This window comes from Trifolium pratense, linkage group LG3 (genome assembly GCF_020283565.1).
Source record: "Trifolium pratense cultivar HEN17-A07 linkage group LG3, ARS_RC_1.1, whole genome shotgun sequence".
Taxonomy (NCBI): Eukaryota; Viridiplantae; Streptophyta; class Magnoliopsida; order Fabales; family Fabaceae; genus Trifolium; species Trifolium pratense.
This window is the reverse complement of record NC_060061.1, coordinates 51,117,763-51,186,491: the sequence shown is the minus strand read 5'-3', so window position 1 is coordinate 51,186,491 and position 68,729 is coordinate 51,117,763. Positions and strand designations below refer to the sequence as shown.

At 32.8% G+C, this 68,729-nt stretch overlaps 6 protein-coding genes across 7 annotated transcripts; 4 read left to right on the top strand and 2 right to left on the bottom strand.

Moving 5' to 3' along the window:
• Positions 1 to 5,651: 5,651 nt before the first annotated feature.
• LOC123913861 (zinc finger CCCH domain-containing protein 53-like) lies at positions 5,652 to 10,630 on the bottom strand. Of its 2 annotated transcripts, none has more exons than XM_045964754.1 (10): positions 10,279 to 10,630; positions 8,800 to 9,970; positions 8,422 to 8,601; positions 7,992 to 8,171; positions 7,812 to 7,900; positions 7,375 to 7,623; positions 7,094 to 7,271; positions 6,666 to 6,869; positions 6,445 to 6,530; positions 5,652 to 6,214 (listed from the first exon to the last, which is right to left on the bottom strand). In XM_045964754.1, the coding sequence occupies exons 2-9, from the start codon at positions 9,777 to 9,779 to the stop codon at positions 6,467 to 6,469; spliced, it is 2,124 nt and encodes a 707-aa protein (XP_045820710.1). In that variant the 5' UTR covers positions 9,780 to 9,970; positions 10,279 to 10,630; the 3' UTR covers positions 5,652 to 6,214; positions 6,445 to 6,466. The 2 variants fall into 2 exon arrangements, with proteins under 2 accessions (XP_045820710.1, XP_045820709.1); XM_045964753.1 differs by having other exon boundaries at positions 7,986 to 8,171; positions 10,279 to 10,625.
• A 13,551-nt stretch (positions 10,631 to 24,181) lies between these two features.
• LOC123915338 (basic leucine zipper 24-like) lies at positions 24,182 to 26,568 on the bottom strand. The gene is made up of 3 exons (XM_045966469.1): positions 26,359 to 26,568; positions 24,840 to 25,476; positions 24,182 to 24,606 (listed from the first exon to the last, which is right to left on the bottom strand). Exons 2-3 carry the CDS (start codon positions 25,416 to 25,418, stop codon positions 24,439 to 24,441), a joined length of 747 nt encoding a protein of 248 aa, XP_045822425.1. The 5' UTR covers positions 25,419 to 25,476; positions 26,359 to 26,568; the 3' UTR covers positions 24,182 to 24,438.
• Positions 26,569 to 40,189: 13,621 nt separating this feature from the next.
• Positions 40,190 to 43,701, top strand: LOC123915878 (pheophytinase, chloroplastic). Its single transcript, XM_045967150.1, has 6 exons — positions 40,190 to 40,419; positions 40,689 to 41,401; positions 41,936 to 42,162; positions 42,357 to 42,548; positions 42,662 to 42,818; positions 43,241 to 43,701. The coding sequence occupies exons 2-6, from the start codon at positions 40,706 to 40,708 to the stop codon at positions 43,487 to 43,489; spliced, it is 1,521 nt and encodes a 506-aa protein (XP_045823106.1). The 5' UTR covers positions 40,190 to 40,419; positions 40,689 to 40,705; the 3' UTR covers positions 43,490 to 43,701.
• An 851-nt stretch (positions 43,702 to 44,552) lies between these two features.
• On the top strand, positions 44,553 to 47,075 carry LOC123915856 (late embryogenesis abundant protein D-34-like). Its single transcript, XM_045967124.1, has 2 exons — positions 44,553 to 45,399; positions 46,650 to 47,075. The coding sequence occupies exons 1-2, from the start codon at positions 44,752 to 44,754 to the stop codon at positions 46,818 to 46,820; spliced, it is 819 nt and encodes a 272-aa protein (XP_045823080.1). The 5' UTR covers positions 44,553 to 44,751; the 3' UTR covers positions 46,821 to 47,075.
• Positions 47,076 to 48,907: 1,832 nt separating this feature from the next.
• On the top strand, positions 48,908 to 52,684 carry LOC123916276 (putative disease resistance RPP13-like protein 1). Its single transcript, XM_045967696.1, has one exon. It carries the CDS (start codon positions 48,908 to 48,910, stop codon positions 52,682 to 52,684), a length of 3,777 nt encoding a protein of 1,258 aa, XP_045823652.1.
• Positions 52,685 to 59,995: 7,311 nt separating this feature from the next.
• LOC123916346 (putative disease resistance RPP13-like protein 1) lies at positions 59,996 to 64,521 on the top strand. The gene is made up of 2 exons (XM_045967784.1): positions 59,996 to 64,137; positions 64,241 to 64,521. The coding sequence occupies exon 1, from the start codon at positions 60,241 to 60,243 to the stop codon at positions 64,084 to 64,086; it is 3,846 nt and encodes a 1,281-aa protein (XP_045823740.1). The 5' UTR covers positions 59,996 to 60,240; the 3' UTR covers positions 64,087 to 64,137; positions 64,241 to 64,521.
• The last annotated feature ends 4,208 nt before the right edge of the window (positions 64,522 to 68,729 follow it).

The window sequence follows — 68,729 nt, the reverse complement described above, 5'->3', positions numbered from 1 at the left end:
CAATCAAAATATCTTAAATCATATGATTAAATGTCAAGTTGTTAATAAGCTCTACTAAAATGTTCCTTGCAGCTGAACTCGTTTGATGGAGATATTGTATTATATATGTAAGAGTCGAAGTTCGTATTTTAAATATTTCACTTATTTAGCTTTAAAGTAAAATTTCTAACCACTAAACTATTTAACCAAATAATATAAATAAACTCCACTAAAATGTGAACTTCAGATTATTTGGGCTCTTTCCTCTTAAATCGTTGTTATTGCAATCAAACATTCAAATTTACATTTAAAATTTAATTTGATAAATTAAAAATATTAATGGATGTTGAAACTTGATCCAACGGTGGAGATATGATAATTATATTGAACTAGAGGATAATTTGGACCACAAGTAAATCAAGTACATAGTATTCTACCTCAAGAACACAGGCGGATTCTAGTGTGGGAGAGGATGACAAGTCTCTCACCGATGAGTCACGTGATCTGTGGACTGGATTGAATGTGTACATGATATTATGATGTACTGTCAGTATTAAATTTGTTTTTTTTGAAAAAAAAGTTTTTGATATTTTTTCGGGAAAAAATTAGTGATTTTTTTTTCCGGAAAAAAGTTCCCGATTTTTTAGGGAAAAAGTTTCGATTTCAGATAAAAACAATTCCGGAGTTTTTCTGGAAAAAAAAGTTTCGGATTTTTTCCGAAAATATGATTTCGATTTTTCTGGAAAAAGTTCCGATGTTTTCCGGAAAAAAGTTCCCGATTTTTTGGGGAAAATAGTTTCGAAATGTTCATCTGGAAAAATTTTGCTGATACAAAAAAGAGTGAAAAAACAGAAAATATTTAAAACTTTTTTTTCGAATAAAATATTAGAACTTTTCCAGAAAAATATCGAAAACTTTTTTTCCGGAAAATATCCTAAACTTTTTTTCCGAATAAAATATCGGAACTTTTTTCCCGAAAAAAGAACGGAAACTTTTTTGTTCAGACAAAACCTCTGGAATTGTTTTTATCTAAAATCGAAAATTTCCCCCCGAAAATCGGGAACTTTTTTCCGAAAAAAAATCGAAAATTTTTTCCCCAAAAAGATCGAAAACTTTTTTCCGAAAAAAAAATCGAAAATTTTTTCCCCAAAAAAGATCGAAAACTTTTTTCTGAAAAAATTGGAAACTTTTTTTTAAAAATAGAAAATAATATAATACTGACAGTACACCATAATATCACGTACACATTCAATCCGGTCCACAAAACACATGACTCATTGGTGAGAGACCTATCATGGTCTCCCACCCTAGACTCCCCAACGGTGGAGATATGATAATTATATTGAACTAGAGGATAATTTGGACCACAAGTAAATCAAGTACATAGTATTCTACCTCAAGAACACATGCCATGTAAAAAAGGGCAAAAACTTTACAAGTGACAAGAGAAAACAAAATTGTCTTCATCAAACATAATATCAAGGTTATTATCTCTTTGATCCACAAATCTAGCTCGATCATGAACTTCCAAAATTCCAAATAGGGTCTCCCACAAGGGGTCATATATACTCATTCACTAGTCACCACCACTTTAGAAACATTGTATACAAGAATATATATATTAGTAGTATGAATTTCAATTTACACCTCAAACCAACGTGTCAAAAACAAATGGCACAATTGTCTTCATTAAGAATCCAATTCCACACAATCACTCAAATTGTAACCATTGAATTAAAATCAAACAGTGTCTCTTAATTTATTTATTTTTATTAATCTTCTCGTTCTCAAGAGAATGAATTGCCGTAATTTAGAGTTCGATCGAAGTAAATAAAGTTTGGCTAAGAATCGTTCTTACCAAAAACAAACTCGAATTTTTCAGATCAATTCGTCATAAACTTATGAACTACTTGAGTTGGTTATGGTGTTTCTTAATTTGTAACATATTAAGATGCATAGAACGCTTTATATGTTTTTATTGAATACCGTTAAGCTTGATCAATCTCAATAACATATCAAACAATTTTAGATTTTATAAAATTTAACATGGATGATCTATATGATATAAATTTTCAATTCAACGGTGGATTTTGTAAAATTTGTATTTGTTGAAGCGTTATTGAGCGGTGTAACATTACTCAAATGTTACAACGATGTAATTTGATCCCTCCCCTTTAATAAATAATATAAAAAAAAATAATTCTCAAATAGTTAAATGCAACAAAATTATTTCTACCTTTTTATTTCCTAACATATGCTATACACATGTTAACATTTTCTTAATTTTAGAAACGTTGTTATCAAACGATCTTGGTCTAAATTGTTTGACTCACTAATTCCCAAGCATAGGAAATCAAATTTCCAAACCAATCAACACAATGTCTCGTGTTTATCCACGAGGAGCCAATTTCTTATCAACCTTTCTCTTGATAGATTCCAAACAATTTCAGCTTTCAAGGTTTTTCTTTGGAAACAAAGCTTTCAAGGTTAATACTACTAATTTTAGAGGAAAAACCATTAAATTCATTTTTAATTTTCTAAGAGACTCTTAAATAAGTCATCTAAAAAAGAATATCTTAAAAGAGGCTTTGGCTAAAATGAAATAATGAGACAAGTGGTGCATGGTGCACCACTCGTTAATATCTTGATAACGAAAACAAATTTTATAAAATTTACCGTTGAATTGAAAGTTTATATCATATAGATCATTCATATAAATTTTTAGAAAAAAATGAACATAATTTGATATGTTATTGAGACTCATCAAGATTAACGGTTTATGAATTTTTACTGAATACCGTTAATTTTGGTCGGTCTCAATAACACATCAAATTATGTTTAATTTTTCTAAAAATTTATATGAATGATCTATATGATATAAAGTTTCAACCCAACAATAAATTTTATAAAGTTTATTTTCGTTATCGAGACATTGACAAGTGGTGCACCTCACTCTTTTAGGATAGAAATGGCCCTTAAAAGATACCATGTTAAATGATCAAGAGACAATAATCAAATTAATAGCAAATAATTAAATATAATAACTAATTCGATAGATTAATCTAAACGACCAAATTTTTGGAAATAAATTTTGTGCAGTTGATTGCATGCAATCATTAAATTTAGACCGTTTGATCAAGACTATCAGATCTTGATCTTAAGATCTAGAGGTGACCAACTGCATTGTAATCGGTATATTTTTTACTACAATGAACCCCTGTCCAATATTTTACAACATTCATATTCTCATAATTCAAATGTTATAAAAAATCAATAACTAATTTGATGATATATTCAAATATTTTACTATAAACCTAGGTACTCCCTTCGTCTCTTAATATAAATCTCATTTGTAATTTTTCACGCTTATCAAGAAAAATTGGTAGTGTAATAAAGTGTATTTTTTTTAGTATTACAATTATTATATTGTCAATTGTGAAAAAATGTATTTGTAGCAAGGTTGTCAGAACCGGACCGGTCATCAAACCAGCAAACTCACCAGTTCAAGGTTCAATTGGTCGGATCGGGTTCAATCGGGGTCGAACCGTTTTTAATTAAATATAGATTTTAATTAATATATAAATAAAAATATATGAATAATTGCTCAATATTTCATAATTTCACACATTAAAAAGATAAAATATCACAAGTCAAAATAAAATTTATAATTAAACCAAATGAAAAACAGATGAAAAACAAAAATATGTCCTATTCCTACGACGTCGTTGTTTTGTTTCAGATTTTTTTTTTAAAAAAAGTTAAAACAACGTCGTCTTGCCCTGTTTTTTTTTAAAAAAAAAAACTGCAAAATCGCTTGAACCGCCCCGGCCGATTCGCCGGTTAGTCCCGGTTCGATCCCGATTCACGCGTTTTTTTGCCAGTCGGTTTCCTATCCGTTTTTTTCTCAAAATCAAACCGTTTTTATGACCGGTTCACGGTCTGACCGGTCGGTCCTGTCCGATTTTGATAACCTTGATTTGTAGTTAACTTTACGTATTTTAATGCAAAATAAAGTTATGTTTAAAAAAGTAATAATAAATATGTTTAGAAATCGAAAAAAAACTTATATTTAGAGTTTTTTTTTTTTGAAAAAGTGTTTATAATTAGAGACGTATGGAATAGTAGTTAAAAATAGCTTGGATAAGGGTTAAGTAATATAAAAGTAACACCATGGTAACTCACGAGGCTATGACATTTTAAAGTAATTTATGTGACACAATGTTAATGTACTACACATTGACAAGGGCAAAGTCACAAACCCCAAAATATTCGAGTAACTGTGAACATTTGTCATACGTGTGGGCATCTAATCTACTTTTATATAGATTTTTGCATGTCCTTTCCTGTAAGATAGAGAAAGTAAAGGCTAGGGAAAAAGAGTTTATATATAGAAAACAAATGCTAACTACTATTTTAAATATTAATTAAGAAAATAAATACAATAAAAATATTTTAAAATTTATGTATTTATATTTTCAAAAATTTCTAAAAATTAATTTTAATATAAAATTATTTTTAATTTATTAACTAGTACTCCGAGACACCGGTTAAGATTACCCTTAATATTTCATTCATATGTTGCAGAGAGGGAAAGTGAAAGTGGGCATCACTCACATGGGTGGGTTTTGGTGGGTGGGCCCTACATACAACCTGGCATGATTTAAATGAATATAATATATAAGGCCCACTTGCAGTGTCAGCATAGCCCATGTGAAGTGAAGGTGTGTGTGCATTGTAGTGGGCCCCACTCTCTCTCTCTCTATCTCTCTCCTAAATGTTTTCCCTCTCCAATAATGGCATGAAATAAAAGACATAACCCCACCTCCCACCAATTTTAAATATTCAAAAGTTTAAAATTATTGCAAGATGAATAATGACAAATTCCCCTTTCATATTGATGTCAAATATATAATAAATTAAAAAATAAATCATCTCCATGTTTTTTATTCTTTTCAATTTCATAATATAAATTTTAAGTTTTTTTTTTTGTTAACATTAATAGTGCATGTTTAGATTGTAGTGTCATTATTTTTCACATACAACATTAATGTTTAGATTGATAATGACCTTGCTAAATTTAGTTTAGCCACAATTTGGATAGAAAATTGTACAAGAGTATCAACATAATTCAAGTGTTATTATCAAATCCAAAAAAAAATCAAGTATTATCATGATTTTTTTTGGAAGAGTGTGACATCAAATGTAATAGTGTAAGTTCAATTATTCTCTATGTATTCTCAAAATTTAGCAAGTGTATGATTGAACTTATAGTAAGTTTACCAAAATCACAAATGGCCTTGTAATTTTGTTAAAACTTTAAAATATAACTTTTGCAAATCCAAACATGCCACTAATAAAGGAAAATTAATTTCTAAAAGAATAGAAAAGGCACAAGAGAAGAGAGAGAGAAAGAAATGGGAAAAAAACAAAAGTGGGGGTGGGGGATCCAGGCAATGAGACCAAATAGTCATAATCACTTTTGCTTTCTACTTTTACTTTTCTAAAAATCTTTCACTTTTGTGTCTTGGTGGTGGCCTAGGGGTTGATAACTGTGTATGTGTTACAACTAATTATAGAGTACAAGACATCACTACATACATTAACTAAAAAAAGTACTAAAAATCTCCTTTTTCAAATTCAACATAGCCAAGACTAATAAAAAAGATTAATTATAATTTCAATCTAAAGTTACTTATATCATATACTTTGAATCAGCCTTGTAGTAGTTATACATTATACAATAAATCTTCTTCCTCTGAATGCTTTCTCTATGATCAGCTTCAGCTATTCAAAGACTTTTACAATTTTACCCTTCTAATATAAAACTAAAAAGACTAATAATAATACATATTCCAACATAGGTAAAAAAAAAAAAAAAGATTTTGTTACTACTACTATTACTACTAATACTAGAAATTCACTCTCTTGATTCTTTTGCTATTGTTTTTGTTTTTAAGCTTCTGTGGTTCATTCAGATTACTACTACAGTGAAAATGAGAAGTGAAAATAGTACAGTGATAATAATAATTATGATGATATATTATAAGAAGAAAAGAAAGGGAATGCATGTCCCACTTCCTTTACTGAAACTGCTTTTGAAGTATGCATTTTGTATGGAAGTAATTAGTATAGTATTCATGATTGATGCTGATGGCTTCATTGTTGTTGTGGTGGTGATTCTCTACAAGATTTTTTTTGTTTTCATGTCCAGGATTGTTTTGTCATGTTTCTCTACCTGTAAATTTTCAACAGCAAAAAAAAGATTTTCTTAATGCAAAAGTTATAGACAAGTTGCATGGTGCATGTTTGAAGTCGCGATGAGTTTGACAGAATTATGGTGACATCGTGATTTAGTTAAAACTCAATTGTGGTTTTCGCTAAAATCACGATGGCAAACCACACTTGATTCCGGCAAACTCATCGTCAATCCAAAAATGCATTATAGAGATATGAAGTATAACTTACCTGGACCAGAGAAAATTAGATACTAAATGCCGATAGGTCCACCGGTACCGGCGAGCATTCCAATGGTTCCATGGCCAGAAGAGAATCTATAAGTTGAAAACAATATAATCAATTAGTCAAAAAAATTTGAGTACTGATCTAAATCAATCAATGTTTTAAAAACCGAATCAGACATCGAACTAACAAGATTTTCGAGTCATGATTCAATTGTTTTAAACTACCTTGGAATTTGGCAGTTATAGGATTTGAAAGATCCCATATCGAGAGGAGATGCCGGAGGAAGAAGTGTGTTAGTACTAAATTTGGAATTGGTAGATACATCTGAATCAATGGCCTCGTTAGATCCATTGTTAAATGCAGCCATGTAGTCACCAATAGCTTTAGTAGGGGAAGCAAAAGGGCTATCAGGGAGATTATGCTCCAAGCTGCATTTATTCATTCATATAACAAATTTAAATACATAACCTTTATAAAACAATCAATGTCAGTTTTTAAAGTTTAGTATTGGAAATGAGGAATAAATGCATAAGACTTTTAGCATGGACTAAAAGAGGAATTTGATGCAAAAAAAAATAAAGGTGCAACTACATGCTATTATTGTATCCTCTTTGGTTATTATTCTAAATGAGAAAGAAAAAAAGTTTTATACCTTTCTTGTAAATCACTATCTTCATGATTTGAGCTTTGTTTGCCACTTGCTTCACTATTTCCATTCTCTCCTCCATTGACTGCTACTTCTTTGCCAACAGAAATGTTTACTTGTTGATCAATAGGAATTGATGCTGAGCTAGCAGAACCGGAACCTGAACCTGAGCCTGAGCCATTATCTGATATCAAACATAAAATGAAACAATAAGTTTAATCGAAACGTCATAAAACACCGAGTTGAATTCAAGTGTACTTAAAACGGAAGAGAGTAATATTGTATACCCTCTTGGCTTTCTGAGCTGCTGTGAAATGAAGAAAGAGGAAAGTTATGATTGAACATGTTGGGAGAATGAGTTGGCGAAGGAATTGGACTTCCGGTCGAAAGGGCGCGTTGGTGTTGCTTTTTGATGTCAAGAAGTTGAAGACTCATAAGTCTTCTACTTTGAAGCTCAAGAGCTTGTTGCAATTCAGCTTGTTCCTCTAACTTCCTCCTCAAAAGAATGTCTTGAGTGTTGTAGTACATTCTCCCCCCTAAGAAATTTGAGGAAATCACGCATGTTAAAGAATAGGTGCTAACATAACTAGAACACAAACACTTCAGATTAATGGTGTGTTCGGTGTTTGATTGAAAATGTGTCAGGTGCCTGACACATTTTCATTATTATTAAGTGTCAGTGTCATATTGTGTTTGTGTCGATGCTTCATAGTTATTAACTTACCGACTTGAAGATCAAATGGATCTCGGCCATCAAGTCCAGTAGGTGTACCACAAGGAGAAAAGTCTCCCCTATCCATTTGCTGCTGCTTTCTGCAAATGTGAAGAAAATTTCAGCATAGTTTCAAAGCATACATGAACCATTTTGATAGTGTAAAAGACTAGGAAAAGGAGGTGCCTGTACTTGTCTGGGACTTTGCCTTTCTCCTTATAAGGCTTAACAAGCACTCTAGCATCACAAACAAAATGAGGGTTTCCTTTAGCTAAAATGAGTTTCACCGTCTCCGGATAAACAAAGGTAACAAATCCGAACATCCTTTTTTGCTGATATGGAATCCTCACATCTTGAACAGGTCCATAAATGCTGCAACAAAAGTAATAATGCAAAACAAGTTAACATCCTAGAACTATACTAGTCATCAAACCATGCATGTTTTAATTGACAGTGAGTTTGGCCGAATTACAGCGAGCCACCGTGATTCTAGCAAAAGCTACGCTTTGAAGCTTCAACAAAATCACAGTGTCAGTGATTTAACCAACTTCACCGTCAAACTAAACACGCACTTATTAGTCAATTCATTATAAATATAAAAGATAGTTAAAAAAAAAAGAACCTGAAATAGTTTGACACATCTTCCTCTCTAAAAGTACTGTCAGCTGGAAAAGTCAAGTATATCTGCCTAGAAGCTGGATTCATCATTCCAATATTGCTCAAAGGAAAATCATTTCTTTCCAACCTTGACCTGCCAAATTTGTGAAAATCCTCATTCATCATAAGTGCTGCAGCTGCAGCTCTGCAATATCATTCATGATTAGTATTCATTATTCAACAAATTGTATGCATGTTTGGATTCACACTAAGTTTAGCTTAATCACAGTGTGCTACCATAAAGCTACACTTCGACGAGTCACTGTGATTTTGTCAAACTCACCGTTATTCCAAACAAAAACTAAATTTGAAACTCAATAATTTATAGTTTAAGTTTATATACCTTTGAGCATCACTTTGTTGGTGTTGAAGAAGCAAACTCATGCTCTTAGGAGAGTAAGGAAAAGATGAAGTAGCCATAAGTTGAGAAGCTGCAGCTAATCTTTGTTGTTGAAGAGATTTAGATCTAAGAAGCTGTTCATGACACTGATCCAACATCTCAATCTTATTAGGAGAACCAACCATTGAACCAACACCTTCACCACCATCACCAAATCCACCATGAAGGAACCTACAACTAGTACCATTCTTGCAATAACCTCTAGCATAGTAAAGACATGGTTTCCAACCTAAACCAGAATTAGGATCCTCAGAAACTAAACATGCAGCATCATTCACAGAACAACTTCTTCTATGAAGTGAACCTCCATAACCATAAGATGGAAAAAATGAAGGGTCAACACCATTACCAATACTTCCACTATTAGGACTAGAACATAACTCTGATTGAGAGTAAAACAAATCAGAATTCTTTGAAACAAGTGAAGGTGAAGAGTTTCCATCATTAAGAAAAGAAAGTTGTTCTTGAAGTTGAAACTCATCAATTGAATCAGCAGAAACTCCTCCATTACCATAAAAAGGTGAAGAACTATTATTCATGGAATTCATGGAAGGAGAATCATCAGCCCAAGAAGCTGAATTTGAAGATGGATTTGGAATACTAAGAGGTGAAGGAAGAGTCATGCCACTATTTATAAGTCTTGAAGAGTTTGAATTTTGTCTTGAAATAGGAACTGGATTACTTGAATGAAAAGGTGAAGATTGTGATTGAGGTGTTGAAGGTGAATTCAAACTTAATCCTAACTCATTTCTAGCTTTGAAAATCACTGAATGAAGAAGTGATTCTGGACCAAAAGCTAATCTAATCATTTCTTTTTCACCATGGTCTTGAAGAAGAAGTAAACCCATTATTTTAGAAGCATTTTCAGGGTCCATGGATTGGATCCTTTGAAAAACAATCCTAGTAGCTTCATAACCATCCATCTTTGTTACAAAAGAAAAAATTAACTAGACCCAAATGAAAAAAAATCAATTTTTTTAAGTGTATCTCTCTCTATTTTGATTTGTGACTATCTTTCTCAAGAAAAAAGTTTGCTTTTTTTTTCTTCTTAACTACACACAAAAGCCCTACCTACCAACCAAAAGATGAGTTTGTGTGTTTCTTTCTCATGTTCCTGCAAAAGATTAAGCAGAAAAGCAAGTTAAAGAAGAAAGAAAACTTAAAAAGTAAAGTGCTTAAAAAGAGTATTCTCGTGTGGTAAATCAAAAAAATTGAAAAAAATACTAATGAAGAAAAAGGAAAACAAAAAAACATACAAAAAAATTGGTTTTTTTGAAATAAGTTCAAAAGTAGAAAAATAATGGAGAGAGAAAGAAGTAACAATAAAAATCAAATTTTTATAGAGTTTTGTAATGATTAAAAAAAACCTTTTTTTCCATAAAAAAATTGAAATCCAGTTGTGTGCAGAAATCACAGACTTACCCATGAAAGCATAAATCTTTCTCTTGGTTACTATCTTCTGAGTTCTGAAACTGTTTTCAACACAAACACAATAAAGGGTCAAACTTTTTGAGTTACTAGTACACAAACCATAACCACAGTTAGATATATGCAACTAGTTGCAGCAGAAACATCACTACTCTCACTTGTTATGGTTTGTGTTGTGAACAAAGAGAGAGAGTGTATGTGTGTGTAGTAGTGAAGTTGAAAGTTTGTCTTTTTCAAAAGACTTTCTCTCTCTCTCTCTCTCAATTTCTCTCTCTAACCCTAATTTTTTTTGTTCTCTCACTAACTACTACACACAAAACACAAACAATGAGACTTTCATTATCTACTAGAACTTTGACCCATGCGGTGCATGAGTCTAATTAGGTGTAATATGTAACAATAAAAAATAAAATACAAAAATTCTAAGAGCATTTTCAATAAGAGTAGTATAGGGAATTTCATGGACTAATTATTCTATATTTGTTTATGTGCTTATTTTATATTTTATATATTTTTTAAATAATTTTTGAACCCCATCGTTTTGTTTACTTATTAAAAAAAATTTCTGATAACTAAAGGTTAAAAAATTGATGATAATTAAAGGTTAAAAAAAAAATTAAAGACGTAATCAAGAACATAAACTTAAGTAGACATCCATAAATAAATAAAAATTGTGATTAATTCCGCCGTTCAAATTTATTGAAAACAGGGTTAACATATTAGTATTCCTAAATTCTTTCATAATTGAAGCACGTGTTTTAGCGGTTGAAAGGTTTTATTGTAAGTAAGAGGTGCAGGTTCGATGACAAATCTGTATATTTTTAAAATAAACTGCAATAAAAAGAAAGAGAAAATGAGGGGGAAAAATTTGGTTTAGGGTTAGCTTATGTTAGCAAGTTTATAATATAAGAGATTATCGGTTTTTAATTGTTTAAATTGTGCAATGAAAATTGATGGTGCTTAATTGTCGTATGAAATCTTTTCTATGAAAGTTGATGGAGCTTAACACTTTGTGGACATAATTTAAATCACAATTGGTCTGCTAGTGCATATTATATCAATTAATCATCGGTTAATATTAAATCTGCAATATTAAAAACAAAATAATGAATGTGATTAGTGATATGACTATGGTTGTGTTTGGTTGTATTACAAAAAAAATTGATTTAGTAGAATTGAGTTTGATAATAACTTTCCAAATTACACGTGATAATAACTTTCCAAATCTCACATGATAATTATTCTCTAAATTTATGATCCGGTAGAAAAAAAATCATTGATCAGGAAAGACTTAAAAATATTTCGTGATGAATAACAATAATTTTGATATGATATACTTTTAAAATTGATGGTGCTTATCAATTATTGCACATAATTTTAATCATAATTGGTATACTTGCCATAATGGTTGGAAATATTGCCTTGCATTGAAGGGTTGCGGGTTCGAATCCTAGTCAAGACAAAATTGTATTATTTTTTAATAAAAATCGCAAGATAAAATGGAGGGAAAACAGGGAAAACAAATTAGGGTTTAGAGTTTGCTTGTGTATACAAGCTTATAATATAAAAGATATAGGAAAAAATAGGATGTGAATTTTGTGTCACAGAGATTATAGACAGTTTCAAGTTGTTTTGAATTTCAGCTATTAATTTTACATAAGACAATTTAGATTATAAATTTGATTTTATATTGTAGAATAATTGTTATCGCTGATTTAAAATTAGACGGTTCATATTGATTATTATATCATGTAGTTGTTGCAGGAAATCCACTTTGAAAGAATAGGACTTTCCTTTGAGGTTTTTTTGGCAAATGTTAAATAGTACAGTATTTTGGAAATTGGAGATTTGTTAAAACTTTAAATTTAGAAATTTTTAATACATTAATAATCTAAACTTTAGGGTTTTTAATACATAATTTTTTTATTTCTTTTTTTATCCTTTAATTAGTCTTTTAAGGAAACAAGTTAAAAGTGTTTTTTTTTTTACTAATCGTTAGTTTGTTTAGTGGTGATTGACGCTAAACTTGATAGAAATGATCACGGTTTAATCCCCACAACTGCGATCGAAAATGAATTGGTTCTATTTGATGTCAGAACTGACTCCGAATGCGATTAAAATGGTGGTAAAAAAATATATATATATATATATATATATATATATATATATATATATATATATATATATATATATATATATATATATATATATATTTTAAAGTTTTTTTTTGTGTGTGTTTTGAAACGGTGGGGGAAAAAAAACGTGATGTGTGGTTTTATTTTAGGAGCAGCAAACAACAAGTGCTAGTGTTTATTTGTGTTTGTGCCTTTGTATTAGGGGAATTAGTTTGAAATGGATCCAGATCTGTGTTTCAAATAGTGCACGTTCAATTGCCTCTGACACAGTCTTACATTTTTAGTTTTTTTTTTTAATGATAATTAGTATTTTTGGGAAACTAGGCAAATAAACTAAAATTAAAAATTGAAAAATTGTTTTTTTAATCGAACAAACTTGATGCATTTTATTAACTACTTTAAGGTTTTACAGTGTTTCGTAAATAAGAGCAGATAAATGATAAATTAGCTTATAGCGAATGAGTTTATAATGAATAGCTTATAAGTTAGTTTTTAACAAATAAGCTAGTTGATTGAATTTGTAGTGATCGATAATATTAATTAGTTGAAATAATTTATAAGTATGAAATGACATAAAAAAATAATATATGTTTAGTTAATATATATTTTTTTCCAAGTAAGATGGTAGCGGTAAAATTGAAAGAAAAAATAATAAGCTATAATTTATAAACTCATAAACTACTTGAAATAACGTTTGAGAAATAAGTTATAAGTTAGTAAAATAAGCTATAAGTTCTTTTTGAAAAATTGTTACTAATAGAGCCTTTTTAACCAAATGAGCTTATATGTTATAAGCTTGCGTATGCGTCTTCACAAACAAATGTGCAATATATAAGAGAACAATTTCAAATTTATTGAAACGTTAACATAAGAATTGACTACCCCAACAAAAGTATTATGAGTTGGTTTTTCCCTTCGTAACAGACCTGATTCCATAATCATAATCACACGGTTGCGCTGTACTTTATGAACAAAGTACCAACTATTCCAAACATCAATGACTTGTCTTCCGATTTGATTCGCCATATGGACATTGTGATTCCCATTTTATTTTATTATTACAAGTGTCATTCTAAAATTTATCATTACGCACTACAAGAATACTTCAATTTATTGACGGATTTAAATATTATTTATTGGCGGTTTTGACCCTCAATAACTTACTGGCAGTTTAAGCCCTCAGTAAGTGAGAAAAAAACCCTCACAAAAATGTTATGGCGGCCCAAACCGCCAATAACTACATCTACTTTAAACAAGTAAAAATGCCGAATTTAGTGGCGTAAAATTCTGACACTTACTATTAAAGACGGTTGTAGCCGCCAATAACTTTTCCAATATTTTTTTTAAAAAAAAAAACCCATAAAGACAACCCTGATATTCTCGTTTCTCTCATTGGATTTTCAAACCTTCATTATCTCCTTTCTCCACAACCCGTTTTCTCTATTCTTCCTTCATTATCTCCTTTCTCCACAACCCTTCTCCATATTCCCTCAAATTTGAAATCAGTAACAAATTTTTGGATTTTCAGAGGAACAACCCATTTTAAAATCTAGGTTTCAAATTAGATTTTCAGAGAAAATCAATATCGAAAATAAAGAAGAAAATTTAAATTCCTTTGTTTCGTTTTCAGATCTGCGTTTCCAGAATTTTTTGTCAAATTTTTCATTCTAATCTTCATCATCTTCAATCCCCTCTGCCTTTATAGTTTAAAATTTTCTTTGTTGAAGGAGAAGAACATGAACAGTTTATGCGTTTATATTTTTCAAGTTTTCTTCATCATCTTCAATTCTGGATTTGTGAATTTGGGGCAGATCTACTACAAGCTCATGCGAATATATGTGATACTGATAACAAGTTTTCTGCAGTTTATGAGTTTATATTTTCTTTGGCACAATTGTGGGTTTGTGATTTTTCATCTCGGGATTTCATCTTTTTCACTAATGTATTGTCTATGTGATTTCATTGGAAAGTATAATATGTTTTGCCTTCCTGAGATTGTATTCATGGGAAGAGAATATCAACATGTGCATAATTATGGGTTTGCTTCATGAGATTCAATTCACGGACTTGATTTCATTTTTTTTTTAATAACAAATAAGTTAGTGGCGGCTTGGGCCGCCTGTATATGAAAAGAATTTGCTTTTTTGCATAGTGGCGGTTCAGGCCGCCAGTAAATTTACCAACGAGCGATTTATTGGCGTATTTGGCCGCCAGCTGGCCGCCAGTAAATGTTAACATATTGACGGTTTTGATCACTTACTGAGGGTTTTTGGCCCTCTATAAATTGTGTTTTTCTTGTAGTGACGAAATGCACCACAATAACATAGTCATTCTTCAAGTCGCGCGTATCACTATTCTCTTTGCGGCACAAAGAGAAAAATACGATCCATAGCAGTAATTTTTAGGTACGTGTTATGTAAAATCGAAGAAAGACTAGTTGCACACCAACTGTCACGAGTTACTATACAATTAAAAAACACATGAAATATATCCTCAATCTCAACGCAGACCAGACAATTTAGGGGAAAATAGAAAATTGTTTTGAAAATTGTATAATCAATATTTTTAAGATACAAAAAATGAAAAAAAATATTAAATAGTATCCCCGAATACTAGTTAAGTATAATAAAAATATTTTAAAATTTGTATATTCAACTTTTTTAAAAGTAAAAATAAAATATGCTTTCAATACAATTTTTCTTTGTTTTCTTAACTAGTACCGGTAATCTCGTTATGTTCTTCTTGCTATAAGCTTAGCCGTTTTCCAGTTAATTGATCGCATAGCTATAATAATTTCATGGAGGAGACTTTGTTTTGGAAATCGTGAAAGTATAGTGCTTTTATTTTTGAATTAATTAAAAAAATAAATGTTGTGAATCCAAAGAAATCACACAATAAATTTTAGTATGCGGAGCAAACGAATAAACAATTAAATCAAAATAAATGTGTAATTAAATACAAAAGCTAAAATAAATAAAAGCGATAAAGAACACGATGAATTTGTTTACTCAATTCGGTTAAAATCAACATACTTTGGGGAAGAGAGAGCTCTCTGTTCTACTATCGATAAAAAACTTGATTAAAATGAGATTTACCACAAAAGTTAAAAGATTCAGAGTTTTCATAAATCTATCATTTTCCCGAATCTCTCCACGTAACCAAGAGATTCAATCAATAAGTATTTACAAGGTGTTACAATCACTTATGCAACCCTAGAAATTACCCAAGAAAAACCATGTAACACTCTAGTCTTGTTGTTGGAAAAAGAACCCTAAAAAGCTACATTTTTCTCTCTCTTGCAGCTGCAAGGAAACAGCACAACAACTTTATACTCTCGCGCCGACGCAATACGCAGAGACTGGCGCGCCTTGCGCCAAAAGCAGAACAAACAAAAAATAACACACGCAGGTTGCGCGTTGCGCGTTGCGCCATCAAAAAAAGTTTAAAAGAGAGGGAGCCAACCAGTTTTGTTTCACATCAATTTTCCAAGGCAAATCCTAACAATAAAGTTTAAAAGGTCGAAGTAAGAATTGAAGTAGTAAGGTTATAGTAATTTGTTGGAGGGTGTTTGGACATGATGAAAATTGTTTTTTAATTGTTTCGTAGGCTTAGGCTTATTTTTGTATTTGTAAATTTTTGTAATTTTTTTTTTGTACATCTTGTAGTGAAGAATTTAATTGGTTGGTTAATATATATATATATATATATATATGGAGTTTTGACTTGTTAAAAAAAAATTAAAACAATTTTTTGATGTTATTCCCAGGGGCGCCTCCGGGTTTTAGGAGACCCTGCGCAAAATATAAAAGTGGCCCCTTAATATAAAAAATTTATTTTTTTTATAAAAAAAAATTGTCGATTTAAATTGCGTATAAAAAAATCATTTTTATTCTTGTAAACATATAGATTATCAATATTAAACCAATTGCATCAAATCAAATGGGATAAGAAATACAAAATAATTATCTTTGTATATAACGTCAAAAAGGAACCTCCTAATCTGAGTTTAAATTTTATGGAAAGATTAAAATGGACTAAAACTATATTTCCGAGTATAGATAACTAATCTATTGATACTCATATGATATTATATGAACATTAACAATATATAACTATTAGTTTAGGGCCTAAAAATTAATCTATTAATATACATATGATATTTTATAAGTATAAATAATATATAAGTAATATTATAGGACCTCAAAATTTTGAACCGAGACCCTCAAATTTTTGAGGCCCCAATACCGTCGCACACCTTGCACATGTGTGCAAGCCGCCACTGGTTATTCCCTCCGGTTTTACATATAAAAAATATTTAGTTTGAAGATTCATTTTATAATTAATATGTATTTAGACAAATATTATAATAAAACCATAGGAAATACATTATACATGCACAAAGATGTTTTTTTTTTTGTACAATATACATATTAGAATTTGAAAGGCCTATACTCAACCACAAAAGCTAGCTTGAGAGTTGAGGTTTGCACTACACGTATAAAGGCTATCTATGTCATATATCTAGCCAATGTGAGACTTCTAACACACCCCCTCACGTCCAGAACTGAACAAGCTGGAACGTGGAATTAACAACAACGGGTGGCCCAAATATGGGAGGTCTCTACAACAAACAACAAATGGATCTAGGATAGACTCTGATACCATATTAGAATTTGAGAGACCTATACTCAACCACAAAAGCTACCTTGGGATACTTCTAACAGTACAAAGATGTTTGAGACTCCCTTCACCATTCCAAAATCGAGATCTATATTATAGATACCATAAGCCATCAAAGTTTTAAGAAATACTACTGCTACGGTACATACTTTGCAGACTTTCAGTAAAAATAAAAGGGCAGACCTACTTATAATAAAGACTAAAGAGGTGCAATAATGGACACTGAAGTTTTATAGTAAAGTACTGTGTCAAAAAAAAGTTTTAAAATACAAATGTATTTTTTGTTTTTACGTTTGGTACACATGTAATATGCTTGACAAAAAAAAATGATATAAGTTTTTTTAAAAAATTTTAAATGAAAATATTTAGAGAATTTTTAAAAAATTTGAAACTATTTTTTGTTTGTTTAGAACAAACTACCTTTAAGATTTATTGAATAATTAATGTATCTGGATTATCTTATGAAAAAAATCAGAAATAAAATAATATTCACTACGTACCACAATGTAAGTTACTTTGGTCAAATTACACAAATTAAGAAATATAATTAATGTTTGAAATATAATTATTTTCTATTCATATTGCTAACCGTATACTTGAAATTCCTTTATTTGATATGTTTGAGGAGGACAAGTTATTATGGATTGATAGCACAAATGGTAATTATAATGTCAAGAGTGGATACAAGTTGATGATGAAAATTGCAGGCAAAGTGCATGATGCGCCCCAACAAGCAGCTTGGCGCGATCTTTGGTCAATTCAGGCTCCTCCAAAAGCCAAGCATCTCTTATGGCGTGTCAGCAAAGGATGTTTGCCAACCCGGTTGCGACTACAAGAGCGACAGGTATCGTGCCCTTTATTGTGTCCGGTTTGCAATCAGGAAAATGAGGATGATTGGCATGTATTTTTTGGGTGTGAGATAAGCAAACAAGCTTGGCAAGCAGCTGGTATACTGCATAATTTAGAGGCGCGGCTGCAACATAACAACAATGCCAATCAACTAATTCACACAATCTGCTCAACAGAAGATAAGGAGACGGCGGGAATGTTTGCTATGCTAGCCTGGGTACTATGGAATAACAGAAATAACATGGTGTGGAATGACACGAATGAACCGGGACGAAGCTTAGGAATCAAAGCACGAGTTTTGTGGGAGGAATGGAACTCAGTTCAGCAGGTACAGCAAGGTCATGCACGCCATGAACAGCAGCAGCATACAACCAGATAGCAGACACCAGATCCTGGATGGTACAAATGCAACGTTGACGCCGGATTTCATCAAGCGATTAACAAAACTAGTACCGGATGGGTTCTACGCGATGATATGGGGAGATTTGTGATGGCGGAGACTACATGGATGGAAGGAAATTGCTCCATCATGGAAGGTGAATCCATAGCACTAATTAAAGCCTTGGAAACGTTGAGTCAAAGAAGTATATCGAAGGTCATTTTTGAAACGGATTCAAAAAGCGTGGTGGATGCAGTTCATCGTTTGCATAGTGGTAGTTCTGAATTTAGCTTGCTTATTTCCCATATTAATAAAATTATGTTGTGTAATCCAAACTTCAAAGTTAAGTTTATCAAACGGCAAGCGAACATGGTTGCCCACACACTTGCTAGGGCGGCCATTTTTTGGCCTCGTCGTTGTTATTTTGAGACATTACCTATATGTATTGCTTCTTTTTTGAATAATGAAATGATATAAGCCTTTGTTCGTCAAAAAAAAAAAGAAATATAATTAATGTTGTATGAAAAAAAGAAATTATAAATTAGTTTACAAAATCGTCCTTCAATAATGATATATGAAAGATAAATTGAAGAATTGTAAAGAAGAGAAAGTAATAAATAGTTAAGAGTATAATAATTGTTTAAAAAATAATTTAAGGGTATAATAGAAAAAATAACATTAAATATTTCATTGGTAATGTAAAGTGACTTATAATTTCGTATAATTTTTTTTCTTCAAAGTAACTTATAATTTGGTACGAAGGAGTATATAATACTTATTTATAAATTTATATGACCGAAAAGTATCTGTTTGGTAACTACTACTATTGTTTTTCTACGAACTTATAACTTATTTTTATTAATTTAATTTATATAGCATTTTCATATAAGACAATTCAAGTAGCTTATAATGTACTATAAATTATCATTTTTTTCGTCAATTTTTTTTTATAAATTATCATATTTGCTTTTGATTTTACCTTGTTATTTTAATTGAAAAACAATAAATAATATTGAAAATATGTTGGGGTTGATTACAATGTAAGTCGCACATTGTTAATGAAGGAGGAAAAAGTCAAAGAAATTATATTGGAGAAGTTCCACATTGCTTAGAGAAGTGAATATGGTGAAGGAGCTCAATGTCAATGCGAATTCCTTGTTTCAACACACCAAGCAGTAGCACCCGAAAACACTTTAATTTTATATTTGTGTATTTGTTTTTCTCTTATGCTCTTATTTTAGAGTATTGTGAGATGTAGTTCAAATATTTACTTTGAAGAGTGTGAGTGTATACTAGGGTCATGTGGTGGTTGAGAATGAAGTCTATGTTTTGTAACAATTTTCACATAGTGTTTATTTTCTGATTGTCAGTATTGACAACGACCATAGTTTTTTCTTTCTGATTTTGGCGTTTTCACATTATATTATTGTGTTTGTGAATGTGATCTTTTATTTTCTCTATTTTTGTTTTTCCAACCATATGTTTTAACAAGGAACCTAAAACAATAACTACAAATATGCAAAAACCTAAAAAACACGAAGAAAAGGAAACTACGTGCACATGACAAAAGTAGAAAATAGAATCGTCCAAGGATTAACTACTTAAGTAATTGTTAACCTCTTAATTGCAATCCTAAACCTCACAAGAGGAATTGTACAACTTAGAACCTGCACAAAACTACACAAAAATTATAGAATTAGTAGAAAAGGATGTTGGGGGTGGTTATAGTTGCATTGTGTTTAAAAAGGGACGCTATGAGAACAAATCTTGGAACAAGTATTATTAACTTTCCCAAGCTCTAGTATTTTCAATTTTTCTTTTTGAACTTAGTGGTGATTTCAGACAAAATCCGATCTTTATGACAATGATCAATCTCGTGTAGCACGGGGTTGATCAGTTGATGATCTCGTGTAGCAAGGGTTGAATGAACTATAACATAAACTATGTTGTGCTCGATTTCATCATTTGCCACCGGATCATCCAAAAATTACTTACGAGATGCATATCATGAGCAATATATGAGTTGTTAAATCGTGTAGCAGGAGTCGATGAGCTACAACACAAACTATCTTGTGATCAATTTCATCCTTTGCTACCACATTACTCCAACAATTGCTCAAGAGACAACATATAATGAGCAACCTTTGAGTTATAAATTTGCGTAGCATGGATTGATAACATGTAATGGGAATTATCTTGTGCTCAATTTCATCATCCGCCTCCACATCACTTCAATGACCAACAACACACATGTCGGAGATTACATTTGTTTGTTAGTCCTCTTTCATAATCTCGTTATCTCATTTGACTAGATATATTTAATAATAGAAACAATTTCTTCTTTGCGCAATTAGTTGAATAGTATTCTCGTAATTGAATATTGCTGTCAAATTTATTAAATTCAAAGATTATCTTAACACAAGAAAATCTTTTAAAATTCTTTAAAACCCTAATTACTCTAAATAACACTGTTTTTTTTTCCCCTCTAGAATTTGATACAACACATTACCTAATTGTGTTGGTCAAAGATGCTGTCTGGATCTCTTGAGTCTATATCATCTTAAACACCATAAGTTATTACTCCTAGGTGGTTGGTGTTTGTTTCATGCATGGGGTGCAAGAATTTAGGCCTAATTAAATCTATAAACACTCGAACCAAATAGTTTAATTTTGTCCTAAAAACTTGAAGTGCCATTCAAGTTATTTTCACGTGACTTGTTTCAAACATTGTCCTAACCAACTGTTCCTTGATCTTTGTCCTCCCAATGCTAAATAGAGACAAGTCTATTTTGTTTCTCTACAATACTCTCAATGGCTTCTATTGGATGCAAATTGGACCACACAAAGTAACGGGCCCCTAAATTTTTTGTCCACTGTTATTTCTATTTGTTTTTTTTGTTTTGAACTAATGAATGTGGAAATTCGTCCTAATTAAAGGCCATTAATGTCTAATGACTTACGTAAAAAAGACGTGCATAGTTGCATGTTCAATCAATTATTTGATGAGATAGTGTGACTGTCTGAGTATTTTTTAGATTTTGGCTGCGATGTAGCAAGTAAAGTTTAGTCAATAATTGTTCATATAAAAAATGAGTTCAAGTTCTTTCAAATAATTCGTTCTAAGAATAATTCATTAATCACTTAAATTCATTATTATTATTATTTTTTGAACGGCACTTAAATTCATTATCTTAGTTTACTTTTATTGGATGAGATGAGTAGCTCAAATAGTTGAAATATTGAACTAAAAGTTAAAGCGGTTGAAGGTCCAAAGTTTAAGTTCTGACAAATGTAAAAAAAACTAACATAATAATTAACATTTTGCAATTAAAGAAACAAACAAGTTTGCTTTTATTATTTGAAAAATGCTAAATAGTGTCATGTGACACTCTTTAAGCACCTTAAGTAGTAAGGTTTTATGAAATATTTATGAAAATGTGTGAAATAAACACATTGAAAATTTGAATCTTTTACTTTTAAAATAAATAATTTCTACGAGCGCAAGTAAGACCCTTATTATTTTTAGCTACAAACATTCAATTCATTAGATAAACCTAGAAGGTTTGTATACAGATCCTTTCTTCACTTTGTTTGACTGATTGGGAAACGCACTGCATCATATATCTTGTGAAGCTAATTAATGCAAGTGTTGACCTTCTTGCTAGTTGTGTTGTGCATTTCATACCAGTTTTTTCGGTTGAGTTAGTTGATTTTGTTTCTTATATTTGCAGTATGTTTGGTGTCCTTTGGTTTGCTTGTGTGTGATCAATATGAAAAGCGTGTAATAATGTGATTTTTAAACCAAATTAAACAGTTCAGTGGACGGATATCGGTGCTGAAAAAAATAATACGATAATTATGAGTTAATGTCTAATACAATAATTTAACTTACTTATATCTTGTCCAATCTTTCAGCCAAACATTGATCATTTGATTAAGCCAATAATTGAGAGTAGTATGTTATTAATTCAATGATAGAGGTTTAACCAGAAGGTCACATAGAATTACAAGTGTTAGTGTTTAAGTACCGTAATTATCTTCTGGATAACACAATTGAATTTTGTAAGTCAAGAGTAACACTAAAATAGAATGAATCACAGCAAATAAGGCATCAAAATAAGTAAAGAAACAAAACTAATTATATTGTGTTTGAAAAGTACTAAAAGTAAAGTTGAGTTTCTCTATACCAAACATTTCATTTTAGACTTTTCTATTGATATTTTAATGAAAAGGAAAGGATTACTCAAATAATCAGAGCAAAAGCTATACTGATAGTGACAAATGGTAGAGCAAAGTTTGTCCTTCTATGTTGGATCAATCATTCACCATCATGACAAAAATATAAGCACAATATTTTCTTTTACTTATCCAAAAGATTCAGATTCTATGTATCATTCTATTGAAGTGAATTAATGAAGTTGTATTTTTTTTTAATTTGGTATTCGGCACTATGAATGATTTATTCGAGGGGACCAATCCCACCGTCCATTTACGAGGATCGATTTAAAGCCAGAGTCTTTTTCCTATATAATGAAGTTGTATTGAAGCCTTGTATTGCAAAAATTCTCGGACACTTGTATGTATATATCTAGTTGAGCACCTTTATTCTTTAATTTGAGCTAATTTTTAAAAGTCTAGCTAAGATTATTTAACACGGACAATTCTTATTATCTCAATCATTAATTTATTAACACGGTTAAGATTATGTATGTCTTAACTCCTAATATAACACTATTTCAAAATGTGTTATTATCAATCATCATCATCATCATTTCTCGTACATGAATTTAATATCTCAAAATGAACTTAATCATTATGCAAGAACAAAATGATCAAGGCTGACCCAAACAAAAGGAAATTCAAACCCTTGTTTTAGGTCCACCAGAAAAAAAAAAACTACCTCAAACAAAAGTAGAATGGAATGAAAAAAACTTTCATCATCCTTCAATACATCCAGATAAAGCACTAATTTAATTCTATTCGAAAATACAGTTCTGAACAATTTATGTTGTTTGAAAGTACACTTTAGAAAATATGAGAGGTTTTTAAGAAATTGAGGGGGTGAAAAGTAGCACCATGATGACATTTATGATAGACAAATCAAAGCCTTCATGATTGTTGGGCTTACCCTGATAATGATATGGAGCCATACTCAACATGGTTATAATTGCTTTTCATAAAGAGAATTTCTTTTCGCGCTCTCGAAATTAGTACAGTCTTGAAAATATTTTCGGGGATTTTTTTTTTTAAATGTATGGTATTTAAGTAGTGGACATGTAAAGTTTATCATTTTTATAAATTTTTGTTATGGGATTTTTTATTAAATGTCTTATTTTTATAATGTCTGGTATTTTTAAATGTCTTATTTTTGTTAGGGGCGTTTTCCCCTTTAAAAGTAAAACACATTTTACATGTTAATATATTGTACAATTTTTAAAAAAAAAAAAGAAAAAGGAAAACTCATCCTTTGTTAAGAAGTCCCACATCGGTTGCAATATGGCCTGACTAAGTGTTTATATACTAGAGGCAATCATCACCTTACAAGCCGGTTTTGTAAGGATGAGTTAGGCCCAATACTCAATTCTAAGATGGTATCAGAGCCTATCCATGATTCGCTGGGCCACTTCGTCGGGCCGCCTGCAATCAGGTTTCTGATCGGGCCCTCCACCATTCATATCCGCGCCTCAAGCCCATAGCGCTTGGCGCGAGCGGGGGTGTTAAGAAGTCCCACATCGGTTGCGATATGGCCTGACTAAGTGTTTATATACTAGAGGCAATCCTCACCTTACAAGCCGGTTTTGTAAGGATGAGTTAGGCCCAATACTCAATTCTAAGAGTATACATACTCTATACATTATAGAAATCAAAGCTTCATTAGGCAAGGTAAATATGAGTTATCTAACATGGCTTTTACAGTAACACTAATTATATGTACCTAATCTCACCTCACAAGCACACATGTAATCAGTGATAACAATTTATAAGCATATAGACACGACACTGACACATATACACCAACAATAATTTAAAAAATAATAGTGATTTAAATGTAACATGTGTCGATGTTGTGTTGATGGGTACACTCACATGTGTCGGACGGTAGACTCGCCTTCAATCCAAGGCTGTAGTAGCAGTACATATATAGATAACAGTTGATGAGAAACTCACAAAAGAAACTAGTGTGTCTAATTGTCCATCTTGAGATGCTGATGACATGAAGTTATTCAGTGTGTCCTTAGTTTGTACTTCAGTACTAGTCATGTTGTTTGCATATGCAAAGTGTTAACCTTAGACGATGATGATCTTGCATGCGGATGGAAATATAGAAAAAAATTCTCGCACCGAAGATCTACCAAGCACCGACAAGAACATGGACACCAAAACAAGATACTTACATTAACACGTCTACACCGACTACTATAATTTGAGAAAATAGAACAATTACAGTAAACACATGTATCAGTGTAAGATACTAACACATATTAGTTTATTAGACACCAGACACGCTTTCAATTCGAAGTTTCGGAGCTACATAGCTCAAGATCAACTGGTTGAGAAGTAGAAACCAAATTAGCATCACCTTTGTAAACACTAGAAGAGAAACACTGCTTTTGAAAAGGGAAAGAACCTAATTCACTATCAATTTTTCCCTTAAGTTGTACAAAAACTTTCCTTAACCTTAACAATTCTGCTTCAAGTAGTGCCTGCCCTTGTAATTTCCTCAAAAGTTGTTGATTCAACACTTTCAACTTCTTAACTTCTTCCTCTAAATAAGCTGTTTGTGCCTTTTTCTTCTCCCTATACTTTTTAACAGCTTCTCTATTTCCAGAAGTCCTTTTTGGCCTTGAATTTGTGTCATCTTCAGATGCAAAAACTTGAGTATGTGTGTGAAAACATGTGTGTGTATGAATAGCTTCATCAGGACCAGGTGGATTACATGTGTGAGTGTGAGTGCATGTTTTTGTGGTGTTCTTAGATAATTCAGTAACTGTGTTCAAAGATGTTGAAGCTTGAAAATTGCTACATGATTCTGGATTTGAAAATAGATTATCTGAAAGCTTATCAGAAACCTCAGAACTTACATCATCCATATTTTCTTTCTATGCCTTGAATTGAACTTAGCTTCAAACTTTGTTTAGAATAGCATATCTGCAAAATCCATCTGAAATTTTAAATTCATCATCAAATGAAAATATATAGACTTAAACAAATGACAAATCAAATATATATTAAATTTTTATGCCAAACATTTGGAATGACCAAGGTTTTTATATAGTGGATGTGTCGCGATCTTTGATATTCGGAGAATTGCGGTCAGATACGGATAATGTAGGCTCAATTATGTTGTCGTTGCGGTTTCGATAACATAAAAGATAGTTATGCCGCGGCTCAAATAGCAGCCACGGACCTTTATTAAAAACCCTGACAATGATTTAGACTCTCTTTGGATAAACAACTTAATTAAGTATTTACACCATAAGCGCTTATCATATAAGTGATTCTGTATAAACTATTTCTATAATAATAGATAAGATAAAATCAGACTCTTTTCATAAGCCAACTTAGAGACATGTCGCAGGTTGTTTTCATAAACTCTCCCAATCAGTCTCACAAGTATTTATGCTAAGTAGATAAACGCAAATAAGACAATCTAAACCGACACTATTATATTATGGAATTTATGCAAGGAAGCATATACCTAGAACAAAAAAAGTTAGAAAAATTCATTTGAGTAGTAATGATCAAGGAATGTATAAAATAAAAAAAAAATAAACAATTGCAATTTATATGTTGAGGGATAAACTGATTCTCAAAGCAACTTAATTGACCAAACTTTGGATTCTCACCTCAATAATACAGAATTTAGCATAAGGCTAAACTTTTTATATAATGAAAAATAATAAGATGATAGGAATGAGAGAATAATAGCATAAGAAAAATTCATCAAGAATCATTTGAAAGAGTCTATATAGAAGCTTGCATATTTATTTTTGTATTAAAAATTAGAGATTGGAGTGTTGAATCATTTACCTTGCTCTTGGTGGCAACATGAATCATGATATAAGTTTTAAGTAGCTTCTAGATTGTTAGATTATAGATCATATTCATAGTAATAGAAAAATAGTAGTAAAACTCTATATGTTGCTCACACTCAAAGGTTGTATGTGTTTTGATTTTGTGTGATGGGTGAGTTTGCAAAATGTCAACTATTGTTTCATTGTGATGGATGAGTCATGAGAGTGGAAGTGGGCCAGAATTTATGCATTTCCTTTTGACTAAACAATTATAAAGAACCAATACTAAGGAAAAATTTGATGATTGTATTAGAAAATAACAATATGTTGACATTGTATTTGTTTATTTTTAGAAGTAAGATATAAGAGATAATCACTTTGTTTAATTAGTGTTGCACCAAGTATAAATTTGTTTTCCACCAAAGAGAATCATGGAGCGGTCGAAACAAAAAAAAAAAAAAAAAGAATTTGGATGGAGAAGGTGGTGGAAAGATGTCATAATTGTGGTGAAAAATCGATTGATAAGTCGTGAGGACGCCACAACCGATTATGGAGGCTCCAATTGATTGGTCAAAGGTTAGCGTCACCGCAAGCCGATAAGCTAAGATAGAGTTCAGAGAACCAAAGAGATTAAATCTCATATTTTTACTCAATGAAAACTCTCTAACAAGAATTACATGCCTCCTTTATATAGGAATGACTTATGATGATATAATAAGCAAGAAGTAACTCCTAAGAAAACAAAAAGATTTCAACTTTTCTTATGTTTTATTGTGTCACTATCACATGCTTAGATGATAATAATAAACTTCGGTTATTTTTCTTCAACTTGGGCCATATCTTCTTCAACTTGGGTCTGACCTTCTATTGATTTGATTATGAAGTGAACTAAGACATCATTGACTCTTCTTGCACGTGCCGTTATCATAAGACCTCATAAACTTTAGATTTCATTTTATTTAATAATAAAATTTATTAATTTAATAGTAGAAATAAATTCATGTATAATGAAAGATTTATTGAGTTATGTTGGATATGCCTTGAAATCTCGGTAACAAGAAGTTAGAAAATCATGTTTTTGAGAGATTCTGCCTGCTCACGCCCAGGCATGTAGAACTGGGATCAATTCTGTCTTCTCACGCCCAGGCGTAGGAGCTCACGCCCAGGCGCAACGCGTTTTGACAGCATGTGTTGTTTTGCTGTATTTTTGGGAAAAAATCTTTCTTGGAGGATATTCTGACTTGGATTTGTTTTATTTTAAAACAGATTTGTTACTAATTTTTTGGCATATATTTTTCTATAAATAGGGATCACTTTATTCATAGAAAAATTGAGTAGAGATGTAGAGACAAGGATTATGGTTTGCCACCACACAAGGGCTAGGGTTTTAGAGAGGAAAAAGAGTTTTCTCTTGGTACAACTCTAGGGTGGGCAAACTATCTTTGTGGTACACCTTGGGAAACACTTATCAAATTGAGTCTCTTGGCCACGGGAAGAGATTCGGGTTTTTGGGTAGAATTAGGATTAATTCTTGTAACTCAATTGGAACTCTTTGTAAAGTTACTTGTTTGATATAGTGGAACGGAGGGGCTGCTCTCTCCCCCAGACTAGGTCATTATTGGACCGAACTGGGTAAACAAATTATCGTGTTCTTCTCCTTTATCTTTTATCGGTTGTTATTATTATTGCTTATTCCGCTTAATTATTGGTTGCCGTTCTATTGCTCCACACATCAAGTTATTCATTGGTGTGATTTTAAGACGAATTCACAACAATTGGCGCCCACCGTGGGGCAATCGGAACAATTTGAAGTGAGCACCATGGTTTCTAAGTGGGATATCGAGGAACTTTCCGAAAGCAATTTGGAATTGTGGAAAGTGAAGATGGAAGCAATTTTAATGTTCGAGGTGATGGATAAAACATGGAGTGTTGTTATCTGGTGCCTCGAAGATAAAAGGTTAATGGAGATCGCGAAGAAGGTCGGCCTGGAGAGGCGGTGGTAATAATACTCAACATCAGCCTGGAGAGGCGGTGCTAAGAATACTCGGGTTACTTCTGAAACAACAACTTTATTATTATGTAGAGGTGCTAGTGGAAGTTGAGAACCGGTGGAGTATTTGGGTCATGGACTTTTGATGCTCCTATCACATGTGTTCAAAGAATGAATACTTTGAGACTCTAGAGTTAGTTGAAGGTGGAGTTGTTCATCTTGAAAACGGAAAGCTTGAAGGTTTTAAGGTATGTTCAGTTTGTCTTACGAAGTTTGACAATCGTGAGTTTCTTTACACGATGTGAGGTATATTTCTGAACTTAGATGCAAAGATAGTTGGTCATGCATCTATAACTAGTGGTGACTCTCATAATGTGGTTGAGTTGTGGGACTTCGGGTGGACCTGTTAGTGACATGTGTTTAGTTGGACTAGTGAACAAGGTTTACTAGGTGTTGAACTGAACTGGAATTGTTGGAGACTAACAATAGCTTGAAGTATGTTTCAGAGGAGTTGAATAGGTCTTGCGTGTTACAAGGTGGAGATCATGGTGGGTATACTTTGGTGGAAACTCAGTTTGAGGTGGAGTCTTCCAATAGTGGTAGACAGTCAACATTAGCTCTTGGCTATCTAATCGTAGATATGGAGGAGAGTGGTATTGTTGAACCAAAGGGGATGACCATGGAGACCTTGTGGATTATGTTTCAATTGTGGCTGAAGAAGTGCAAGACCTTGAGAGGATCTTCAGGGAGGCAATTGAAAGCAACAAGTGATCAGACTTGGTAACTTGTGAGACTGCTGGAGGTAGTTGGATACAAGGAGAGTTTGATGTTGCAGCTTGTGGAACCGCCTAAAATTCCAAGGTTGGTTTGGAGCCAAGCAAAACTTCGAGAGTACGGAAGGCATTCCGGGGTCGAAGAGTGGTGAAGGCTTGTAGGGCTATCGCAAAATCCCATGGATAGTCGGAGGCAAGCGATTCTTCAGGAGGACGGAAAAGGCACAATCCGGGGGCTGAAGAGGGGTGGTGGAGCTTGTTGAGCTATCTAAAATTCCGATGATAGTTGGGAGCAAGCGTTTCTTCAGGGAGGTACGAAGTTGACCACTTCGGAGTCTGAAGAGGGTGCGGTGAATCTTGTGGAGCTACCTAAAATCCTATGGTAGTGGGATGCAAGATCTTCATGAGAGCGGAAGGCATTCCGAGGATGAAGAGGAAGGTACAATCCGGTGATCTTGAATAGAAGATTCAAGATGGAGAGAGCAGCACGGTGGTTGATATGGGATCACCATCGATTTAAAGGCAAGGTGGAGAATTGTTGGATATGCCTTGAAATCTCGGTAACAAGAAGTTAGAAAATCATGTTTTTGAGAGATTCTGCCTGCTCACGCCCAGGCGTGGGAGCTGGCGCCCAGGCATGTAGAACTGGGATCAATTCTGTCTTCTCACGCCCAGGCGCAGCGCGTTTTGACAGCATGTGTTGTTTTGCTGTATTTTTGGGAAAAAATCTTTCTTGGAGGATATTCTGACTTGGATTTGTTTTATTTTAAAACAGATTTGTTACTAATTTTTTGGCATATATTTTTCTATAAATAGGGATAACTTTATTCATAGAAAAATTGAGTAGAGATGTAGAGACAAGGATTAGGGTTTGCCACCACACAAGGGCTAGGGTTTTAGAGAGGAAAAAGAGTTTTCTCTTGGTACAACTCTAGGGTGGGCAAACTATCTTTGTGGTACACCTTGGGAAACACTTATCAAATTGAGTCTCTTGGCCACGGGAAGAGATTCGGGTTTTTGGGTAGAATTAGGATTAATTCTTGTAACTCAATTGGAACTCTTTGTAAAGTTACTTGTTTGATATAGTGGAACGGAGGGGCTGCTCTCTCCCCCAGACTAGGTCATTATTGGACCGAACTGGGTAAACAAATTATCGTGTTCTTCTCCTTTATCTTTTATCGGTTGTTATTATTATTGCTTATTCCGCTTAATTATTGGTTGCCGTTCTATTGCTCCACACATCAAGTTATTCATTGGTGTGATTTTAAGACGAATTCACAACAAGTTAGCTAGATTATATCTTATAAATAGTCATTGTGTGAGATTTAAGAATAGTTTACATTATCTCAAATATTAACGTGGAACAATGTTGGGTATGGCGAGCACCTTTATCAATGATAGTTGTTAAAAAATTACAATATGTCGACATTATATATATTTGCCATTTATTTATTTTAAAAAGTAGGAGTACATCATCTCCATTTTATATTGTTAGTTATAGTCATTTTAGCAAAAGATTTGTAACATTTTATGTCATTTTTACTCTATGAATTCAATGCATCCCGTTAATAAATTAATAGATAAATACTAAATAATTAAAGTTTCAGCACAAATTGGAGACAAACTAAGAATATTGTGTTTTTTAACAAGGGAATGAGCCATAGTATTTGCTTGACACTCGACAACTTAAACTAAAGTTGCAAAAAAAGAGGAAATAATATCAATGTACCAATGATGATCATCTCAAAATCATCAAAAACAATCAAATTTTCTTTATTTTTACTGCAATTTTCATTTTGTCTATTGGGTGGATTTTTAAACAACCTTTAGTTTCTTCCTAGCCTCTCTAGATACTTCCTAGTAGTTTTTTAAGTTATTATAGTGGCTAGTGAAAAATATGTTACTGCTTATTTTGAGTGAGAGGATATTATGCTAACACTTGTCACACTATTACATACTTCCTCCAATTCTATATATAAGAAAAAATTTACTTTTTAAATTCATTAAGAATCTAATGTCTCTAAGGTGAATTCTTCGGTACACATATTATGTGGACGTGTATCGGTACACTGTTAACGTGGTTAACAAGTGGCAAATATTTAATGCAGATTTTATTTCTTTATTAAAATTTCTATTTTAAACACTACTTTTTAATATTTATAAATGTATCATCCACATAAATATAATTATCAATCATGTTCCACAATAATAAAAAAACATGCATCAAATCTTTTAATCTAGATTGTCACATTTTTTTAACAAGATTCAAATAATTTAATATTATTTAATATCCAATAAAATAATATAATTTTAGTATTTGAACAACACATGGTATTTTCAAAATAAAAAACGTATGATTTAAATAATTTTTTTTATACCATCATCATCATCATCATCATCATCATCATCATCATCATCATCATCATCATCATCATCATCATCATCATTATTATTATTATTATTATTATTATTATTATTTCCTTTCATTTTTTATAATATTATTAGTTTACAAAGTTTAATATTTATTTACAGTTTAACCATTAACACAACATATAATTATTTTTTTGTAAAAAAAAACTTTATTTTTTTAATATGCTTAAATATTTTATTGTAATAGTTAATCTAACCGGTTGATGTTGAACTGTTAATTGTCGACATTTAAATTCATAAATATTTTTCATTCCAATTTGGTCATTTTATTTCCGTAGTTCTTACGGTAAAATTGGTAGAGACTACTGACCAAAAAAAAAAAGAATTGGTAGAGACTTAATTATCAGTTCTTGATAAATAGGTTTTTGAGTAACAATTAATCAAACTAGTTGATATTCAGGCGTTTATATTGTCAGAAATTTGAATCATACGTGTGTCATTCTAATTAGGTGGTATTGAATTGTTTCAGAGAAATTTAATTTCCCTAGTCACATTCGTTATGTTTGTATCAAAATTCTTTTTGTCATCATTCCATTTCGGGTATTTACAGAAATCCCGTGGATGGTACCGCAGTCTACTCGACTAACCATTAGATTATCAAAATTATAATTTCTAAGTATTTGTTGCCCATCATCCCAATTAAGTGATTTTGAACAATCTAATTGAAATATGATTTAATATCGGCATTTAGGGTTGAGTTAAGATTTTTGAAATTAGTAGGTTCGTAGGGTTAAATATGATTTAAGGATAAAACTTAGGGCTGATGGATTGACTTATTTTTAAACTTGGAAAAATAAATATACTCTTATGTATTATTTATAAGCTTGTCAAAGTATTTATGAAAAATTTGTATGGGATGATCTATATGATATAAACTTTCAACCCAACAGTGAATTTTGTATAACATGCACAAGTGCACCACTTAAGACACTTGTACATGTTAGCCTTCACCATTTTCACTAGGTAAAACTTGTAAATTAATATTTTTTTTTTAAGCAACTTATAAATCAAAGTTTAATTGTTTGTACAAAATATTCTAGGTTTAATTAGTAAAATAGTCCCTTAAAGACATTTTTGGTTTCACATAGGTCCCTTAAAGAAAAAAAGGTCCGAATAGGTCCCTTAAAGAAAAAAAAGTCCGAATAGGTCCCTTAAAGACATCTCCGTTAATCAGTTTGGTCCTTTCCGTCCATTTTTTCGAGGACCAAACTGATTAAAGGAGATGTCTTTAAGGGACCAAACTGATTAACAGAGATGTCTTTAAGGAACCTATTCAGACATTTTTTTCTTTAAGGGAACTATTTGGTCCTTTTTTTCTTTAAGGGACCAATGTGAAACCAAAAATGTCTTTAAAGGACCATTTTACTAATTAAGCCAAATATTTTTCATAAGCTAAAAAATAAAAGCAAAATAAAAATTGGTCCATGAAGAAATTTTAAGTAACTATTATTTCGGTTAGTTGAGATTTAACAATTATTTATTTGTATAAGTTATTTTTTGGCCTAATTGCACTTTTGGTAATTTATCTTTATTTTAGGTTTCAAGTTGGTCCCTTATCTTTTAAAAGTTTCAAATTGGTCCCTTATCTTTTCTTCAGGTTTCAAGTTGGTCCATTCCGTCACTGTTATCGTTAAATTTGAACACGTGTCATGTTTTCAAGGGTGGTTTCTGTTTGCCACGTGTCCAAATTTAACGATAATAGTGAAAAATTTGACGGGAGGGACCAACTTGAAACCTGCAAAAAAGATAAGGGACCAACTTGAAACCTAAAATAAAGATAAGGGACCAAAAGTACAATTAAACCTTATTTTTTTATAAGTTTAAAAATAATTTAATCCAAATAGACTTTTTTTGTTGTTGTTAGTTTACAATTCCCATGACCTTAACCGACGAACCAAACCTTTACCAATAGACCAAAAGATTCTAATTTTGTAAAGACTAAAAATTTATTAAAAAAATAGTAAAATAAAATTTGGCCTAGGATGGATTAGAAGGCTTTCACATTGGTCCCTTAAAGAAAAAAAGGACCAAATAGGTCCCTTAAAGAAAAAAATGTCTGAATATGTCCCTTAAAGACATCTCTGTTAATCAGTTTGGTCCCTTAAAGACATCTCCTTTAATCAGTTTGGTCCTCGAAAAAATGGACAAGTGATTTACCGAATACGAATTTTATAAAATTCAGCGTTAGATTGAATGTTTTAGAAAAATTAAAAATCATTTGATATGTTATTGAGACCCATCAAGATTAACGGTAATCTTGTTGGGTCTCAATAACATATCAAATGATTTTCAATTTTTCTAAATTTTTCTATGGATGATCTATATGATATAAAATTTCAATCCAACGGTAGATTTTGTAAAATTCGTATTCGTTATAATGTTATTCATGTCTGTTCTATCATGGACCGCTTGATGAAGTGGTCCATATTAGAATTTACTTGGATTAGAATTAGAACCCATGATCATACGTTAACAACGCGTACAACTTACCAACAAGAAAAATAATCATCTTGTTAAAGTAATAAAAAATAAAAATAAAGATGTAAAACAACATCCTAACTTTATTTCTTAATGTCATTTGTCGTCACGTACAATAAACAAAAATTAACATCTTTCATCTTTGATTTTCTTCAGAAATACTATCTTTCTAAACAAAATCAAGAATATCTTTCAACTTCGATTTTCTTCAAAAATACTACCTTTATAAACAAAAATCAACAACATCTTTCAACTTCGATTTTTTTTCTTCAAAATACTACCTTTCTAAACAAAAGTTAATAACATCTTTCAAGTTTGATTTCTTTCAAAAAATACTACCATTATAATTATACTTACTTTCATTAAATTTCTCAATCAAGTCGTTCAATATCACCTAATTGAACTAACAATAACTTATGAATTTAAATTTCGACAATCAAGCATTTCTAGAACAATATAAAAAGTTCATTCACAAAACTTTAACATTTTTCAAAATAAAATGAATTAAATATGAGTTTTTGAAATCAAAATATGAAGATAAAAGTAACAAATATTTTGACTTAAAAACCAAATATTGAACTCCTTATTTTTTGACAAACTTTTTTTAATGCTCAATATGTATTTGCAAAATTATCATAAATACACATCAACTTAACAATATGAGGATAATTGTATGCATAAACAATTTGTAGAGATGAAAACATGACATTTTTTTTTTAAGACAAAAATTTAAATTTAGTAATTTTGCAGAGAAAAAAAGAACTTATTTAACCAATAAAATATTAGGCAACACTAAAAATTAACAGTATAACAATAATATATATATCGTAAAAAAACAATAATATATATCGTCAATATATAAACATATTAAGAATTATAAAAAAAAATTCACAAAAAAATAAATGTATTTTAATAATTATATCTATTAATGGCTCAACCGTAAATACATATTAAACTTTATAAACTAATAATATTAAAAAAATGTAAAGGTAATAATAGTGAAATATTAAAATCACCATTGGATGTAATAATAATAATAATAATAATAATAATAATAATAATAATAATAATAAGTTTAAATTCATACGTTTGTTTTTTTTTCCAGAAAGTACCATATGTTTGTAAAAAAATAATAATACTAAAATCATATTATTTTAGTAGGAGCTTATCCAAAAAATAAATAAATAATTTTAATAGGATATTATAATATTTGAATCTTGTAAAATTTTTTTGAAAGATTTGATATATGCTTTGATTTATTGTGGAACATGATTAGTGATTACATTTATGTGAAAGATATATTTGCAAATATTAAAAAGTAGTATTTAATATAAAAAATTTAATAAAGAAACAAAATCTGCATTAAATATTTGCCACTTGTTTACCACGTCAACGGTGTACCGGTACACGTCCACATAATACGTGTACCGAAGTGTTCACCTGTATGTAAACCATATTATGAATAAAATACATTAGATAAATCTAAAAAGTGAAATTTCTTTTATATATATAGAATCGAAAGATTACAATATTTTCAATTTTTACCACCCCTACCGTAAGTAATGAAGATGCTACCCGGATCTTCTAATTTTTTAGGCATGAAGTTACAAAGATTCTGATCGCCCCAATTTTTAGAAGATTCACTTCTAGCTTGAGCGGACAATATAAACATATATATAGTATCCAAGAACATCTTATTATTTTTTAATTACTTCTTTCAAATTGATCTTTTATTTTCATAAACTCATAAACTATACGAGTTAATTTTTTTTTATGTTGTTTTTTTCCCACACAAGTCTATTTTTTTTCAATAATCCCACACAAATTCTTTATCTCTATAGATGTGTACAAACTTATCATTTATCTTATTTAATTGTAATATAATAATATTGAAGAGTTATCACTCTTTAGTTGATTTAGTGGTGATTGATGTTGAATTTGATAGGAGAGATTGCAATTCAATCCTCCGCAATTGTGATTAAAAATCACTTGACGATAGAACTGATTACCGAATCAGATTAAATTGGTGATAAATGTAAACAGTTGAGGTAGACTTTTATAGTATTATGAATATTTAAAGTGGGTCTTCAATTCAGTAGCCATTGTCATCGTGCCAAAACACCATGGGTCCCGTTAATTAAGACTACTCATGAATACATAGAATAGAATGAAACAAATAACCAACCTGTATCACCACATGTGTAATGTGTGCGACCTAAAGAGAAGATACTTACGACAAGTCATCTTTGTTTTCTTCTGCCCCTCTCAATTTTCTCCCTCACCCTTCCCAACCAGTTTATAGCTGAAATAATTGTTAGATTTTATTTACATTTTGACGGATTATGAATGATTAGAGGTTTTTCTTCTTCCAAAAAAATAGAGGGTTAAAAAAAAAAAATTCTATTTTATAAGGTATAGTTCGATAATATGTCCCGGTGAACTTAAGTTAATTTGTAGAGACATTGCATTATATATGTAGGAGTCGGAATTTGAATCCAAACTTTTCATTTATCCACTTTAAAGATTAAATTTTTAGTTACTAGACTATTTTAAAAAAAAAAGTTCGATAATATGTTAACATGCACATTTTAGTAAAGTATACATACACAATTTTACATGTATGAAAACTAATGAGATCATTAGTTCATTAAACATGTGGAAAAATACTTATTAAAAAAATGCACAAAAGAAAATTATTCAACTTGATGAAGCATCAACTTACATGATGAAAAACATTCATGGACTGATTTGCTTATAAAAAATAAAAATTCATGGACTGATTTGTGGTCTAATAATATTAAACTAAATAGAAAACAATTAACTCTAGTTTTCTTTATTTTTATAGTAATATTCCTTTATATTTACTAGGTGGAGTTTTAGGCGACCTTTAGTTTCCTCCTACCTCTCTAAATGCTTCTTAGTAGTGCTCTAGTCTATGTTATTAAAGTGGTTAGCGAGAATTTATAAACATGTTATTGTTTTTTTTTTTTTTTTTTTTATATATATTGCTTATTTTTTTAATGCATATGATAAATGCATTGTAGTGAAAAATAAATTCTACCATGTCAATGTTAGACTATATATAGGACTCTCATGCACTTCTCATAACACAACTTGAAATTTAATCAAATTTGAGAGCTTTCTTTTGTTAGAACTTTTTCCTTATTCTTCGGTCAAACATTTTATAGTATTGGTTCTATTGATAAATCGTAGTTAGAGTCACACTTTTCTTAATAACTTTGAATCTATAGACAGGTCGAAGTTAGGGTCAATTTTCTTTTATGTTTTCATGATAATTCTAAATAGTCGATTATCAAACATGTTAACCAATTCCGTAAAAAAATTGTATAGATACATTATGGAATGAAACAATTTGGTAATAATTTTATTTAGAGAAATATCAACATACGACCTAAAGTCACCTGTTAAAGATTTTAATATAAAAATATTTATTTTAAGATGTTATTAGAGTACTTCCTCCGATTCTATATATAAGAAAATGTTTGCGTTTTAGATTCATTGTAAAATCAACGTATCTAAACAATATTATAGTTTAGATACATCAATTTTACAATGTATTTAAAAAGTCAATATTTTCCTATACATGACTAGAGGGAGTAATTCTTAAAACGATAAAAAAAACGTATTTATTTCTTGCTATTTTGAAAAATGAGTTGAAAAATGAGTTTAGTTACCGACCATGTTGGACACGTGTGTAGTTTAACGCAAATCCAAACTAATGTGTGGCCAATGTGAAAGGCTGGTTGTTGGTAGGACAATGGCTTGGTAGAGTTCTCCAAACTCAGCACGTTGTGGGGAAATGGAATGGGGGATGATTTTCCTTTATACCAGTGGAGGACAAAACTAAACTTATCAAAGTTTTCCTATTACGCAAGACAAATATACTAGTATTTACCTAACACAAGAATTAAATATTTTAACAATTGGGGACATGACAAAAATACCAGTAGTAATTTCATACAATAGTTAATTTGGACAAACTTTCACTAAAATGATAATTAATCTCTCTATGTAACTCTAAATTTAGTCGAGTTTAATTTTGTGGAAAACTAACTCGATTTCGGTCATTTCGGTATCTGTTTGGTGTAAAGTGGAAAAAATCCCTTTCCTTTATTTGGGCCTTCCTATAGGGGGTGATCCGAGACGTTTAGGCTTTTGGGAACCGGTTTTGGATCGTTTAAAGAAACATTTATCGGGATGGAGGAGTCGCTTCCTTTCTTTTGGTGGTCGTCTAGTTCTACTTAAATCTGTATTGATCTCTCTGCCTGTCTATGCTCTTTCCTTCTTTAAAGCTCCCTCAGGTACTATCTCTTCTATTGAATCTATTTTGATTATTTTTTTTTTTTTTTGGGGGGGGGGGGGGGAAGTGAGGATTTTAGGAAAGTATCTTGGATTAAATAGAAAACTATATGCTTACGTAAGGAGTATGGGGGTTTGAGGGTTAGGCAGTTGAGGGAGTTTAATTTAGCCCTGTTAGGTAAGTGGTGTTGGAGGATGCTAGTGGATAGGGAGAGTTTGTGGTTTCGAGTGTTGGCAAATCGTTATGGGTTTGAGAGAGGTAGACTGTGTGAGGGTGGAGCGCGTGGGTCTACGTGGTGGAGGGAGGTGGCGCGTATTCGGGGTGGAGGAGGTGAGGTAGGGGGAGGGTGGTTCAGAGAGCATGTTTCGAGAGAGGTGGGGGATGGGTCCGACACTTTTTTCTGGACTGATCCCTGGGTGGATGAGACCTCTTTGCGGGAGCGATTTGGGCGGCTGTTTGACCTGGCAGAAAACAAATCGGTGACTGTGGCCGAGATGTTTATGTAGGGTTGGGAGGCTGGAGGGGAGGCGTGGGTGTGGCGGCGTCGGTTGTGGGCTTAGGAGGAGGAGATGTTGGCTGAGTGTCAGTCTTTACTTCTTACCATCTCTCTGCAGGATCATGTTTCAGATAGGTGGCAGTGGAAGTCTGACTTGGACGATGTTTGTACTGTTCGTGGTGCATATCAACTTTTGACGACACAGGATGCGATGACTTTGGATGCTGCGTCAGGTCTCATTTTCATCGACAGGTTCCTTTGAAGGTTTCCATTTGTGCTTGGCGTCTCTTGCGGGATAGGTTACCTACCAAAGCAAACCTGGTTACTCGAGGGATTTTATCTACGGCGGATCATCATTGTGTTTCTGGATGCGGAGAGGTCGAGACGGCTCAACATTTGCTTCTTTCTTGTAGCACTTTTGGTGCCCTTTGGTCTCCTGTTAGCTCCTGGATTGGCTCTTCTTTGGTGATTGCTCAGACTCCTTCCGATCATTTTGTTCAGTTTACGGATTCAGCAGGTGGTCTTCGAGCACGACGTTCTTTTATGCAGCTCATATGACTTGTTGTTGTGTGGGTTGTGCGGACCGAAAGAAATCACAGATTGTTAAGAGGTTCAGCAAACTCAGTACATCACATGTTGGACAAGATCAAGACTTTTTCGTATAGGTGGTTGAAAGCGACAAGTAGTACTTTAGCTTTGAATTGCCATTGCTGGTGGTCTAGTCCTTTGCTTTGTTTGTGCCTTGTTTAGTTCCTTTCGGTTCATGTATCTTGACTTTTTGTAACCTTTCTTAGTCTTTTCAGGCACGTCTTGTGCTGAAAGGATGATTTGTTCATATTTACATATATATATATATATATATATATATATATATATATATATATCTCATTTTGGCTTCTTCAAAAAAAAAAATAATTATGGATCCAAATGGAATTCTGTGCGAAGTTTTGAAGTTGTGACTCAAAATCAGATTTTGTGCAGAATTTTGGGGGACATATCCTCACTAAAACGGTAATTAATCTCTCTTTGTAACTCCAAATTTAGTGAGGTTTGATTCTGTGGAAACATAACTCGATTACGGTCATTTCGGTATACGTTTGGTGAATTATTGATCCAAATTGAGTTGTGTGCGACGCTTTGAAGTTGTGACTCGAAAGCTGAATTTTAGGAGGGGCAAAATCCAAAAAATTATTAATCAGGAGGGGTAAAAGTCCGCGTTTTAAAACAGGGGGGTAAAATTCCGATTTAATCAAAACAGGAGGGGTAAAACTGCATTTAAGCCAAAAAAGTTATAGCCATTATGGTAATTGATAAAAAATAAATAAATTACATTTTAATCTTTTTAAAAAAACTCATAAAATGAATTAGTCGATTTTATTCAAATATTCTACGTAGTAATTACCAAAAAAATGTATATTAGTCGGTTTTTCTTGGCTGATGGAGGAAGTAGAATCTTCCAAGCAACTCTAAAGTCTAAAACTATACCTCTCTGACTCTGAGTATCTATTCCTAATCTTCTTATAATAAAAACTCAAACAATCTTCTGTAGCTGCATATTCTCATGCTTCTTTCATTATATTAAATTTAAGGTAAATTTTTTCATAACCATGCCTATATGTTTAATTATTAATGATTATTACTTGTTCATGTTTAATTAATTGAAGCTTGCAGAACTAACCTTTCTAATTTCAGTTATTTGTATATAAAATCCCATTAATTCATTTCTTCCAAATTCAGATGAATTTCCTATGTTTTCTGCTTAAAAGATTAAATTTTTATTTTTTTTCCTCCATGTTAATGTGAAAATCAAGTTCAATTTTTAGTTTACTGAATCATTTTATGTTACTGGTTGCTGCAGAGTATAATTTCTAGGTTATGGTAATGGAATCTCTTTCATATGGTTCAGCACCATGTTGTCAAGTTGTTAACACAGAGTTTAATTCAATTAAAAATAGCTTAATTTCAACTCAATCAAGGGTTTCATATATTAGAAATAATGGAATTTATGAAAAGGGTCAACAAAGAGGAATTAGGTCACAAAGTGTTTTAGAAGGTTCTAAAAGATTCAAATTTAAGGTTAATAGTGGAAGATATGGTGATTATGTGATTAATGAAGATGAAGCAAGAGATATTGTAGGGATTGATGAACCTGCTTCAAAGGTTTTGATTCCTGGTTTGCCTGATGAATCGAACGGTGAATCTGGTGCGGTGATAAGTAGTTGTTTTAAGGGATGGAAACCTAAGTTGAATGTACACTATGAGAAAGCTGGATGTGAAAATGTGGATTCTCCGAATGTTCTATTTTTGCCGGGTTTTGGTGTTGGTTCTTTTCATTATGAGAAGCAATTGATGGATTTAGGTCGTGATTATCGAGTGTGGGCGTTGGATTTTTTAGGACAAGGGATGTCTTTGCCTTTTGAAGATCCTGCTCCTTTGTCTAAGGAAGAAGGGGTTACATCAAGTGGAAATGTTTCTCCTTGGGGTTTTGGAGATGAAACTGAACCGTGGGCGACTGAGCTTGTGTATTCGGTTGATTTATGGCAAGATCAAGTTCGGTACTTTATAGAAGAGGTAAATGACTTGGACTGTTTTTGTAGCAGCAAATTTTTAGCAATTTCAATCCAATGTTTGCTCAAGATGTATACTGGAAAATGTTCTTGGCAAACTTACTTGTTTCTCCGTGGTTTTAGAATTTTTCTATCAACTTCATAAGCTGGATTATTTATTGGGTCTGTTTAAATTGACTTATTTGAGTTTATCTACGGGTATAAACACTTGTGAAACTTTTGTAGAGAGCTTATAAAAAACAGTTTATGACATGTCTATAAGTTGTTTTCAGCCTATTTCCATAAGCTTTCTTGGATAGCTTATGAAAACAGCTTATAACTTATGCATATATAGTTTGATTTTATTCTATCTTTTATTATTTAAATATTTTATTCATAAGCACTATAAACAATTAATGAAGTTGTTTATCCAAACAAGGTTAGGTAAATCGATGCTTAAAATACTCTTTTGTCTGCCATCAAGAAAGCTGTCTACAATCATCAGCACTTGTACAACATTTTTGTTCTAAATGGCATTATGCAAATTGATTCGTTACAGGTTATCGGTGAACCAGTCTATCTTGTAGGCAACTCACTAGGAGGGTATGTTGCTTTGTATTTTGCCGCATGCTATCCTCATTTAGTTAAAGGTGTAACATTGCTTAATGCAACACCCTTTTGGGCGCTTCTTCCAAATCCAGTAAAATCTCCTGGATTTGCCAAACTATTTCCATGGGCTGGAACTTTCCCACTACCTTCAAGTATAAAGAAACTTACACTGTTGTTGTAAGTACACCTCATTTCTATTTATCGCTTCATTTCAATCTTCATTCCTGATATGTTTTCAATATTTTAGCTGAGTTTCTAAATTAGTACATTTCTTGTATGTCATCATCGTAATTATTCATTTGCGAATACACGTGTACCTAATAACGTATCTTCCATTAACGTGATTCTTATTAATTTTGTTTACTTTATAGGTGGGAGAAGATTAGTGATCCTAAAAGTATTGCCGACGTACTCAATCAAGTATATGCTGATCATTCAATAAATGTAGATAACGTTTTTTCACGCATAATCGAAACCACAAGGCATCCAGCAGCTGCATCGTCATTTGCTTCAATTATGTTTGCTCCACAAGGTGAATTATCGTTCAGTGAAACATTATCCAGGTACAACCACAACTAGATCTCTACTTAGTATTTTTTTTTGAACGAGATCTCTACTTAGTATTAAATATGCATGAATACACAAATTAAGGGTTTTCATGGTGTCTGTGTTTTAGATGTCGAGCAAACAAGGTGCCAATTTGCCTCATGTATGGAAAAGAAGATCCTTGGGTGACGCCGCTATTCGGACTTCAGGTTAAAAGGAAGGTGCCTGAAGCTCCATATTATCAAATCAGCCCTGCTGGTCACTGCCCTCATGATGAAGTCCCCGAGGTATGCAATTTTGTACTAATCAACTTGAACTGTTCTTTCTGGCTATTGCGTCCTTTTAAGTGCAATATATGTTAAGACTTAAGAGTCTCACATTGAATTATATATGACCTGAGAATAAGTTTATAAGTTGGAAGCATCTCGCACCCTGCACCCTGCACCCTGCAAGCTGATTTTTTAGGGTTAAGTTGTTAATGCCAACCGAAAATCTAAGATATAAGAGTCTATCTAAGATCCATTAGGCCACCTGCTATTGGGTCACCAAATATCTGGCATTTCCTATTGCACACTGAATATTTATATAAATGTCTTTCGCGATTATAAAGCATAAAAAAGAATTACCTAATAACATTCCTTCTTCATTGTTTAGTTTTTTATGATTGTTATGATCATATAATAATTAATACAAGTTTACTTGTTTGCAGGTCATAAATTTCTTACTTCGCGGATGGATCAGAAAACTAGAGTCTGAGGGCTCAATCTCATTGCCTCTGCTTGAAGACATAAACACTCTGAATAACACTGTTGAAAGAGAGTTAGAATTCCCCAGAAAAAGTTCAAAAAAATCAGTGAAGGTCAAATATTTTGCTTCCAGTATCTCACTTTGGGACAGGATAAGATCTTTCATTAAATTCTACTCGAAGTCCAGAAACTTGGCAACTAAATCTCAATGAGATGGTGAACTATGCCACCATCAAATATAAATCCACTTTGTAGATTGTATTCTCTTCCCCATAGTTTGTATCAAAGAATCCACACACAATTGTTTTAGAATCAGAAGTTAATGTTGTATATATCAATCATATCTCTTACCGATCCTGTGCTATTGCACAAAAAACTTTTCTTACAAGAGTGGCAAACTTATAATGAAAGACATATTATAAGACATTATTGCAGTCAAAACATTGACCAAAAATAGTTCATTGAAAAATAACAAAATATCAACTGCAGCAAAGTTTTGTCACTATCACCACAAAAATTGGTTTGTATTTGAATTATTTTTGAGTTTATGAAAATAGTTTAAGCAAATAAATAATTTTTTATGTTAATTCATAAGTATTTACTAACAAAAATTGTATCTTTTATAAGCTGTTTTTTCATAAACTACCTTGAAAAATTTATATTAATACATGAAAATTTATTTATTTATATAAGTTGTTTCACAATCAGTTTAATCTAGTTCGAAGGTCAATTCTGATATTAAGTGGTTTCAGTTTCCTCCTGATCGCATTTGCGGGGATCTAACCATGATCTCTTTACCAAGTTTAACGTCAATCACCGCCGAACTAACTGATCGTAAAAGATCTTCAACTTAATCTCAAAGAATTACATTTTTTTTAACAAATTTCCTCTATTATGATCTGTAGTAAAAATATCTTCACGTAGTTACTCCTTCTAACAATTCTCAACTACACACATTCATTTCTCTCATAAAGCATTGTTACAGGCACACATACAGAGAAAAAAACAAGCAAAGTATAGGGATCCGGATTCCGTGCAGTCGGTTTGTTGGTGCAGTCATGAATTCACGCTATTTATAGCCGTCCGATCAAGATCGGATGGTCATGATTTAAAATTTGTATTAATTGACTGAATTTATTTAAACCGTCCGATCACGATCGGATGACTATAAAGTGACTGCATAAAAAAATCAACTGCACATAATCCATTTCCAAAGTATAGGCAACAGTCCTACACGCCAAAACCACGATCCCATCTACCATTGGACAATGTCACACTCACTCATTATACGTGGATACCGGATCAAACGCCACCTTCACCCTTTCTTACTACAAAACTTACACGTGCCACTTCCTCATGCAACTATTCAACCCACAATAGTAAGTTTCTTGACCCAAAAAAACTGTCTCCATATTCACCACTGAAAACATTCCAAACCCTTTTCCAATTCCAACAACAAAAGAAAAAAGAAAAAATGAGCCATGGCCAACCAAATAGGCTTCAAGAAGAGATTCAAAACCAAGAACCTATCAAATATGGTGACATTTTCAATGTCTCCGGTGACTTAGCATCGGAAACAATTTCTCCACAAGCAGCTGCTGCAATGGCTGCAGTGGAATCCCGCGTGTTTGGACAACAACAACGGGGAAGTCCTGCTGCAGCCATGCAGGCGGCTGCGGTGATCAACGAGGCTGCGGTGATCAACGAGTCATCTGGACAATGTCTCGTTGGTCGTCATGGTATAGCCGAAATGGCAAAAGACCATGTTATATCTGTAACACAAACAACGGCTGAAGGCCGTCGTGTTGTGACGGAAGAGATTGATGGTCAGGTTTTAGGACGGCGCGTGGATCCTGACTTTGTGCCTATGAATATGGGATCGGCTGCTATTGATGGCGATCCGATAACTATCGGAGAGGCTCTTGAAGCGGCTGGTTTATCGGTTGGAGATAAACCGGTGGATCAGAATGATGCTGATGCGATCAGTGCTGCTGAGATTAGGGCCACCGGAGAGAAGTGTGTGAAGCCTGGTGGTGTCGGAGCGTCGGCGCAATCTGCTGCTACTCTCAACAGTAATGTTAATAGCCGTGAAGAGATGACAAAACTTTCTGATGTGTTAACTGTAAGAACTAAGAACTCTGTTTTATGCTCTGTTTTTTATCTTGAAATTTAAATATCCATGCAAGATTACAATTGATTGGGATCATTGTGTTATTAATTAATTAAATATTTAAAGGCTTGTTTTTTTTTTTTGAGGCAGTTTAAAGGCTTGTTAAACAAGCAATTATAGTGATTATAAGGTGATTTTTTTTGTAGATAATTTAATTGCATTAAGCTAACTGAAAAGAGTTTATGAATAATTTATAACTTTTTTGCATTTTATAAGTTAAAGATAAAGATGTACCAAAAAAAAAAAAAAAAGATGGAAAGTGAACCATATATGCTAGGCTTAGTTTACATTTTTTATTTAAAAAAAAAAGATATTTTTTTTGTTTGTTATACGTTTACATCAAAATGTCCCATATTACTTTTTATTTAGGCTTAACTATACATTTGGTCTCTTATATTTCTTTTAAGTTTCAATTTAGTCCCTTACATTTAAAAAATATCAATTTGGTCCCTTATGTTTATTTTAGGTTTCAAGTTAATCATTTTCGTTAGTTTTGTCACTAACACCGTTTGAATGGTACACGTGTCAGTGTGTCCAAGTGCCACGTGTCTGTCCACATATGCAAATTGGCCGCCATATGTGACAAAATTGACGGAAAAGACTAACTTAAAACCTAAAATAAACGTCAAATTGATACTTTTTAAATGTAAGAGACCAAATTGAAACATAAAATAAACGTAAGAGATCAAATGTGTAGTTAAGTCTTTTATTTATATAAAAAAATTATACAAAAAGTGTAAATTTTTTTTGACCATAATTGATGTATTGAATTTAGTAAAAGTTTCAAGTTAGTCTACGTAGTTGTGAGTAGAATATATCTAATTAAAAAAAATATTAATAAGTGTAATATAATTTAACTAATAACATGTATGTTGAAAGGATTTAATCTATTTTCAGGTGTTCATGTCATAAAAAGTGAGATATTCAATAAAAACATTGAGAAAAAGAAAAATCAAATCAAATTTATCATAAAGGGTTGAAAATTGTTATGGTGGGATCCTATGGTTTTCAATTGCAATTAGGTTAACCTTTATATTGCTGCAAATTAATGCCGCTAATGCGGTCGAAATTGCAGTTCAATGTTGTGTTGCATATACATCAAATTTTTGCGACCGTAGTTTACATCAATTTTAACTTTTTGAAAATAACATGTAGTTAAATTGAATGGTATTTTGATAACATTTTTTGTGGCCTACATATAGGATGCCACGGATAAGCTGACTGCGGACAAGGCAGTGACGAAGGAAGATGCAGATGCTGTGTATGATGCTGAGATACATAAGAATTCATCAACACAAGTGACGAATAATGCTGAACCTGGGGGAGTAGCTGCATCCATGGCCACAGCAGCTAAGCTTAACCAACAAACATGAAGAACCATGGTCTTTTACTAATTTCCTTTTTCTTTTTGTTTTTTTGGTTTAAATAAGCTTAACTTGACAGTATACTAAACGTTTCATGTAAATTACTACCTTAGTTTTAAATTGCTGTTCTAATTAGTAGGTACTTATCTAAGTACTTTTGAGTGATTTTACTTGTGGTGACATTGAACAGTACTTAAGGAACTTATTTTTAACTTAACCAAAGTCTCATATTCAAGTACTTAGATGAGATGACATTACAAGTTTCAAGTTTCTTTTTGGATTCGAATTTGAGTTTGTTCATGCAACAACCTTAAAATTTTAAGGGAGACGAGAGTAAGATATCCCAGACATTACACAATCCAATCAGTGGGAGGATCTATAAGTGTAACATTTGGCTTCGTATGAATGGGAGAATGAACGAGAGAATCATGATATGAATATCTATATCTGAAATATCGTAAACAATTTAAGAAAATCCTAGTTAAAACACATTTCGAGTTCTATAATTCAAAATAGGTTTCGGATCTTAGAATTTAAACGTGTAAAATCTTAAAATTTCAGATATGTATATGGGGAGTTCTGATTCTAGAATCGAAACATGTAAAATATACATTCGAATTTTACGGGGCATGAGAAGATTGGGGAACAAACCAAAATAGTTTTATCTCTGAATTGGAGTTAGGTCTTTTTTTCTTTAGGCTGGAAATTATTTTTTGAGTTTTTTTTTCTTTTTTCGCGCCCTCATCGTATCTCACACGCTTAATTATCAAAATAATCTTCTTGCTATTTAGGATGCGAACTGTATTCGCACTCTAGGTAGCGAGTTACAAAAATGTGACCGTGGAGTCACCCTCAACTTACTGTCACTCAGGTTGAAGGATTAGTTTCGATCCAGTGTAGATTCAATCAATGTCGACTTTGGTATTACCAATATTTCGGACACTTCAATGTAGTCATATTTGTAGACTTATGTAATTTTCCGTTTTATGCCATTAATACGGATGTTGTGTGTTTGTTAGCAGATTTATTCTTCTTGTTTTCAACAATTTTGAATTTGTATTGAATCAATGTACTCAATCAATTTGATTGAATGAATATCGCTTATTTTTAGTAAAATAAAAAAACAATAGGGGAATTTAAAACTTCATTTAAATCTTTTTCACATGAGTTGGAAATGAAATTTATATATAAACTTATTTTTATTTCTCATAGATAGATAATAGATTCCAATACGGTAGTAGAAATGAAGAAGAGGCAGACAATTTAATGGGAATGTTCAACCAATGAATTAGGTTTTGATTTATTAACTTCATATTAGCTTTAATCACGGTATACTGGTACTCATTCAATTTCAAACCATTTGAAAGTTTTTCCTGCTGCCATGCTGCCCCCATTTTATTCAGTTTCTATAATGCGGTGGTTTTTTTTGTTCAGTAGTGTAGTAGCTAGAATTCCACTGAATAAGTGAAGTGTCGGAATTCAAATCCAATCCCCTGCATAAGTAATGCGATACCTCTACCAACTGAAAATTGATTGAGCAGGTACATATATAGTGGCAATTGTCTCACTAGATGTGACCAGAGATGAAAGACTTGTGGAAAGGTATCAAATTCTTTACAATTTCGCATTCTCAATACATTTATTGTATTAGGCAACATCAGCACGTAATATAAAAGGTTTAATACAAAGATCGAGAAGGCTGAGAACCGCAAACCAATTCGTCCGTACCGGTTCCCGATACTTTTTCGAATTGGTGCTCGCAAATGCATGCAGTATTCACTAATAAATTCGTGCACAATTCGCAAGAAACCATGTACCAGCCGCATGAAAACAGTACCAGCAATACTAGACTTGGGTTGTGGTAGTGAATAGTTGTATGAAATATAATAATATTTCACATTGCCGGCCGGCCTAACTCCAATGGTTTACAGGAATCAATATCTTCATTTCTCAAATTTAGAAAGTGACATAGTATCAACGAAGTTTTCCTGCATAAAGCTACATTACCTCACTTATTTTCCACATTCTTTGATAGATCATTAAGCTACCTAACCTTATTCATTCAACATTCCAAAAAACAACTCCACTTTGAAAACATGGCTGCAACTTTGGTTGGAGGCGCATTCCTCTCTGCTGCTGTCCAAACCATGGTTGACAAACTAACTTCAACAGAGTTTCGTGATTTCATCAATAACAAGAAGCTGAATGTCTCACTCTTGAAGCAGTTACAAACAACTCTGCTGGTTCTTCAAGCTGTGCTGGATGATGCCGAGGAGAAGCAGATCAACAATCGTGCTGTCAAACAGTGGCTTGATGACTTGAAAGATGCAATCTACGATGCGGAGGATCTGCTGAACCGAATTAGCTATGATTCTCTGCGATGGAAGGTGGAGAATGACCAAGCTGGAAACAAAACTAATCAGGTGTGGAACTTCCTTTCATCTCCTTTTAAAAACATATACGGAGAGATCAATTCCCAAATGAAAATCATGTGCGAAAGCCTGCACCTTTTTGCACAGCATAAAGATATCCTCGGTTTGCAAACTAAAAGTACTAGAGTTTCTCATAGAACTCCTTCAAGTTCTGTGGTTAATGAATCTGTCGTGGTTGGTAGGAATGATGATAAAAAGACAATAATGAACATGTTGCTATCAGACAACGGCACTAGCAATAACAAAATAGGCGTTGTTGCAATTTTAGGCATGGGAGGTGTCGGTAAAACGACACTTGCACAAATTACTTACAATCATGAAAAGGTTCAAGAGCACTTTGATCTCAAAGCTTGGGCTTGTGTATCAGATGATTTTGATTTTTTGAGAGTAACCAAAACTCTCCTCGAATCTGTCACTTCAAAAGCATGGGAAAGCAATAATCTTGATTTTCTTCGAGTTGAATTAAAGCAAAATTTGAGGGGCAAAAGATTTTTAATTGTGTTGGATGACTTATGGAATGACAACTATAATGATTGGGATGAACTTGTAGCTCCATTGATTAATGAAAAAAGTGGAAGTAGGGTGATCATCACTACGCGCCAAGAAAAAGTTGCAATTATTGCACGCACATATCCAATTCATAAATTAGAACCTCTATCTGATGAAGACAGTTGGTCGTTACTCTCCAAGCATGCATTTGGAGGTGAAGAATTTTGTGGCACTAAATGCCCACACCTAGAAACAATCGGAAGAAGGATTGCAATAAAGTGTGGTGGATTGCCAATAGCTGCGAAAACAGTTGGGGGTATTTTGCGTTCAAAGGTAGATACAACTTACTGGAAAACAATTTTGAGAAGTGACATATGGAAATTTGAGAATGATAATATTCTTCCTGCTTTGCTTCTGAGTTATCAATACCTTCCCTCTCATTTAAAAAGGTGTTTTGCCTATTGTTCAATTTTTCCGAAGGACTATGCACTTGATAGGAAGCAGTTGGTTTTGTTGTGGATGGCAGAAGGCTTTCTCGAACATTGTCACGGCGAAGAAGCAATGGAACAAGTAGGTGATGAGTACTTTGCTGAACTGTTATCCAGATCATTAATTCAACAACTTCATGGTGATTTTAGAGGACAGAAGTATGTCATGCATGACCTTGTTAATGATTTAGCCACAACTGTATCTGGAAAAAGTTGTTACAGGCTTGAATATGGTGGTGGTGATACCTCTGAAAATGTTCGCCATTTATCATATAATCAAGAACAATATGACATTTTCAAAAAGTTTAAGATTTTCTTCAAATTCAAATGTTTAAGAAGCTTCCTACCTATTGGTATATGGGGGGGAAATTGTTTATCTAGTAAGGTGGTTATTGATTTGGTACCCACACTTGGAATGTTGCGTGTGCTATCACTATCAAAATATAATAACCTCACCATGCTGCCAGACTCAATTGGCAGTTTGGTACAATTGCGATATCTAGACCTGTCTTGTACTGAAATCACAAGCTTGCCTAACACAATATGCAACCTGTACTATTTGCAAACCTTGAATTTATCCCAATGCTCAAATATCACTAAATTGCCAGAAGATGTTGGAAAGTTAATTAATTTACGTCACCTTGACATCGATTTGACGAGCATAACAGAGATGCCAAAACAAATTGCTGAACTAGAAAACCTTCAAACTTTAACTGTTTTTGTAGTAGGCAAGCAAAACATTGGCTTAAGTGTCCGAGAGCTTGGAAGGTTTCCTAACCTACGAGGGAAATTGGTCATCAAGAACCTGCAAAATGTCAATGATGTTGTGGAGGCATATGATACCAACTTGAAGAGCAAAGAACATATTGAGGAATTAACACTACAATGGGGCATTGAAAGTGATGACTCACTTAAAGGGAAAGAAGTGCTTGATATGTTACAACCATCTGTTAACCTAAAGAAACTGAAAATTGACTTGTATGGTGGGACAAGTTTTCCAAGTTGGCTGGGAAATTCTTCATTTTCTAACATGGTGTCGCTTTGCATTAATAATTGTGAATATTGCATGACACTTCCACCACTAGGGCAACTACCTTCTCTCAAAGACCTGCAAATATCTAAAATTACGATTTTGGAGACAATTGGGCAGGAGTTCTATGGCATAGTAAGAGGAGGTTCCAATTCTTCATTCCAACCATTTCCATCCCTTGAGAAGCTGGTAATCGAGGAAATGTCAAATTGGAAGGAGTGGCTTCCTTTTCAAGACAACTTAATTCCTTTTCCTCTTCTTAAAATTCTGAAGTTATCCACGTGTCCTAAACTTATGGGACATTTGCCTAGTCATCTTCCATCCTTAGAAGTAATTGAAATCCATGCTTGTGATAATCTGTTGGTAACACCATCAATTCAGCCTTGGCTCTCCTCAATAAAAAAATTTGTTATTGGGCGAGATAGCGATTCTCCATGTCTTCTGCAAGGTATAACGATAGAGAGCTGTCATATGCTACTTTCTGTTCCGAAAGTGTTTATAAATAACACTTGTCTTCAAGAATTGGATCTCCATGGAATTCCGTCTCTCACTGCATTTCCAAAGAAAGGTCTACCCACTTCTCTGCAATCACTCCGTATTTGCAAATGCGACAATTTAACATTCCTACCTCCTGAAACATGGAGAAATTACACATCGCTTGTGAAACTCGAGTTAGAGAATAGTTGTGGTGCACTTACCACCTTTCCATTGAACTGTTTCCCTATGCTCCAAAGTCTTGAAATTTCTGCATGTAGGAGTTTGGAATCTATTTTTATTTCAGAAACTTCTCCCTCTAGCGTGTCAACGCTAAAATATCTTTATGTCTCTTCATGTGAGGCACTTAAATCACTACCTCAACGGATGGACACCCTCACTGCTCTTGAAAGTATAACTCTCTTCAATTTTCCAAAATTGAAGTTATCATTCTTGCATCAAGCTGTTTTACCTCCCAATTTACGTATCATTGGAGTTAATTCTGTGAGAATAACAAAGCCTGTAACAGATTGGGGTCTCCAAGGCCTCGCTACTCTTTCAAAAATGCGTATTGGAGGTGATGATATTGTTAACATGTTTCTCAAAGAGCGGAAGTTGCCGATTTCCCTGGTTTCTCTAAACATAATGAATCTCTCTGAAACAAAATCCTTAGAAGGAAATGGACTTCGACACCTCTCCTCTGTAGAATGCCTTTGCTTTTCTGAGTGTTCAGAGCTTGTGTCATTGCCAGAAAAATTTTTGCCCTCCTCACTGAAATCACTTTATTTTTATGAGTGTCCGAGACTAGAGTCATTGCCTGAAGACAGCCTGCCTTCTTCTCTTGAACTACTGCGCATTGATGGATGCCCTTTGTTAGAAGAAAGGTATAACAGAAAGGAACATTGGTCCATCATTGCTCACATACCTGTTATAGAAATAAATGAACAAGTTACATTATGAGCCATGGCCATTGAGAAGCCAAGGGAATGAAGAATTATAATCCTATTTCAGGTAAGAATGCGATTTTTGTTTTATTTTTGTTTAATGCCACTGGCCAAGAAGAATTTTTTATTTTTTTTAAATTTAATTATAGTGTGAGTGATTAACAAACTGAGCAAAACATGACTCAATAATAGTCAAATATCATTACTCGGGTCGGGATTTTCAAATCATCTGATGGGTCTAATTACCTTTCACTATTCTCAAACTAATGAAAATTATTAGTCTAATTACTCAAATATGATTGCTTCCATTTCCAGAATCCGTGCAACTCAAGAAGGCTAATGAACATTCCACTCTCTGTGATGCTGCTGATCAAGGTTCCTGTCATCCTCTTCTCCAACACTGCAACCTATTCTAGGTAGTAGTTATCTAATTCTGTGTATGATTCTTAATTTTCGGATAGTATTCCATTTGCATGTGAATATTTATTTTACTCTTAGTCGATGATACATGTTAAATTTCAGAACTTATGCTCAATTCAGTTAACTTGTAATTTATTTCAATCTGATACAAGAGTAAGCTATTTCCATCAGATTTAGTAAGTGGTGTAATGAATGAAGGCTAGTAATCTGAATGCTTATGTAATCATCATAGATTGTATGTTTGTATCATTATTGCAGTTCTTTGGAAGGGCATATAATGTGACTCATTTCCTACTAACTATCTATTTTGCATCTTACCATTTCTTCTTTAGGATATTCATGAATTCAACTAAACATTGTCCATTCATTTTTCTGCTAATTTCAACAAAAAGGAAAATTGGTAAATGCAATTAGTTGAGTTTTTATCAAGAAATCTTAGATCTTTGTATTTATTTTCATGAATAAAGTAAATACAGTATGTCATTTTCTAAAACATGTCTGCAGTCTTTACAGATGGCTTTATAAAACATATCATCCTTCAAATATTGGTCAGTTTGTTATGTTCTAGCTTACTAGTTTAAAACTCCGATCGGGAAATCAAAAATCACCGTACATTTTAGCATGAACATTACTATGTTTTTCAATCATCAAACTTTAAAATAAATTGGCTGATAAGGCGATTAACCATGTAAATGAGAAAATAAGTTCAGCCACATCAATGGAGTATTGTTGTGAATATGAAGAAACCACACCAATAATCCTTAGTGTGTGGAGCAAATGAATAAAGCAACCAAAACAATTTGGGAATAAGCAATTAATCAAACAAAAGCTAAAACTACAAAAGCATAAAGAACACAAATAAATTTGTTTACCCAATTCGGTTAAAACAACCTACTCTGGGGGAGAGAGAGCTCTCCGTTCCACTATCGATAGAAAACTTGATTACACAAAGATTCACCACAAGAGTTACAAGAATTAGAGTTTTCCTAATTCTACCCTTTTCCCGAATCTCTTCTCGTGACCAAGAGATTCAATCAATAAGTGTTTTCAAGGTGTTACAATGATTCCCCAACCCTATAGATGACCCAAGAGAAACCCTCTAACACTCTAGCCTTGTTGTTGATGAAAAACCCTAAAAACCTCTCCACTTTCTCTCTCAGGAGGCTGCAAAACACAAACAACACATATATATAGCAGCAGGCTGCGTCTAGCGCAGACCTCCCCACCCCTCGCGCAGTAGGCAGGAGCTTCAGCTCCACCTGAACCAAATAACACTGCGCCTCGCGCAGGGGGCAGTTCCAGTTCTGATTTTCTGCTTTTCAATCCAATTCATGGAAGCATCTTAATAAGCCATATACCATTAACAATATGTAGAGTTTGCTAAACCAACCATTTGTGAATGCTACAGAGGGTTATGTTATTGCGATCATGGTGTCAAATTGCACTCATCATCCATAATTGTGGCTGTAATATTGCTGATCGGTAGATTCTTCAAAATGATGAAGCAGCTGAAGCTCCCTGCAGTGCAAAACCTCTAATTAGTTATAGCCACTGATTTTCTTTTGAGGATTGAGTGATTTTACATGTGATGAACATTAGTTAAGGAACATATTTTTAACTTCGGATTTTGTTGTAACACAAACACTTATCATGATAACAACTTAAGTATAAGCTCACATAAGCTATTTTTATAACAAAAGATAATTTTTTTTTCTTAGCCCACTCAAATTGGCATGAGAGAGAATCAAACCTGAAACCTTAAGGAGGAGCATACTCCTAGATCCCATCCTAAGCCAATACCACCAAACCAACCCAAGTGGGGTACAAAATATAAAATTAAAATTGTTAGAAGTTCCACATTAGCTAGAGATATGACATAGATAGCCTTTACAAGAGTAGTGCAAATCTCAACTCTCAAACTATCTTTTGTGGTTGAGAATAGACCTCTCAAATTCTAATATGGTATCAGAGCCGGGTCATAGATCCATTTGTTGTTTGTTGTGGAGACCTTCTATATTTGGGCCAGCTCAGTCTTGGACGTGAGAGTGTGTGTTAGAAGTTCGACATTGGCTAGAAATATGGCATAAATAGTCTTATAAGGGTAGTGCAAACCTCAACTTTCAAGTTAGCTTTTGTGGTTGAGTATAGGCCTCCCAAATTCTAATAAAAATATTTTTTTTTTAAATTTTTTTATTATTTATTTTTATATATTTTAGGTATTCGCTGAACTAAAAAGTGATTGGAGATGGAAGACTTGCTGTGTGAGGTATCAAATGCAATGCAAAATCAAATATTGTCATTATATAGAATAGATGTGAATACAAATCTTGGTGATTAATTGTTGGAAAATATTTACTTTTCTAGTTTGTTATTTCTAGGAGATTCTAAGCTTATCTATTATTTCCTTTTATGTTTGTACTCTTCCTGTTTAAACCAGCCTTGAGCTGAGGAATAATACATAACAATATTCTCTTATTATTTTCTACATGGTATCGAGAGCTCCCGATTTTGGGGGTCTCGCTTCCGCAAAACCCTAGCCGCCGTCGTGTTTACGATCCGACCACGACAATTGATTTTGGGCGGCACTGTTCATTCGATGGTACTGTTCACCGACCACACTGTTCACGTGTACTGTTCACAGAATTACTGTTCACGTGTACTGTTCACCGGTGTTACTTTTTTCTTTGCTGCTTCCGGTACTACTTGGCTAAGATTATTAATTATGACGTTTTTTTATTCTCGACGACGATCATCCACTTTCAAATACCGTCGTGAATGCAAATATTGTCATCGTTTGGGACATACTATTTTTCAATGTTGGAAATTACATGGTCTTCCGCGACCTTCAAATCGGAAGAATAAAGGTGGAGGTGATGGTCATACATTCCAAGCCAGTAATTCTGATCAAGAGCAACAGTCTTCTTCAATTCAGCTTTCATTCATGATGGAACAACTAGACAGACCGTACAAAATTCTTGAATCTAACACTCCTTCTGGCTCTGTTGCCCCAAAAGGTACTTCTGCCCTTTTTAGTGTCAGTCCCAGTCGTGCTTGGATAGTAGATTCGGGTGCAAGTGATCACATGACAGATGATTCTACTCTGTTTTCTTCTTATATTCCATGTGCAGGTAACCATAAAATAAAAATTGCAGATGGATCCTTTTCAGCCATTGCGGGTAAAGGTTCGATTGTGTTGTCTCCAAGTCTAACCCTTAAAGATGTTCTTCATGTCCCAAATCTATCTTGTAGTCTCATGTCTGTCAGTAAATTAGCCCAAAATAGAAATTGTCAAACTAATTTTTTCCGTACTCATTGTGTTTTTCAGGATTTGAACTCGGGGAAGATGATTGGTAGTGCTAAGGAGAGTGGAGGACTCTACTACTTCGACATTGAACCTGAATCACAACTACCTTCCAAACCAATAAGTTCATGCTTTGAATCCTTTTTAGTTCTGAATAATAATAATGATGATGTTATGTTATGGCATTCACGATTAGGTCATCCTAGTTTTCCTTATTTAAAACACTTATTTTCCGAGTTATTTCGTAATAAGGATTTGTCTTTGTTTAAATGTGAAGCATGTGAATTTGCAAAACATCATCGTTCTCATTTTCCATTACAGCCCTACAAACCATCAAAACCTTTTTCTGTTATTCACAGTGATGTTTGGGGCCCTAACCGAACGAGTACACTTTCTCATAAAAAATGGTTTATCACATTTATAGATGATCACTCAAGAGTTTGTTGGGTGTACTTGTTAAAGGGGAAATCTGACGTTTGTCAGGCCGTAAAAGATTTTGTTAAAATGGTGCAAAATCAATTTCAAACAAATATTCAAGTATTTAGAAGTGATAACGACAAAGAATATTTTAACACAATGTTGAGTGATTTTTTTCGTGAAAATGGAATTGTGCATCAAAGTTCATGTCCTAACACTCCCCAACAAAATGGAGTTGCAGAAAGGAAAAATAGGCACTTGTTGGAGGTGGCTAGAGCTTTACTTTTCGCAAGTAAAGTACCAAATTATTTGTGGGGTGAAGCAGTTTTAACTGCTGCATACTTAATTAACAGAGTGCCCTCCAAAGTTCTTAATTCTCAAACTCCAATTCATATTTTCAAAGAATGTTTTCCTAATGATCGTGTTTCAAACGATTTGACCTTAAAAATCTTTGGTTGCACTGCATTTGTTCATGAACATAAGAATATTAGCAAACTCGAACCGCGTGCTATAAAATGTGTTTTTGTTGGGTATTCTCCAACCCAGAAGGGATATAAATGTTTTGATCCAAAAAACCAGAAAATGTTTTTCACCATGGATGTTACATTCTTTGAAAACAAACCTTTTTTTGACACGCATCTTCAGGGGGGAATTTAAATGAAGATTCGTTTCAAACTGAGGACATGAGTTTTTTTAATAATTTATCTTTGCCGATATCACAAAGTTCTAAGACTTATACTTCTGCACTAACGAAAAATGGCCATGATTCTTTATCTAATCCTACTCCTGTTATGAGTAGTGAACTTGGTGAATCCGAGCCTAAATTTTCTCATGAAGAAAACAATGAGAATCTTGAAAACGATGATAATGGTGATCTAATTGAAATGCCACAAAATAATGAGTCATATAAAGATAATGGGTTTGAAGCAGGAAACAATACTTGGAAATGAAAGGTTTTTGTGAGAAAGAATCACAAAGAAAGTGATGAGTCCACATCTCAACACTGTCATGAATCTGAACCAGGGGATGATCAACTTCCTAAAAAAAGAAAAGGTAAGTCTATCTCTGTTTCTGAGAGTCGTATTTTGTATCCTGATATCGATGATCCTGTGGCTGTTAGAAAACCTGTTAGATCTTGCACTAAATACCCATTGTCCAATTTTATATCATATTCAAATTTGTCTTCTTCTTTTTCTGCCTTCACCTCAAAATTGTCTAGTGTAGAGATTCCAAAAAATGTACAGGTTGCTCTAGAAGTTCCAAAGTGGAGGGAAGCTGTACTTGAGGAGATGCAAGCTCTTGAAAAGAACAAAACATGGAGTGTTATGACACTACCGGATGGCAAGAAGACGGTTGGATGCAAATGAGTGTTTACTGTGAAGTATAATTCAGATGGGTCAATCGAAAGGTATAAGGCTCGATTGGTGGCTAAGGGTTTTACTCAAACCTATGGTATAGACTACTCAGAGACTTTTGCTCCTGTTGCAAAATTGAACACTGTCAGAATTCTCTTGTCTCTTGCTGCTAACTTAGATTGGCCCCTACATCAGTTGGATGTTAAGAATGCTTTTCTCAATGGTGATTTAGAAGAAGAAGTATATATGGACATTCCTCCTGGCTTTGAAGACAAGTTTGGATCAAATGTATGCAAACTAAATAAGTCTCTGTATGGATTAAAGCAGTCTCCTAGAGCTTGGTTTGAAAAATTCACTTATTCCATGAAGAAACAAGGGTACATTCAAGGACAAGCTGACCACACCTTGTTCACAAAGTTCTCCCAAGATGGAAAAATTGCTGTCCTAATTGTTTATGTTGATGATATCGTCCTTACTGGAGATGATATAGTTGAAATGGCAAGAGTAAAAGAGAAATTAGCATTAGACTTTGAAATCAAGGACCTGGGATCCATGAGATATTTTCTTGGTATGGAGGTTGCTCGATCAAAAGATGGTATTGTAGTTTCCCAACAAAAATACATTCTAGATTTATTGAAAGAAACAAGAATGAGTGGATGTCGACCAGCAGATACTCCCATGGATCCTAATGCAAAACTTTGGGAAGAAGGTAGTGTTCCTGTTGATACTGGAAGGTACAGAGATTGGTTGGGAAACTGATTTATTTGTCACACAGTAGACCTGACATTGCTTTCTCGGTTAGTGTAGTAAGTCAGTTTATGCATTCTCCTTTTGAGGAACATCTTGAGGCAGTCTATAGGATACTGCGATATTTGAAAGCAAATCCTGGAAAGGGATTATTTTTTAAGAAGACTAGTGAAAAAAATGTGTCTATCTTTACCGATGCTGATTGGGCAGGTTCGATTACTGATAGAAGATCAACCTCTGGATATTGTGCCTATGTTTGGGGTAATCTTGTGACATGGAGGAGCAAGAAACAAGGAGTTGTAGCAAGAAGTAGTGCAGAAGCTGAGTTTAGAGCTATGACTCAAGGTATATGTGAAGGATTATGGATCCACAGAGTCCTAGAAGAGCTTAAGATGAAAATTGAGCTTCCATTGAAATTATACTCTGACAGTAAAGCCGCTATTAGCATAGCTCATAACCCAGTTCAACATGACAGAACCAAGCATATTGAGATCGATCGACATTTCATAAAAGAGAAGTTAGATGCCGGAATCATATGTCTACCTTTTGTAACTTCGAGTCAGCAAACTGCAGATATTTTAACCAAAAGTTTGGCAAGACCCACCTTTGAGCATTTGATCGGCAAGTTGGGCATGACAGATATCTATGCACCAACTTGAGGGGGGGGGGGGGTGTTGGAAAATATTTAGTTTCCTAGTTTGTTATTTCTAGGAGATTCTAAGCTTATCTATTATTTCATTTTATGTTTGTACTCTTCCTATTTAAACCAGCCTTGAGCTGAGGAATAACACATAACAGTATTCTCTTATTATTTTCTACATTAATTATTTTTTTATAAAAGAAAAAGGGTAAAAATGACAACTAAGACATCTCAACTATGAAAATCTTGGTGATTAATTATAAATATTTTTTGAATTGATTTATTTTATTAGCCAGAACAGACTAATAAAATATGAAACACTGCAACAGACACATCTTTTTTCTCCAATTTTTAATGTTCAGCATTTTGTTTACTCCCTTACCTTGCATGTGATCTTAATGAGTCATTGAAGGAGTTTAGTCAACAAAAGAGGGCTTGCACTTTGAGAGTGGACATATTCCAATGTGTCCAGCTCATTTACTATATTATTCTAATCAAAGTAATGTTTTAAGTTATTAGTATTCTTGCAACTTGTTTTCATGCTATTGTAATAAAACACACATATTTCAACTATCTCACATGTGCTTCATTATCTCATCAAAGATATATTTTCTAAATCTACTTTACCTCTCATTTAGTTTCCACCATTTCTGAATAGATCTCAAAGATACCATCATCAACCTTCAGCAAACATGGCTGCAACTTTGGTCGGAGGTGCATTTCTCTCTGCTTCTGTCCAAACAATGATAGACAAATTAACTTCAACTGAGTTTCGTGATTATATCAACAACACGAAGCTGAATGTCTCATTCTTGAAACAGTTACAAACAACGCTGCCGGTTCTTCAAGCTGTGCTGGATGATGCAGATGAAAAGCAGATCAACAATCGTGCTGTCAAACAGTGGCTTGATGACTTGAAAGATGCAATCTATGATGCGGAGGATCTGCTGAACCAAATTAGCTATGATTCTCTGCGATGCAAGGTGGAGAATGACCAATCTGCAAACAAAACTAATCAGGTTTGGAACTTCCTTTCATCTCCTTTTAAAAACATCTATGGAGAGATCAATTCCCAAATGAAGGCCATGTGTGACAGCCTGCAACTTTTTGCACAACATAAAGATATCCTTGGTTTGCAAACCAAAACTGGCAAAGTTTCTGGTAGAAACCCTTCAAGTTCATTGGTTAATGAATCTATCATGGTTGGTAGGAAGGACGATGAAGAGACAATAATGAACATGTTGCTATCAGAAAACAATACTAGCAATAATAAAATAGGTGCTGTTGCAATTTTAGGCATGGGAGGAGTCGGTAAAACGACCCTTGCACAACTTGTTTACAATGATGTAAAAGTTCAAGAGCACTTTGATCTAAAAGCCTGGGCTTGTGTATCAGATGATTTTGATATTTTGAGAGTAACCAAAACTCTCCTTGAATCTGTCACTTCAAAAGCATGGGAAAGCAATAATCTTGATTTTCTTCGAGTTGAATTAAAGCAAAATTTGAGGGACAAAAGATTTTTAGTTGTGTTGGATGACTTATGGAATGACAATTATAATGATTGGGATGAACTTGTTGCTCCATTGATTAATGAAAAAAGCGGAAGTAGGGTGATCATCACAACACGCCAAGAAAAAGTTGCAAATATCGCACGCACATTTCCAATTCATAAATTAGAACCTCTATCTGATGAAGACAGTTGGTCTTTACTCTCCAAGCATGCATTTGGAGGTGAAGACTTTTGTGTTACTAAATTCTCACACCTAGAAACAATCGGGAGAAAGATTGCAAAAAAGTGTGGTGGATTGCCAATAGCTGCAAAAACAGTTGGGGGTATTTTGCGTTCAAAGGTAGATTCAACTTACTGGAAAACAATTTTGAGAAGTGATATATGGAAAATTGAGAATGATAATATTCTTCCGGCTTTGCGTTTGAGTTATCAATACCTTCCCTCTCATTTAAAAAGGTGTTTTGCCTATTGTTCAATTTTTCCAAGGGACCATGTACTTGATAGGAAGCAGTTGGTTTTGTTGTGGATGGCAGAAGGCTTTCTCGAACATTCTCAAGGCGAAGAAGCAGCGGAGCAAGTAGGTGATGATTACTTTGCTGAACTGTTATCCAGATCATTAATTCAACAACTTCCTGGTGATTTTAGCGTACTTCCTGGTGATTTTAGCGGACAGATGTATGTCATGCATGACCTTGTTAATGATTTAGCCACAACTGTATCTGGAAAAAGTTGTTACAGGCTCGAATATGATGGTGAAACCTCTGAAAATGTTCGCCATTTATCATATAATCAAAAAACATATGACATTTTCAAAAAGTTTAAGACTTGCTTCAAATTCAAATCTTTAAGAAGCTTCCTACCCATTGGTGGATGGGGGGGAAATTGTTTATCTAGTAAGGTGGTTATTGATTTAATACCCACACTTGGAATGTTGCGTGTGTTATCACTATCCAATTATCAAAACATCACCATGCTACCAGATTCAATTGGCAGTTTGGTACAATTGCGATATCTAGATCTCTCTTGTACTAAAATCACAAGCTTGCCTAACACAATATGCAATCTCTACAATTTGCAAACCTTGAATTTATCTCAATGTTCAAATCTCACTAAATTGCCAGAACATGTTGGAAAGTTAATCAATTTACGTCACCTTGACATTGATTTGACGAGCATAACAGAGTTGCCAAAGCAAATTGTTGAACTAGAAAACCTTCAAACTTTAACTGTTTTTGTAGTAGGCAAGCAAAATGTTGGTTTAAGTGTCAGAGAACTTGGAAGGTTTCCTAACCTACGAGGAAAATTGTTCATCAAGAACCTGCAAAATATCAATGATGTTGTGGAGGCATATGATACCAACTTGAAGAGCAAAGAACATATTGAGGAATTAACACTACAGTGGGGCATTGAAAGTGATGACTCACTTAAAGGGAAAGAAGTGCTTGATATGTTACAACCATCTGTTAACCTAAAGAAACTGAAAATTGACTTGTATGGTGGGACAAGTTTTCCAAGTTGGCTTGGAAATTCTTCATTTTCTAACATGGTCTCCCTTTGCATTGATAATTGTGCATATTGCATGACACTTCCACCATTAGGGCAACTACCTTCTCTCAAGGACCTGCAAATAACAAGAATAATGATTTTGGAGACAATTGGGCAGGAGTTATATGGCATAGTAGGAGGAGGTTCCAATTCTTCATTCCAACCATTTCCGTCTCTTGAGAAGCTGGTAATTGAGGAAATGCCAAATTGGAAGGAGTGGCTTCCTTTTCAAGACAACTTAATTCCTTTTCCTCTTCTTAAAACTCTGGTGTTATCCAAGTGTCCTAAACTTATGGGACATTTGCCTAGTCATCTGTCATCCATAGAAGCAATTGAAATACATTCTTGTGATAATCTCTTGGTAACACCATCTATTCAGCCTTGGCTCTCCTCAATAAAAAGACTTTTTATTGGGCGAGATTGGGATTTTGAAAGCAAAACTGAAAGCACCCAACGCTTATTGCTTGAGAGTGATTCTCCATGTCTGCTGCACGATAATATGATAGAGAGCTGTAATATGCTACTGTCTATTCCGAAATTGATTATAAACAACACCTGTCTTCGAGACTTGTATCTCTATGGTCTTCAGTCTCTCACTGCATTTCCAAAGAAAGGTCTACCCACTTCTTTGAAATCACTTTGTGTTCACGAATGTGACAATTTAACATTCCTACCTCCTGAAACATGGAGAAATTACACATCGCTTGTGACTCTTGAGTTACATAGAAGTTGTCATGAACTTACTTCCTTCCCATTGAACTGTTTCCCTACACTCCAATGGCTTGAAATTTCTGCATGTAGGAGTTTGGAATCTATTTTTATTTCAGAAACTTCTCCCTTTAGCTTGTCAACGCTACAATATCTTTATGTCTCTTCATGTGAGGCACTTAAATCACTACCTCAACGGATGGACACCCTCACTGCTCTTGAAAGTATGGCTCTCTTCAATTTTCCAAAATTGAAGTTATCATTCTTGGAACAAGCTGTCTTACCTCCCAATTTACGACGATTCATTGTAGTCAATTCTGTGAGAATAACAAAGCCTGTAACAGAGTGGGGTCTCCAAGGCCTCACTACTCTTTCAAAACTGCGCATCGGAGGTGATGATATTGTTAACATGTTTCTGAAGGAGCGCAAGCTGCCAATTTCCCTGGTTTCTCTAAACATAGAGAATCTCTCTGAAACAAAATCCATAGAAGGAAATGGACTTCGACACCTCTCCTCTCTAGAATCCCTTTGCTTTGATGGGTGTTCAGAGCTTGTTTCATTGCCAGAAAAATCTTTGCCCTCCTCACTGAAATCACTTTATTTTAATTTCTGTCGAAAACTAGAGACATTGCCAGAAGACAGCCTGCCTTCTTCTCTTGAACTACTGCACATCGATGGATGCCCTTTGTTAGAAGAAAGGTATAAAACAAAGGAACATTGGTCCAACATAGCTCACATACCTGTCATAGAAATAAATGACCAAGTCACAATATGAGCCATGGCCGATCAGAAGCAAAGGGAATGATGAATTGCAATCCTGTTTCAGGTATGAATATGATTTATTTAATTTTTTTAATTGTAATGTGTGTGGTTTTGTGCATAATTTAATTTTTGTATACTTTATTAACTAGCATTTTCTGCCATTTCAGAATCCGTAGAACAAGAAGGCTAATGAACTTTCCACTCTCAGTGATACTGATCATGGTTTCCGGCATCCTCTTCTCCAACACTGCAACCTATTCTAGTTACTAGTTCCCCAGTTCTGTGTATGATTCTTAATTTTCTGATACTATTCCATTTGTATGTGAATATTTATTGTACTCTTAGTCGATGATATATCTTAAATTTTAGAAGTTCTTCTCAATTCAGTTAACTTGTAATTTATTTCAATCTGATACAAGAGTAAGCTATTTCCATCAGATTTAGTAAGTGGTGTAATGGCTTATAAAAAAAAAAAGTAAGTGGTGTAATGAATGAAAGCTAGTAAGCTGAATGTTCATGTCTGGTTTGTTTGCTTCTAATGAATGCAGTGCTTGTTTTGTTTTATATTACCATGTAAAGATTTGTGCAATCAGTTACCTTTTCTAGCTTCATCAGATTTATAAAGCATATCATCCTTCAAATATTGATCAGTTTGTTATGTTCTAGCTAGCTTACTTGTTTAAAACTCCGACCGGGAAACAAAAAATCACCATAAGCATGCACATTACTATGTTTTTCAATCATCAAACTTTAAAATAAATTGGCCGATAAGGCGATAACCATGTAAATAAATGAGAAAATAAGTTCAGCCACGGCAATGGAGGGTAAATGAGAAAATAAACTAACCATTTGTAAATACTGTAGAGGGTTATGTTATTGCCAACGTGGTTTCAAATTGCACTCCTCATCCACAATTGTGGCCGTAATTATGCTGATTTGGTAGACTCCACAAAATGATGAGGCAGCTAAACTTCCCTGCAGTGCAAAACCTCAAATCCATCCTTCCTTCCAGATAATTGGAGGTGCCTTTACTATTCACTGCTGTTGCTAATACATCTGCGACATGAATTGAGTATCAATTAATAGTTTATTTTATGTCATTTTACATTTTTATCCTTTAGGATTGTATTTAAAGGCATTGTGCCTCACTTTGAAAAACAATCAAATTCATAAGAAATATATTCTTCTCTCCAACACTCTAATATACTACTTGCATAAGCTCAACCGTTAGAAATTGGATGTTTAAAATAGAAATTGTCATTATTGCACATAGTTTCACGCTGTTTTTAATCTAAACCGTTAATTAGAAATTGGATGTTTAAAATAGAAATTGTCTTTACATCTAAAACGATCTCGGCCAATGAGCAGACGACTGAGAAAGTATATAACATTAAATTTATTGATTCTTTTAAAATTTTCCAAATATACAAAAGTTTCCTAATATATAAAGTATTATGAAATCTTGTTTTTTCATTTGTTATTTTTGCGCAATGTTTAGGCAGAATACCACTTCCGTATTCTTATTCGACTGAAGAGAAGAAGAAGGCAAAGGAAATGGATGAAATGCACGAAAGCGGTGTTGATGAAATAGATTGGGAAACAGAAGAAACTAAACAAGAACAAAAGAGATCCTTCAAAGAAGATATTGCTAATTATCTTTTTCCGAAAAAAGATAAGACTTTTGACAACATTGAGGACGAGAATAATCTCTTGGAGGACGAGAATAAGCCCTTGGAGGACGAAGAACCCTTTCTTGTAACTATTCTTTTCGATTCTCGAAAATGGAATATACCATTGCGATATATAAAAAACGCTCACCTTGAAAGGGCCGTAAAAGATGAAAATTCACAATTTTATTTTCATCTATGTCAAAGTGATGGAAAAGAACGAATATCTTTCACGTCATTTATCCACTTTTCTGAAGCTAATGGAAGAAAAAATAGATCTCTTCACAAGAGATGAAATCTATATATATAAATCCTAGATAGTTGTGGAATTATCTATCTAAACCCTAATCCATAAACCAATGAAAACATTTCATTTAGCCACATCATCCACTTACATCCATTTAATGTGGGGTACTAATTGTAATTATTATTATTATTATTATTATTATTATTATTATTATTATTATTATTATTGTTTTGGGTTATTATTCATTTTAAATTTTTTTGTTCATTTTATTATTTTGTGTATTTTTTTTTCCAAAAAAGTTAATGTTTTTGCTAATAATATTTTGTCTAATTTTTTGTAAATATAAGGAGTTGGTCGATTATCAGGACTACTTTCTAATGTTAGTAAAAAAAATAGATAAAATAAAATTTACTAATGGTTGTTATGCCCCGTATGATTTTTATCATATTCGATATTTGAGTATGAGTTAAGTTGATTTATCTTTGCTCAATAAGTTTCAAATTAATATAAATGTCAAATTCGATAATACAGTAGTTTTTTGGTAAGAGATAATGAAGTAGTTTATCCAACTCAGAATCCTTCGATGAGATTTTTAATATAAATAAAAACTTATGTTTCAACATCGATTGTTTTCCATGGTCAATTATATGTTGTCATTTCCATAGTTATTTTGAAGAATGAATTAAAGATATTGCTAATCAATGTTAATGAAGAAGATACCAAAGTAACTTCAAATGTGATGTATATATAAGTTTTTTAAATGTATATATATATATATATATATATATATATATATATATATATATATATATATATATATATATATATATATATATATATATATATATATATATATATATATATATATATATATATATATATATATATATATATATATATATATATATATAAAAATTTCTAGATAGTTGTGCAACCACTAATCTAACCACAATGTATGAGTATGACCACAAACCATTTTCATAGTGACATGACAATTTATGGATTACCAACTTAATTTGGTAGATGCAATATGGACCATTGTAATCTTTTCGAAATGTATAAACACATCTTTGATATCTATCTTATATTTACATCACTTTTATTATTATTATTATTATTATTATTATTATTATTATTATTATTATTATTATTATTATTATTATTATTATTATTATTATTATTATTTTGTTGTTGTTGATATTATTATTATAATTTTCATAATACTTATTGTTTCAATTTATACGAATGATTTTTCAACATTATAATATAAAATACCGTATAGCACACGTGCATCGCACGGGTGTGGGACTAGTTAACTTTTAATAGAAGATAGTTAAATCTATATATATAAATCTTAAATAGTTCTCCTACCACTAATCCTAACCCAAATTGTATTAACCAATCATAGCTTTTAAATCATTTTCTTTAAAAAATAAATAATAAAAAAATTAACAATTGTAATTAATTTTTTTATTTAGCCACATGTCACATTACTTCTAATGATTTGTCATATGCCACATTTAATCCGAAGCATTCATATGTCTTTTCATTTCATTTTTATTCATACACCATTATCCTTTTCATATGCCCATTTTAATTACCAAGAAATGTGATGGTTTCCAATGAAAAGTTTTTTTTTGAAGCAATGAAAAGTTGTACAAATTTAATTTCATATAAGTACCTATCTTTTCGGTAGACATTATAAATACTTTGCTATTTCTTTGTTTCTTTTTCAATTCTTTCCACCACCTGAGTCATTTGGAAAGAATTGATTTTTTTCTTTACCTATGTTTTTTTTTTATCTTCCATTCACATTCACCTCTTCATCCTTCTTATTTATTTTTTTCATTTTGTTCCTTTTTAATGTGCTTGCTCATGGTATTAGGTAATAGTTTGTCATTTTAACTATTTTTGTTTCCTCCCTTAATTACTTGCATTCAAGATATTTGCAGCAGTAGGTTTAATTCATATGTTTTGAATATCTATAAAATCTTTTGTTTTGTAGATATATTAATTTACATTGGTTGATCTAACAAATACTTTATTTTAGTTTTTGTCCAGGTAGATATGTTGCTATCATCATGGAAGTAGGACTTGGTGTGATTGCTTATATATTTATAACGTAATACTACTATTATGCAATTGCCTTTATATATGCTACTATTTATTTTGGGTTTCTATTACGGGAGTATATATATTAAATAGTGTATTGTTTTTTATTTATTTATACTTTTTTATGTTTGCATTATATATATTTTGATTTTAATTTAGAGATTGATATACTTGATCTATATGTATACATGATTTATATTATAATTGTGTTTCTCCAAGCAATTGACACTGTTTATGCTTAATAATTGATTTGTTTGAATGATTTTTGGTTACAAAGTTGGAAGAACTTGAAGAACAATGTTTGTACCAAAAAAACAACTTATGAACTATGTATGTCCTTGACTAAAAAAAAATGTATGTTCATGATTTTTTTTTATTTCAAGTTTCAACTATAGGTCATTCCTCCTTTAATTATTTAATAAATTTTTTAGTTGACGTTATATTACAAACAACAAATAACACCCGTGCATCGCACGGGTAAGGGTCTAGTCACCTATAATGATAATGAATTGTCTAATTATAATTATTGGAGCTCCACTATTAACGAAAAAAGAAAGAAACTAAGCAATGAATTTTTGAAAAGGGCAAAAGTTCTAGATAAGAAAAGTAAGAAATATAAGAAATTTCTTC

Excerpts from the sequence above, each read along its gene's own strand:
- LOC123913861 (XM_045964753.1), bottom strand. The coding sequence starts at position 9,779 with ATGGATGGTTATGAAGCTACTAGGATTGTTTTTCAAAGGATCCAATCC. Across the intron at positions 8,602-8,799 it reads CAACAAAGTGATGCTCAAAG|AGCTGCAGCTGCAGCACTTA; the intron begins GTATATAAACTT and ends ATGATATTGCAG. Across the intron at positions 6,870-7,093 it reads GATAGTGATTTACAAGAAAG|CTTGGAGCATAATCTCCCTG; the intron begins GTATAAAACTTT and ends GAATAAATGCAG.
- LOC123915338 (XM_045966469.1), bottom strand. The coding sequence starts at position 25,418 with ATGGATGATGTAAGTTCTGAGGTTTCTGATAAGCTTTCAGATAATCTA. Across the intron at positions 24,607-24,839 it reads GTAGCTCCGAAACTTCGAAT|TTTGCATATGCAAACAACAT; the intron begins TGAAAGCGTGTC and ends TAAGGTTAACAC.
- LOC123915878 (XM_045967150.1), top strand. The coding sequence starts at position 40,706 with ATGGTAATGGAATCTCTTTCATATGGTTCAGCACCATGTTGTCAAGTT. Across the intron at positions 42,163-42,356 it reads AAGAAACTTACACTGTTGTT|GTGGGAGAAGATTAGTGATC; the intron begins GTAAGTACACCT and ends TTTACTTTATAG. Across the intron at positions 42,549-42,661 it reads TTCAGTGAAACATTATCCAG|ATGTCGAGCAAACAAGGTGC; the intron begins GTACAACCACAA and ends TCTGTGTTTTAG.
- LOC123915856 (XM_045967124.1), top strand. The coding sequence starts at position 44,752 with ATGAGCCATGGCCAACCAAATAGGCTTCAAGAAGAGATTCAAAACCAA. Across the intron at positions 45,400-46,649 it reads AACTTTCTGATGTGTTAACT|GATGCCACGGATAAGCTGAC; the intron begins GTAAGAACTAAG and ends GCCTACATATAG.
- LOC123916276 (XM_045967696.1), top strand. The coding sequence starts at position 48,908 with ATGGCTGCAACTTTGGTTGGAGGCGCATTCCTCTCTGCTGCTGTCCAA.
- LOC123916346 (XM_045967784.1), top strand. The coding sequence starts at position 60,241 with ATGGCTGCAACTTTGGTCGGAGGTGCATTTCTCTCTGCTTCTGTCCAA.